The sequence below is a fragment of the Odontesthes bonariensis genome, chromosome 11 (genome assembly GCF_027942865.1).
Source record: "Odontesthes bonariensis isolate fOdoBon6 chromosome 11, fOdoBon6.hap1, whole genome shotgun sequence".
Lineage (NCBI taxonomy): Eukaryota > Metazoa > Chordata > Actinopteri > Atheriniformes > Atherinopsidae > Odontesthes > Odontesthes bonariensis.
The window spans coordinates 27,944,472-28,010,037 of record NC_134516.1 but is presented as its reverse complement, the minus strand read 5'-3'; the positions used below and the strand labels follow the sequence as shown (position 1 = coordinate 28,010,037).

The window sequence follows — 65,566 nt, the reverse complement described above, 5'->3', positions numbered from 1 at the left end:
AAGAAGAGAACAATTTTTACTGGAAAATGAAATTGCCGAGGAAATGGCAAAACTAAGTGTTATAAAATCACAAAGCGGTGTTGGCAGTAAAGCAAAGTCAAAGGTTTCAGATGGGATGAACTCATACTATGAAAGGACATGCTCAAAACAACAGCTTAATGTCAAAGCCACTGAATTTGTTCCATCACTGCCAGTTAAACCAAAACCCAATGCAATTGAAACCACACAGACAGCTGTGAAGCCTAAAGTCACTCACCTACCTGAAATAAAAGATCTCCCAGGTCCTTCGTACATGCTCCAACGATATCTAATGGCTCCTGAAGATCCTATGACCAATGTTACACAAACTGATGCATCCCAAAATGACAGTGTGCTGGACATAATGAGGAAACAAAATGAAATCTCAACACTTTTAATGCAACAACAATGCCTTTCAGCACTTCCAAAAAGGGAAATTCCCATTTTTGATGGTAACCCACTCAAGTATCATTCGTTTATTAAAGCTTTTGAAAATGGAGTTGAGCGAAACACCAATAACAACTGTGACAGACTCTACTTCCTTGAACAGCACACCAAAGGGCATGCAAAAGGGCTAGTGAGGAGCTGTCAGCACATTGAGTCGGGCAGAGGTTATGTGAAGGCAAAGGCTCTCCTGAAAGAGCACTATGGCAATGAGCAAAAGGTGGCAGCAGCGTACATGGAGAGAGCCTTGTCATGGCCCACTATTAAAATGGAAGATGTGAAGGCCCTCCAGGAGTACGGCCTCTTTCTGCGTGGATGCTGTAATGCTATGGAGGATGTGCAGTATTTAAATGATCTGGACACACCCACAAACATGTTGGAAATCATCAGAAAACTGCCGTACAAACTCAGAGACCGCTGGAGGTGCCACGCATGTGACCTGCAGGAAAGTCACAACAGAAGAGCAAGGTTTATGGATATTGCCAACTTTGTTGGAAAACAGGTGAAAATTCTGACTGACCCTGTGTTTGGAAACATTCAGGACACTGTTATAACAACTAAACAAATGAAACCCAAACCTCACCCTCGCTCCAGCATCAGAGGAACCAGCTTCGCTACCACAGTGAATCGTGTGGAGAGAACAGCTCAACGTGTGAATAAAGCTACAGACATACAACCACCAGCTAAGAAGATCTGTCCCTGCTGCACTGGAGGACACACATTGGATGTGTGTGCGCGTTTGGAAAAAATGGCACACAAAGAGAAAATTGACTTCCTAAAGGAAAATGGGGCTTGTTTTCGCTGCCTGTGTATAGGACACATCAGCAGAAATTGCCAAAGGAAGATTTCCTGCTCGAAGTGTGGCCAAAGACATCCAACTGTGCTCCATAAGGAAAGTGTCACTGCAGAACCGTCTGAGAGAAGCACCAAGATTACAGTGGATGACACCTTGGTTTCCAGTGGGCTTACAGGGGCTGGTGAGATGGATTGCAAGCTTCCTATTGTGCCAATCCAGGTGAAGGCAAAGAAGGGCAATAAAATCATTCTCACATACGCCTTTTTGGACCAGGGAAGTACTGCAGTGTTCTGTACTGAGAGTCTGAAGCAGAAGCTCAATTTGTCTGGGAAGAGAGCCAACATTCTTCTCAGGACCATGGGACAGGAAAAGGTGGTCAGTAGCTACATCGTACCAGAGCTGGAGGTGGCAGCACTTGAAGAGGACAGCTTCATTGAGTTGCCAAAAGCGTACACTCAATTATCAATGCCAGTACACAAAGCAAACATACCCACAAATAAGGATCTGACAAGGTGGCCATATTTAAAACACATCTGCTTACCACAGATTGAGGCTGGAATTGAGTTGCTGATTGGAACGAATGTCCCACGAGCCATGGAACCGCTGGAAGTCATCCGCAGTGAGCATAATGGACCCTACGCTATAAGGACAGTGCTGGGCTGGACGGTAAATGGACCACTGACAGGAAACGGTGGAGGGGCCAATTACTGTGAGCAGTCAGTAACTGTGAACCGTGTGTCCATTGTGAATTTGGATGAACTGTGGCAACAGCAATTTAAGATGGACTTTCCAGAATCAGCTGTGGAGGAACAAGTGGGTCCGTCCAGGGAAGACCTGAGGTTCATGGACATGGTCACAAAGTCAGCCAAACACCTCAATGGTCATTACCAGGTCGCCTTGCCTTTGAAAAATTCAAACCTCAGCATGCCAAATAACAGAAAAGTGGTGGAACAGCGTCAAAACCATCTGAAGAGGAGGCTCCAGAGGGATCCAGCATTTTACAGGGAATATAACACCTTTATTGAGGATCTACTTGGCAAAGGCTATGCTGAAAGAGTTCCTGATTCAGAGCTGGAAAGAAATGATGGCAGGGTCTGGTATATACCACACCATGGTGTTTACCACCCAACAAAGAAAAAACTCAGAGTTGTGTTTGATTGTGGGGCCAGTTACAAAGGACAATCTCTGAATGAAGAGCTGTTGCAAGGACCCGATCTAACCAGCTCACTAATTGGAGTTGTGACCAGGTTCAGGAGGGAACCTGTGGTCATCATGGCTGATATAGAAGCTATGTTTCACCAAGTGCAAGTGCCCCCAGATGATGCTGATCTGCTGCGATTCCTCTGCTGGCCACAAGGAGACTTGAACCAAGCACCATGTGAATTTAGGATGAAGGTACACCTTTTCGGAGCTACATCCTCTCCTAGCTGCGCCAACTTTGCCCTCAGGAAATGTGCAGAGGATTTTGGTCATAAGCATGAGGAGGAGACTCTGTGCGGTTTGTTAAATAAAAGCAATAAAAGCATCTTGGAATAAACCAGTAGCGCGTCACAAATAAAGGAACCTAAGGACCCAACCTCAAACTCTGAGCGGCTAAAAGGTTTGTGTTGGATGCCGCAACAGATACATACATGCTTTAACCTGTACAATATTATCCATCTTTTGTGTGTCCACAGGTGTCAGGGAATAATTTAGGATATAAAAACAACTGAGTACGACAGATAGATGCAGTGTGAGGTCACAGATTACAAGTTCAGCAACAGCTGTTGAGTTTTCTCAAGTAAATATTTCTAAGTTATCACTAATATATTATCAGCCCAAGACCTCATCTTTGAATATAATTGGCTGCGTTGGCCTGGGAATCGAACCAGGATCAACTGCTTGGAAGGCAGCTATGCTAACCACTATACCACCAACGCTGTAGAGAACAACATCTGGCCCATCTGATGCGAGACTGCCAGGTAAGTGCTTAAGGGTAAGCTGTGGTCACATCATCCTTCACTTACTTCGTAATTATCTGAAGCATCAGAGATCGATCAGAGCACTTCATGTGACTCTGTGGCGCAATGGTAGCGCATCTGACTCCAGATCAGAAGGTTGTGTGTTCAAGTCACATCAGGGTCATTGCTCATCCTTTATAGTTGCTGCATCACTGTTTACATGCTTTAACCTGTACAATATTATCCAGCTGCTGTCTGTCCACAGGTGTCAGGGAATAATTTAGGATATAAAAACATCATGGACGCAGTATTGTGTCACAGATTCAGGTAGAAGTTCAATAGTACCTATTGAGCTTTCTTCATAAATGACAAAATACATACATAAATCCACCGATACATCCATCCATCCAATTACCAATACATACATACATATGTAGCAGTCACAGTGCCGTGTGGATTAAGAAACTTGAAGCCTCTGACACACCAACATTCCTATCGGGGGAATGTTTACGTATGTGGATAAAAACCAGATCCAGAGAACAGAAAACTGCCTAATTTACAACAACCTTAAGAGCTTTTGGGAGTGAAAAATAAGCAACAGACACTTGCCATAAAATTGGAAAACTCGAATGAACAAAGAATCTTTCTGTTGGAGAAGTGGGAGACTTACTATCTTATCTGGACCATAAATCGAAGTTGACACTTTAACACCCTTTTCCACCAGAGAACCGACCAGATGGCTACACACGAACTGAGAATACTTCACTAAAGGCCCGGTCACACATGTCCTCCACGGGCATATCGCGGCCGAATCACGGCCAAAACTGTCTGCCCGTGAAGCAGACGCTGTTGGATGCTTTGAGGTCGCGATTGAGACGCGATACAGCCGTACTTCACCCGTCGTTACACGCGGTAAGAAATTCACACGCGGTTGGCCGCGCGAAAACTGCCCAAAACTTTAGACCGCGGGTAATTGCGGGCGGTACACGTTGTACACACGCGGTAAAGACGCGGTACAGACGCGGAACGAACGTGCTGGGACGTGCTACGGCCGCGGTTAAGACGTGGTTACACGCGGTAGGATCAGCAGGTAATCGCGGGTGGAGCACGGTCATAACACGTTTGTTCCGCGTCTGTACCGCGTTGTTATCACGTGCATTAGCGTGTGTACCGCGTGTAAGCACGGACAAACGCCTTTCTCCGCGATTTGCCGAGCATTTGTCAGTTGTGCTCCAGACGTCAAGGGGTGAACATGGATCCCCGTCACAGTAATGACCTCGTCTTGCTGCTCCAGCAGCATCAGAACCAAGTGTTACAGATCCATCAGCTCCTCATTGACCGAAGAAGACGAAGGAGGAGGAGGATGGTGGTCCGGAACATCTGGGTGCGCGACTGGATTGGCAGGAGACCTGAGCTGGGGCTGTACGATCGTCTCATGGTGGAGCTCCGTAATGAAGATCCAAGGGCCTTCCATAATTTCATGAGAATGCTTCTTCTTCGGTGCCATCTTCACGGGACTGTGTCTTGAGCGGTTATGATTTCTACAGCCCGGTTCGGCTGCTTTATTATACCCGTGGTAGGCCGCGGTACCGCCGCGCTTCACCCGCGATAAGGACGCGGAACAGTCGCCGGCGTCTGTTCCGCGGGCATACCACAGGTAAACCGCGGGTAAGCCAATTTTGCACATTTTCCACAGCGTCTGCTTCACGGGCAGAAATTTTTGGCCGTGATTCGGCCGCGATATGCCCGTGGAGGGATGTGTGACCGGGCCTTAAGACTCACCTTTAATCGAATCTTAAACTATATTAAATGTGTTTGATAACCGTATACAATTTCTTTCAGGTTTCCAGCTTGATCACAAGACGCATATAGAGACAATTTGTACGATTCTGGCTTAAATATTGACGAAGAAACAAACTTGTTGGAAAATGCCCAACCTGCCTGATGGAACCACATTGCCCCCTAGTGGTCTGCAGTGTTGATTAGTTGAACATTTAAATTCCCGAGGACTCAGTCAAAGGGACGAGATATATGCAACAATTTAACTTTTAACGATGTCCCTTCAGTATCTATTTGTTATTTGTTTGGTATCCCCATTGTTAACAGAAAATTAACATTGTGTGGTTGCCCTATTCATATGTCACGATTTTATAGATATCCATCTGAATTTTGAAGTCATAATTGTCTTTATCATGTTGTGTTATGTTGTGTCTTTATATCACAAGTCTATGTTATATCTTTAATCTGCATATCTTAACAAGTTGTGGTGTTTTCAGAATCACCGAAACAAATGTTCTATGAGACGGAGTAATGGAGAAATAAGAGTTTCTTTGTCTCATCCAGAAATCCCCCTATAGCACAGATCACCTTACACAGACACCCAGGCAGACGTCACCACAGTTCAGGCATCTCATTGGCTGAAAGTGTAGTGTAAGCTTACGTCATGCCCCGCCTCCGAGAATCAAAACCCGGAGCCCGCGAAAAACACACTCTCTTGTTCCAGAAGCAGCCTCAGTTTCAGCACAGAGTTTTCAGAGAGAGAACAGGTCAGAGAAGAACAATGGAGAATTTATCAGAGCACACAGTTGCTCAGAGAGATTTGGAGATGACTTAAGAAGAAAAGAAGAGCTCACCAGAGTTTGGGAGGTTCCCGAGTCTCAGGAGAGAGCGGAAAGACGAAAGGAGGGAGGAAGAAGATGGCAGGAGGACCCAAGAAAAGACGAGAAAAGAAAGAAAGACCCTAACAAAGAAACAGATTGAAATACTCTGAAGATGCACGTTTTACGTGTTTTTGTTCGTCCATCGCCATCCATGTCCTTTTACGTCGCACGTCCTAACCTCCGCTGTTTCACGCCATCATCACCTTTTCTTACCAAGAAGCCAACTCCACGCAACCTTTTATTAATCTTCTGTGAACTTAAGTTCGCTTCATCAGAGAAAGCAGCAACGGACCAACTCTTGACACTCGGAGGATTTGATCATCTAACATCACAGCCCTCGGCATTATCGTTCCCGTTTCCCGGGGAAAAGGAGCAACTGAGAAGTCCACTAAAGTCAGCCACCACAACCAGGAAGGCCCAGAGAGCGGAAGAGAAATCCTCGGACCCGCGTGGCCGCTGCCGTGTTCCGAGCTGACTAAACAGAACTTCAGCACAGTAAGACCGACCCGTTTTCACCTTAAAGTGGGTTTGATGGATGTCTCGAGGCTTTCACAGAATGATAAATTAATCCAAAATGTCAGTGTTTAGCGTCAAATAGTCAGCCAACCCAAACTATTTGAATGAATCCAGTATCTCTCCATTTCCCATATTTTATTTTCCATTCACTAAGTGTTTTATATAATCACCCATTTTCCATGCATCTACTGTTTGTTTAAAGGTTCATGTACCCGGCCATATCATTTTAATAAATAGTTATTATATCTATCTATATATGGTATAATCACAGATTGTGTCGTATGCTTTCTTTACGTAATGTCTGTCCAACCAAACGAGAACTTTCACGAAAGTAGCGAGATATGAGACTGATTATTAATTGAATATTAATTTAACATACCAGGATCGTAAGATTTTCAACAGTTCTCCTCCCTGACTGTAACTTAAATTAAGTTAAAACCAAGGTAGGTGGTGCCCTAAATTCGAGGTAAGATTTATTTGAGACTGTAAGAACATCTCATAAATCCTTATATTTAATACATATATAAATACCCAATAACGCTACACCAGTATGAGGTGAATTTCTCCAGTTTAAAATGAACAAATGCTGTTATTCTCTCCATTTTATATCTGTCCATTGTGATGTCCATCCAGATGTTGACAGTTGGGCTCTCTTGTGATAGCCATTTCCTGGTGATATTCTTTTTGCAAGCCGTTAGCAGGATATTTATGAGGTGCTTATCTCTTTTCAGCCATCCCTCAGATATGTGTCTGAAAAACATAGTCTTAATGTCGAGGGGTATTTCACATTTGAAGATGTCCTGTAGGGCGTTGTGTATCTTTTTCCAATAGTCCTTCATGACCGGGCAGTCCCAGAAAATGTGATAATGGTTTGCATTTTGATTTCCACAGTTCCTCCAGCAGACTGAGGAGTTATTGTCATAGTGAGATTTCTGGGAGGGTGTAATAAAGCACCTAATCAGGCTTTTCCAGCCAAACTCCCTCCACTTCTGTGAGCTGGTACACATCCATTGATACCTCCATATTGTTGTCCATTCTTCTTCAGATATAATTATTCCTTCTTCCTTCTCCCATTTTGTTTTAATATATGAAGTTGAATGTGATTTCAAATTCGACAGACTCTTATATAAACATGAAACAGTTCTATCAATAGTTTCTGAATTATAGGCTTTTGTAAACAGTTCAATCAAACATGTGCCAGTCTTTGTTACATTTTTCATCTTCGTATCAACGTAGTGCCGCAGCTGCAGATATCCATAGAAGTCTTGTTTTTCTACTAAATGTGTCCTTTTAAGCGTTTCAAAACTGAGCATTTTTCCATCTTTCATTACCCTGCATAAGGCTGTTATACCCTCAGCTATCCAATCTTTGAATCTAGAGTCCAACTTATTAGGTGTAAACTCTGAGTCATAGGCGCACCATTTAAGAAATGTAATATCACTCTCGAGTTTATGTTCCTTTATGATAGACCCAAAAGAATTTTAAGACCCAAAGAGACAATTTACAGCATCGAGCAGTTGGTTGTACTCACATCATTGTCATCATCACTGAAGGGCATCATCTTCATTCAAAACTGAGAGATGCAATGGATGTCTGCAAGCTGTGTATCAGCAGTGTTGAAGTTAGTTAAAGGCTTTCACAAACTACTGAAACAGGTGTTACTCTGCACCGGTCTGGTAAGGATCCGACTTCCACGGGTTCCGTATTCTGTACATTAAGGGGGGTTCTGTGTGATGTCACAGGGGGCTCAGCGAATAAATTAGAACATTCTGGGGTTCTAATTCTGCACTAAGAGAAAGGGTCATGGAGTAAAGAGGTTTTTAAATCAAAACAAACATTTCTGTCCAGGCTTCTCATGTGGGAAGCTGAAAATCTGCTATACTTGTACACACTCGTTCGGGTTCATAGTTCACACCAGTGAGCAGCTAACAACTACGTGAAAACAGCGTTATAGTGGCCATCCCCCTCTATATTCTCACCATTATCTGTTGGACAACCCATAATAAAAGTGGTGGTTCTTTTGACTCCAGGGATTCATTTGATGTTGATCCAAAACCTTCTAAGTACATCAGTCGGGCAGAGAACTTGAAACTGTTGATGAACTTGCTTCGAGACAACAGCTGAAACATCCAGTTTGAAACGTTCTACGTCTTCAAGGTTTGCATCTAAATGTTTGATGTTCAACCACGTTGTAAACATTCAATACGAATGACTGGAATGTTTATTTAAAAAGGGAAACTGGGCCGCGAGAGGCCACCCAGCCTTTGTGCAACAAAGTTGTTAAATACTGATCTCTTAAATCAGTACCGGTCCGCGAGACATTCCAAACCGGGAAAATAAAAAAAAATAAAAAAATGTTTTAAAATTACATTTTTTTTTCTTTAAATTTTAAAAAAAGACATGGAAATCGGGAATTCTTTAATTTCACTCGCTCCTACACTCGATTCTATACTTGGAAACTGCATTGATTGCATTATAGGAGGCCGATTGTGCACGTTTATTTTTTTCAATGATGACTGTCTGTCATCATATCCTAATTATCCTAATTTGTAAAAGCGTCTGCTAAATGTAATGTAAAAGAAGTGAATGCATGTAGAAATACCCCCACCCTCAGTGTCTGTTGAACGTAAAGTACTAAAAAAGTAGCTCATTTCGACTGTTTGCTTCTCTTCTTTGTACAGATCAGGTGGAGTCTGGCTGACTGTCACTGAGAGAGGAACCTGTGGCTTTTAAGATTAAGATTAAGAGTCTCATGCTCTACCGACTGAGCTAGCTGGGCTATTCACATGTTATAAAACATGCCTTCCGATAAAAAAGAAGAGATAAAACAAGCCTAAGTCAACTTTCTGAGATTTAGAATGACATCAGAACACATTCCTCCCTTTTCAGTCAATCGACTGGATCCCACTCAGCTGTTAGGGTTTTCCATGAGGTAATACCACCTGGCACCAGGTGGTACATTTTTAGCACCTACTCGGTCGGGGTCGAGTTGAGTCAAGCCGAAAATGTGACATCTACAGACTGCAGGCCACTGATTGGCCAGGGAGTGATGTCACTGGATGAATAATGAAAGCCACTCCTTAACAAGAACCGGCAACAGCAACAGTTGGATTTTATGTATTCTGTGATCGTCAACGAGGTGGATTGCTAGACACAAAGACATAGACCAAGCAGCAGGTAAACCTTTGCCTCGATGTCCTACATTGTTGTGTCATGTTTGTGTCACATAAGACTGACATCACAGGACTTTTGGACCTCCTTGCTATAACGACCCCACCCACATTGAGGTGGTTGTGAGTAAGTACTGGTGGAAAAGAGCTTAATGTTGCAGGAGAACTGCCTCATTGCACATCAGAATTGTGTATGTTAATGGGAGGAACTGAAGGCCCGTCTTCAGAGATAAATGCCCTTTTTCACCATGGCCTGACATGGCTTTCTTCATGGTCTTCTAATATGCAAGTAAGATTTAAGCATGAAATTAATGTCAGGAGTGGGATTTGAACCCATGTCTCCTTTGGGAGACCAGAAGTCCCTGTGTTAAGGAAGGAATGAAGCCTTGAGTCTGGCGCCTTAGACCGCTCGGCCATCCTGACACGGTTACTTCCCTGACTGTGTAAAATACGACAAACGTGAACCAAAATTCAAAACGCTACTCCACTTGACTATATTCGACTCAGGTTTTAGGGTTTTCCATGAGGGAGTAACAGCTGGGAGCAGGTACATTTTTAGCACCTACACGGCAGGGATTCGAGTTGAGCCGAAAATGTGACGTCTACAGACTGCAGGCCACTGATTGGCCAGGGAGTGATGTCACTGGATGAGTAATGAAGGCAAGAGAGGGCCAGAGGCCATGGGTCGTTATTCAGATTTTTCTTATTTTGTTTTAAAGTGAATGATCATACTTGAGCAAAAAGGGAATACAGAAATGACATGAGCCCAAAGAAAGGTAAACATAATGCTCTTGCGCAAGTTTGAATGTTTTTGATTCATATTGTGCATTTCAGGAGGTTTGTGATCATTCAAAGAGGCACCACTGAGGACGCTGTGATGGTGGTAACAGAGCTGAACTTTGACTTTAAGTGCTGGATCAAACATCTGTTGATTATTAAAACTGCTACGCCCAACGTGGGGCTCGAACCCACGACCCTGAGATTAAGAGTCTCATGCTCTACCGACTGAGCTAGCCGGGCTATTCACATGTTATAAAACATGCCTTCCAATAAAAAAGACGAGATAAAACAAGCCTAAGTCAACTTTCAGAGATTTAGAATGACATCAGAACACATTCCTCCCTTTTCAACCTCTACCTACTCCACTCGACTGGATCCCACTCAGCTGTTAGGGTTTTCCATGAGGTAATACCTCCTGGCACCAGGTGGTACATTTTTAGCACCTACTCGGTCGGGGTCAAGTTGAGTTGAGCCGAAAATGTGACATCTACAGACTGCAGGCCACTGATTGGCCAGGGAGTGATGTCACTGTATGAGTCATGAAAGCCACTCCTTAACAATAACCGGCAACAGCAACAGTTGGATTTGATGTATTCTGTGATCGTCAACGAGGTGGATTGCTAGACGCAAAGACATAGACCAAGCAGCAGGTAAACCTTTGCCTCGATGTCCTAAATTGTTGTGTCATGTTTGTGTCACATAAGACTGACATCACAGGACTTTTGGACCTCCTTGCTATAACGACCCCACCCACATTGAGGTGGTTGTAAGTACTGGTGGAAAAGAGCTTAATGTTGCAGGAGAACTGCCTCATCGCACATCAGAATTAATAATAATAATAATACATTTTATTTATAGGCACCTTTCATAGGCACTCAAGGGGGGTATTCCTAGAAAGTAGCTAAAGAAAGCCAGGCTGTAGCCGGAAAGCGTCGCTTGAACTAACACCATCTTCCAATTAAGCCTCAAGTCGTTCCATGAAGCCAGCTCAGCTGGATCTCAGTGAGGCTAATCCAAGCGAGGCTTACATAGCCTGGCTAAGTGCGAGTGTACGAGGAACGTAAGAAGCCCTGACGAGTGGATTGTGGAAAAACAGAGATGGCAGAAAAGGAGAGCAAGACAAGAGCTTTTATTTTTTCGGCAGCTGAACAAATAATGCTTATGGAGCTGCATGAGGATTTTAAAAGTGTCATCACCAGAAATGGTAATACAGCTGTGATCAATAAAGCGAAGAAAACGGCATGGCAAACAACTTTAGACAGACTAAATAAGTTATGAAAGTTTCATACCATTGTCAATTGTTAGACATTTATTTTACTGTCCTCATGTATTTAGACTCTCCTCTTTGTGTCATAATTTGTTTACATAAAGCATGCTGAATTGTCTCTGTATGAGATGTACAGCACAAATATACTGGCCCTGCTCACTTTATTAATAACCCAATAATCGACACACATCATCATACTTTGTGACTATATTATCCTGTGTGTGTGACCCAGATATTATTTTTTCACTTTTACATCTCAACAGGAGCAATCTTAACAGCCAAAAGCGTACCTGGCAGCAGGTGAAGGTAAAGTACAGGAATATATTTCAGAGTGGTAAGTAGCCTTTGAAGAAATGTGTTTGTCCAATAAAGAGAGCAGCAAACTAGATATGGAATACAAGAAACTGAAAATAAAAAAGATCAAGCTAGAGATTATGAAACTGGAGAGGGATGTTAGTATAAATTCAGATAAAGGAGAATTTCGTGTTGTGAACTGTATTTAATTCTGTTTTCTCTCCACAGCTTGAGAAACATGTAATAATAATTAAACAATTCAACACAACTTGAACTCAAACTTGTCATTATTGTACGATTCATGCAACGTGTTAGAAATGTGTTTTTTACATTTATATTCACAGTGGGGTGCCATGACCTAAACGTGTGGAAAGTTAGAAATCATCTCTGTCCATTTAGCCTTCTTACACTTGCTCTGACTTAAACTGCTACTGTGTCAATGCTAAATTATGAAAAGAAGTTCTAACTCAAAGGTCACAACAATAAGGATCAAAGGAAATATGTGTCGCTGTACAGGTCCCTCACTGTGTCAGGAGAAACTGAGTCCTTTCAGGCACTAGAACCTGCAGGGACTCAACGAAGAAAAGGCTTGAGCCTGAAAAGTTGTCCACAAGACAAAATGTATAAAATATGAAGTATACTATTAATTTAAGATGGCTCTGTCAGAAGTCAGCCATGGTGCCTGAGAGCTTTAAGTAATGAACCTGTATTTAATTTGGCCAAAGGTCATTTCTATCCGTGCCCTTGTTTTAGCATGTGCATGTGCATGTGCATGTGCATGCTTCTTTCTGAACACAACACCCAGTTTGGACACATCATGGCTGGGACAGCAGCAGCAGCCACAAACACGTCCAAACTTTCTGTATTCAGCAGATGTGGAGAGGGCTCCTCAGGAATATCGCTGATGGAATATAGCTGATGTATCACTTTTTAAAGAAAGTCCACCAAAACTTTGGACACATTCTGAGAATCCACAAAAGAAGAAGAAATGTTGTTGAAAAGTCAGTTTGTCATTTTATCGAGGTCCCTCTGCTCTTTGTGTAACTTAGATATTCTACATCTGAAATGATTCTTTATAAAGTATTTTATTCAAATAAAACGATAACCTCTGATCTGAAGACAGCTGATTTAGTGCCGGTCACATGATCACATCATTTATAGGATTAAAAACATGTTAGATTTGTACAAAAGAGCCTCAGATTATCAACACTGATTATTTTAGATCTAAAGAAATGAATGATCACTTTTCTTTGTGGGACACGTTTCCATCAAAGTGTGAGACGATATGAATGAATGAATGAGTTCAGAGTTGGTTCAAACAGCTCTTCAACATGTTGAACTCATCAGTTACAGAGGAGACGGAGAGGTCATTTAAGGGCTGTAAATCATCTTTAAGGGTGCCACATGTGTCCAGTTTGTCTTTGTTACCATAACTGGACAAACACTGATGATCAGGACTGAATAAATGTTACTGATCCATGTTCAGTTCAGCTCTAATGTAACTAATATCTGCTGGAACTGGGACGGAAGGAGACTTTTTTGCCCTCTTGTGGTGTAAAGATGAACTGCATGATGTCAGTTTCATGATGCAGAAACTCTGTGAAGAAAATAAATGTGGAAATATAAAGACTTTTCTCATCTTCTTGTTGAAGCTCCAACCTCCATCATATCATAAAGATCTCATCCATCCTTTCCCTGTTCCTGCTGCACACACCTGTTGTAGTATAAGCAGCAGGATATCAGAGTCTCCTGAGGTGACACCACAGTCTGTAATACAGATGTTGGTAAATTGTTCAGAACAACATACTCACACTCACACACGCACCAAATTAAGCACAAGCTGTGTTTGTAGAACCAACAGGAGGCCGTTGATGTCTGCAGTGATTTTAGTGGCATTAAGACTCATTAGAGCGGAGTTATTGAATATTTCTGGAGCAGGTGTTGCAGCCGACTGCACATGGAGACTAATGTTATTTTCCTGCTCCAAGGACAGCTTATTTGGATTCAAATGTTTCTCTGATGGAGAGAGGTGTGATTTGATCTGGAACGACGCTTTATTTTGGAGGTATTTATTCAGCAAGTGCGAATCTGTCAATATGTGTCAAACTTTACCGAACCCTGTTGCTGTTGTTCTACCGCTGCCTCCATCTTTTAGTGTCCGCGGTAAAGCAATACAATGTAACTCCTCAAAAAGCCCACTATGGAGCTCCCCCTACAGGCTTGGAGGTAATGTACGGTTACACTGTCGTAAATACAACACCCTTTCACTTTCACCTTTCACGTTTGTTGACGAACCGGCGAGGAGTCAGAAGGTGCGAGCTCTGTCAGCCGAGAAGGTAAGAGTAATCAAATGTACCTGGGAGCGTGAGAGGGGTCTATTTGTTTTTGCGGTAGGTGTGCCAGAAAGCAAGTCGAAGTACTTCCGCTCAGCTCCCGGGCTGCTACCGGGCCGCTTTCTACTGTATACACTTAAAAACATGAAGCCTCTTGTGTTTGTTCTTGTGGACAACTTTCCTGTTAGCTGAAACATTTCAGAGTTCTCCTCAGACTGTATTCAGTGAGCATAAAGGTGTCTTTAACAGAGGGAACGAGGATTTATCTCTGTGCTTCACCCCGGCAGAAGCAGCCAGAGAGGGGGCGGGGCTTGTTCCAAACTCTCAGCTGCTCTCCCATTGGTTATTACTTATGACGTCAGAGACGGACAAAGTTCCTACTGGCTCCTGAAGCCGGTGCAGCGGAAGTGGTTCTGGAGGCAGCAGCTACACTTGTAATGTTCACAGCTTCTGTCTGACACCTCAGAGTTCATAAAACTCATACAACACTATCAGAACACATGGTCACCATAGGAACCTTTATAAGTTCAGGCTTTCTAAAGTAACGGGACACACACACATCAGTCCAATCCAGATGTTTTTCTCATCTTTTCATAGTTTCCTGTTTTGCCGTCATAACTCAGATGGAATCAGTCAGTGAAAAACACAGCAGGCTGTGAGAGAAAGTAAAGGTGTTCACCAGACCAACCAAGGCTGAACCTGAGGGATGTATCACTGAAATTACTGAGCACATCATCAGACAGGAGAAGAAGAAGCCCATTTTCACTGATATCAGCATCAGATAGCAGACCTGGAGGTGCTTTTCTTTCTACAGCTGGCCTTCACTCCTCTGTGTCTTCTCTCCAACCATCTTTGTCCCAACCATTGCATCTGTGGTGTTCAGCACATCTGCAGCATCAGGCCCGCTGGCTCCGTTCTGCTCGTCTTCTGCAGACGGAGCTTTTTCATGGCAGGAAACCATCCAGTGAGTCAGGATTCTGCAGGAACCACTGGAAGACTTTCACTTCCTCCTTTAGTTGAACGCTTCATCAAACTGACATCATGCAGTTCCTCTATTCGCCACCAGAGGGAGACACATCTCCATCAATGCAGAGTCCCGCTCAGTATTACTGACAGTACTTCACAGCCACTGAGAGGACACATTTAAATCAGTAACATACAAAGAAATGATTTCTGTATTTGAGCCAGGCTTCCACCTCCATATAAGACACACACTGTGTCCTCATACAACAAGCAGCTCTCCTGTCTGAGCTTCACATCTTTACAGTTAGCATCAGCACACACAGCATGTTGATGAAGATTCTCACTCATCCAGGTCATGGTAATCCTAAGAGCTCACATCCTCTGGCCTAAAAGGCCTCCAGCAAAGAGCCAGATAAGACCAGAGCCACCCACTCTCCAGATAAAGGGCCTTATGAGCTGCTGAAGTTCTTCAAGTAAATAAGTTTATATTAGTTTCTCTTTTGGTCCGAGGCTCTGGTGCTCTGGAGTTACACCAAGTGTTTCTGAATGTTAGCTGCAACACCTTTAAAATCTGTTTTATCTCCATGCAAACAACAGATAATCCTAACTGTCCTGTAGTTCGTAATGTGTCAGATCTCCATTTATTCCATCTCTTTCGCTGCAGTTTTAAAACTTCATTACATTTGTTTTGTTGTTGAACCACCAAACCAGCTCAGAAGACACAGTATTTAATGGCTATCAGGTTGAGTGGAGGATGTAAATGAACAAGTGGTTCACTTCAAGGCAAGTAAGAACATTCATCTTGAAAATCAACAGATATCAGCTTGCTGCACTTTTGCATGAAAGGATAACAAATCCAAGCCTGCAATTGTTATTAAGTTTTAAACAAGAGGCACAAGACTGAAGCGTTGGAACAGACAATTATAGCAGATAATAAAACACGTGTGATCTGTGGTGATTTCAACATGGACCTCTTAAAGGTACATAGTCCTAAACAAACTTGTGATTTCTTGGCTGCGTTATACGGTAGAGGCTTGTATCCACTGATCACAAAGCCGAGCAGAGGAGCCACAGATAGTGCAACATTAACTGACAACATTTTTACACATTCCTTGGACACTGGTATAAATAGTGGTTTGGTAATAAGTGATGTAAGTGATCATTTAGCTGTATTTGCAACATTTAATGATCAACTACAGAGGAAGAAAACAGAAAAGCGTAGATATGAAAGGGTAAGGACTGTTAAAGCAATTAATGCTTCAGAAATGAGCTTTAAAACAAGAGTGGAATGAGTTTCATACAGATGAAGTAAACACTGCAGACAATTCATTCTTCAACTGTTATTTATCTCTCTATGATAAACACGGTCCAACAGGTTTATGTTCACATAAGCATAGTTATGCTGAGAAACCTCGGATAACAAAGGCATTAAAAAATGCATGTAAGAAGAAAAATAAACTTTATGGAGACTTCATCAAAACTAGAACAGAGGTTGCTGAAAAACGCTGAGATGCACAAAAACAGGCTGACCAACATGTTGAGGCAAGCAAAGAAGCAACATTATGATAAAATGTTACAAATAAATCAAAATAATATGAAGCGCCCATGGAACATCCTAAATAATGTAATGGTGAATAAGCCTTGATCACCAGATCAACCTAAGTGTTTCATAAAGGACAATAAGGTGTTTGGCAATCTGACTGAAGCGGCTGATGAATGTAACTCAGTACAGCGGCTCGTGAATCCTCTGGTGCACGTTGAGCATCGTCATGCTCTTGAATTCCTTCCCGCAGTCGTCACATTTCATGAGGTCCCTCATTTCCACGAGGTTCTCCTGGTGCTCCTTCAGGGCGGACGCGTACTGGACGCGTAAAGTGATGTCCTGAAGAAAGAGGAAAAAATCCAGCAAAGACCTGACACAGGAGCTGAGAGATGCATCTGGACCTTCAGCTGATCCATCGGCTGTTGGCCCAAGCCTCATCAGAGATGGGCTCCATGGAAGGGTGGCTGTCAAGAAGCCATTCTTAAAGACATGGTTGGTAATCCTGTTCAGAAACACATTTTGTAATACTGGGTGAAATGGTCCGTCTATCCTGAGAGAAATCTATACAAGATGTATTTAGAAAAAGGGACAAAAATAATCAGACCTCTGTGGCAGCTGCAGGACTGAGAAAAAGCTGACCAATCCGCGATCAGCGTCTCGGATTGGTCGCCTACAAAAAAACAATCAGATGCCTCTGCTTTCTGCCTACGCCCCCCTCTGCCGGCTCCCTGCTCCATGTGCGCATGCGGTTCTACCGGCTTTGGATGAAGCACTGACGGAATGGGGGGGGGGGATGGAGCTTAGAGGAGGGGACACTTTCGAATCTTGCTAGCTCTCTTGCTAGCTCTTTAGGATTACCTACCATAGCTTTAAGGAAGGGAAACAGTAAGCGTTGTTTCTAAGTGCTTGTTAAAATGACTATTTAAGATAATAATTAAGTGTTTTTTAGGCGATGTGAAAACCGTTTGCTGTGACTTTCAAATATGCTTCAAAAACTGGACGTGTTTCTTCAGATAAACTCCTGACCAACTGTGAAAAAGCAGTGAAAATGTCTGGCCTGTATAAACTTTGTGATGTCAAACAAGATCAGAGATGACATCGATTGTGATGTCACTACAGTGATGACATCACAGCTTTGTGAAGGCTTCTGTTCTGTCTCTTCTGGTCTGTGGTTCCAACCACAGATTCTGGATGGAAGTGAAGTCCGGATTCCAGAATGTTGATTTGTGTTCTCTGTTAATCTCTGGACGACTTCAGCTGATTACTTCCTGTCACTGTCACGTTGGAAGGTCCACTTCTGCCAGTTTTTCAGCAGCCAGTATCATGTTTTCCACCAGCAGTGTTTTCCAAGACAGAATAATGTCAGTTTGTTTAAAATGTTGCCAAAATAAACGATTACAATTACAACAAATGTCATCTCAGGGCACTTCAATAATAAAGTCCAATTCAGGCCAATTGGAGTTTAATTCATTGTAATCATAATACTGTTCAGAATGAATTCAGAATGAATCCAATTCATTCATACAGAACAATTCAAAAACTATTTCCTCGCTAAGGAAACCAACAGATGGCACCGAACTTGCACTATTTCTAATTAGATAGAACTTTTTAATAGTTCTAAGATCATATCTTTCTGGTTTTGTTTGCATTTTACAAAGAGTCCCGAGTAATTATGAAAGTGGGGTTTTAATTAGAAGAAAAAGCCTCAAAATAAAGTGATTTTTAGGAGTATGCAGGGATTCATTTCCATCTAATGAACAGCTCAGTTATATTAAACAGTGGGTCGTGTGAGCAGCAATCAGGGGAGTAAGGAGTTCACAGATCATAGACAGAGGCAACCGTCCAACTATTCAAAGCTTTTAAAATGAGTAATAAAATCTGACAGGTAACCAGGGAAGGAAGGACAAGAGGCAGGGAGGTGGGCAGCCACTGTGTGGCCTGGTGTGGGAATAATCACCTCAGCTGCTGATTTTAGGAGGAGCACCAATAAGCCAAACAGCGTCTCCATCCCAGGAGAAGAGGTGGCTGAGGAACACCTGGGAGTTTACCTGTTGCATATCTCTTATGAGTCTGTGGTGCAGAGTGCATCTTTCTTCAGCAGCATCTGCTGTGGCAGCAGCATCAGAGCCAGCGACTCAAAGAAACTGAGCAAACTGCTAAAGAAGGCTGGCTCTGACCTGGGGACTGCTTTGGAGCTGTGTTTGATGAGCACTCACTTCTTTTTTTTTTTTTTAAACCCCGAGTCCTGTCCAGCATTATGGCAGCAGAATTGTAATCTGAATACCGTTTATGCCAAACACATTTGCTATACCAAGGGAAGCTTTATGAATGTAAAGCTCCCCTTGATGCCCATCAGCTCCTTATTTATTTATTTATTTTTGTTACAATACTTAACATGATGTGATAGTGTGATAGTGCCGAACCGGACCGGGGGACAGAGAGAGAGGGAGAGCGAAGAAGGGAAAAAAAGGAACAGAAATATGAAGAGACAAACATAGAAAACAATGAAAAATCAGACAACCAGCTGCTACACCTGTAAAAACAAAACTGAAGACAATCCAAGGCTTTTGTGGGGAATCCAGCCTTAGAGGCACCAGGAGCACCTGTAAGCAGACAAGCAGAGAACAAACACACAAACAAAAAAGCACAAGCAGCAGCAATCACATGGCAACTTTCCATCAAGGAATCGAACCCTGTTCCTCCGCTTGACAGGCGGATTCTAACCATTGACCAGCGAATTGTCAAGCATTTGGATGACTGAGAGCGTAAATTGACTGTGGAAGGGGTTCCATGGTGTAAAGGTCAGCACTCTGGACTCTGAATCCAGTGATCGGAGTTCAAATCTCGGTGGAACCTTCAGGTGTGTGCTGTCATGGTTGTGTTCTGGAAAGAAGATGAGTTGAGTAGGCTAGTCAGTTGTGAAATGACACCAGAGTGAACGCTTGATCAATTCCAGCTGAGAGGATCTGTGGTATGTGACGTCACACCTCTGTGTTGCTATTTGAATCTTTTTTGGTTTCCTCTTGCATATTCATTTACGATGCTTCTATTTATCCATGCTCTCCCACAGGAGTGTGTTACAATCCCACTTCTGACTCAATTTGTTGAAACAAAATTTGGGAAAACTTATCTCATTCTTTGGCTTCCGTAACACTAGTGAATGGACATGGTTACAGTTTCAGTAGTGTAGTGGTTATCAAGTTCGCCTCACACGCGAAAGGTCCTCAGTTCGAAACTGGGCGGAAACATTACTTGCTCCTCCTTTATTTATTTCACCCTTGTGTGAAGATGTATGACTGCACGTTAATGATAGCAACATCAACATATTCATAATTATGGATAGGAGGGGAGCCTCATCTGCTATTCTTGACATGTAAAGTCAATTTTTTAAGGTTTTAAAAAGATTTTCCGATGCTGTTGTTTGAAACGGACTTTGGCAAACCCCTAGCTGCTGAGCGAAAATGGCAACCTTCCATCAAGGAATCGAACCCTGTTCCTCCGCTTGACAGGCGGATTCTAACCTTTGACCATTGAAGAAGATACAGAATGTGTTGCTTGACTGTCGTGCAAATTCTGAGAATACAAGCTGTAAGAGTATCACTGAAAAATTGACAAAAAAACACGTTGCTAAAACCCTTTCAGTGTCAAGCATTTGCATGAATGAGAGCGTAAATTGACTGTGGAAGGGGTTCCATGGTGTAAAGGTCAGCCCTCTGGACTCTGAATCCAGTGATCCCAGTTCAAATCACAGAGGAACCTTCAGGTGTGTGCTGTCATGGTTGTGTTCTGGAAAGAAGATGTGTTGAGTATGCTAGTCAGTTGTGAAATGACACCAGATTGCACGATTCCAGCTGAGAGGATCTATGGTATGTGACGTCACACCTCTGTGTTGCTAGTTGAATCTTTTTTGGTTTCTTCTTGCATATTCATTTACCATGCTTGTATTTATCCATGCTCTCCCAGAGGAGTGTGTTACAATCCCACTTCTGACTCAATTTGTTGCGACTCCACAAACTCTTTCTGCGAGCAACGAAATTTGGGAAAACTTACCTCATTCTTTGGCTTCCGGAACACTAGTGAATAGGCATGACGCCAGTTTGCGTAGTGTAGTGGTTATCACGTTCGCCTAACACGCAAAAGGTCCTCAGTTTGAAACTGGGCGGAAACATTACTTGCTCCTCCTTTATTTATTTCATTCTTGTGTGAAGATGTATGACTGCACGTTAATGATAGCAACATCAACATATTCATAATTATGGATAGGAGGGGAGCCTCATCTGCTATTCTTGACATGTAAAGTCAATTTTTGCAGGTTTTCAAAAGATTTTCTGATGCTATGGTGTGAAACGGACTTTGGCGAATCCCTAGCTGCTGAGCGAAAATGGCAGCTTTTATGAGTATTAAAGGAGACATATTTTACCTCTTTAAACAAGTTAGAATTGGTCTATGACACTGATGCCATGGTAACGGCCCGCGGGCTGAAACCGGCCCGAATGGACATCACAACCGGCCCGGTTACATCAGTGGTTGAGAAGTTTTTTTTTTTTTTTAAATAAATAATACTATTATCAACAAATTTAAATCTACTTTTGTTTTTTGATCCTTAACCCCCTTGTGTCCAAGGCCTTTTCAGAGACTTTGAGGCAGTTGTCATCACCTTGACATTTTCAAGTATTTCAAGCAACTGTAAACATCTATGCAAAAGTGACACATATGGTTGTATTCTGAAAAACCTAACAAAAAACAATATGAGAGTGAAGTGAATGTAATACAAACAAGTTTTATTTCAATTGAGGGGAAACACAACTGTACAAAAAAACAAGTTTTAGAGGTCTTCAAACAGTGCAAGAAAACGCACTATAAATAAATCTAGCCAAGACTTTTGAAGGTTGAACCTTGTAAACAAAAGTGTTGGCTGCATAAAAGTAAAAAGTGCAGTCAGAAATGTTTTGTTGTTTTCACACAAACTGTAAAAAAGTTTTTGTAACTCCAGTCAGTGTCTCTGTTAGTTGAATACTAATTAGATGGGTGTGTAACACCCCTGATTCCCCCCACCCCCCTGTCACTCTCCATGTGATAATTGTCTGTCACTGGCAGGACATTGCTGCCTTCCCCCACATGCTGGCTGAATGGGGCGTGTTCTCACCTGTGAATAGCCACTCAATCACCTGGTACTTTACATGTGAATAGCGATAGGTGTGGCCGAGGAAGCTGCTGCAGTCTGCGACTACAGAAAATCCAAAGATTTCTGTTCACTTTCTTTAAAAAGGGCCAGCTATATAATTTATTTTAATATGTATATATTTGAAAACTAGAAGTTTCAAGGTTTTTAATGGTGTCACTTATATGTTTGAATGACAAAAACTCACAGAGTTACAGATGTGTTTTTGGAGATGTGTCAAAAATGCCCACCGGTGGGCATTAGACCCCAGAGTGTTAATGGTTTTAAGTATAATATTCATTTAATTAATTTCCACGTAATCCAACAGTTTGTCCCTCGCTCGTGCCGGTCTCAGTACCTTGGACAGAGACCAGTGCACGCGCTGCAACAGAGACCGGCAGCGCGTGCACTGTCCAAGGTACTAACTGACGAGTCGCGCGACATCAGTCAGGAAGGATGTTGTCTAAAAAGCGGAAGGTTGACTCTGAATGTAGAATCTTTCAGGAGAGATGGAAAGAAAAGTATTTCTTTTGGGAAGTGAGGGGCAAACCAGTGTGTTTAATTTGTTCGCAACAAGTGGCTGTGCCAAAGGAGTACAACATCAGACGACATTACGAGACCCATCAGGAGAAGTACAACGACTACACAGGGCAACGTAGGACACAAAAGCTAAACGAGCTAGCCTCATCCCTCCAAAAACAGCAAGCGGCTTTCTCGAAATGCCGAGAGACATATGAAGGTTCGTTTTAATTGTATATCTTCTCAAATTCTTATTTTTACGTTAACTGAAGCTGTTTTCGAATGGGGATTTCTGTCTCGGCGAGCCTCCGTTAAGTTCTGATGGCGTTGCCCCTGGCAACCAACAGCGTCTCCTGCCAACATGGCCGACCGTGACTCCTCATTCTCAATACTAACTTAACATTTTATTTCATGTTTATGGGCAGTGAAGGCGAGCTATGTCATCGCATGGGAGATAGCCAAAGCTTCCAAGCCTTTCTCTGAGGGCGAATTCGTGAGGACGTGCATGATAAAGGCAGCCGAGCTAGTGTGTCCAGAAAATCGACAAGCTCTTGCGAACATCAGCTTATCCCGACAAACAGTGACCGAGAGAGTGGAAGAGCTCTCCAGCGACTTGCATAGCCAACTTAAAGAAAAGATTAAATCCTTCGTCGTGTTCTCCATTGCTCTTGACGAAAGCACTGATGTGACTGATACGGCTCAGTTGGCGATATTTATTCGCGGAGTGGATGCTGCCTTGAATGTCAGAGAGGAGTTTGTTTCCGTGGTACCCATGACAGACAGGACTACAGCTAACGACGTGTTTGTTAGCCTTGTCGGGGCCCTTGAAAATCTGGAGGTGGACTGGAGTCGCGCTGTCAGTGTGGCTACGGATGGTGCACCTTCCATGGTAGGAAGAAAGGCCGGAGTGGTTGTCAAGTTGAGAAAAAAGGTACGAGAGGCTAACCCAGACCAGGTATTCTGGAACTTTCACTGCATTTTACACCAAGAGGCGTTGTGCAGCAAAAGTCTGAAGTTAACTTTTCGCAACCCTGAGTCAATAGTGTTATCGTTGTCGGCAGGATTTGAACCTACGCGGGGAGACCCCAATGGATTTCTAATCCATCGCCTTAACCTCTCGGCCACGACAACAACATACACTTGTGTTCACCTTTGACATTCAACGGTTACAAATCATCATTTTCATGAAGGAATTCAACTCCTAAGACAGACCTAAGATATGACGATCAAGAAAAAGCTTTTTTGTTTGTTTGTTAGAAATGGTCAATCTTTCAAAATGGTTCAGAGGAAGGAGCTGTGTCTTCAGAGATCAATCTGTGCAAGAGCTCATGTGATCAACATGTTATCTGGTCTTTGTTTTGTTTAATCAAACGGTCCAAGGAACATGTGCTTCTTTCCAGGTTAACTTTTCGCAACCCTGAGTCAATAATGTTATCGTTGTCGGCAGGATTCGAACCTACGCGGGGAGACCCCAATGGATTTCTAATCCATCGCCTTAACCTCTCGGCCACGACAACGACATACACTAGTGTTCACCTTTGACATTCAACGGTTACAAATCATCATTTTCATGAAGGAATTCAACTCCTGAGACAGACCTAAGATATGGCGATCAAGAAAAAGCTTATTTTTTGTTTGTTAGAAATGGTCAATCTTTCAAAATGGGTCAGAGGAAGGAATTGTGTCTTCAGAGATCAATCTGTGCAGAAGTTCATGTGATCAAAGACACATCTGCCCTCTGTTTTGTTTCATCAAATGGTCAAAGAACTTGTGCTTCTTTCCAGGTTAACTTTTCGCAACCCTGAGTCAGTAAAGTTATCGTTGTCGGCAGGATTTGAACCTACGCGGGGAGACCCCAATGGATTTCTAATCCATCGCCTTAACCTCTCGGCCACGACAACGACATACACTAGTGTTCACCTTTGACATTAAACGGTTACAAATCATCATTTTCATGAAGGAATTCAACTCCTGAGACAGACCTAAGATATGGCGATCAAGAAAAAGCTTATTTTTTGTTTGTTAGAAATGGTCAATCTTTCAAAATGGGTCAGAAGAAGGAACTGTGCCTTCAGAGATCAATCTGTGCAGGAGTTCATGTGATCAACATGTGATCTGGCCTTTGTTTTGTTTAATCAAATGGTCCAAGGAATTTGTGCTTCTTTCCAGGTTAATTTTCAATAACCCTGAGTCAGTAAAGTTATCGTTGTCGGCAGGATTTCAACCTACGCGGGGAGACCCCAATGGATTTCTAATCCATCGCCTTAACCTCTCGGCCACGACAACGACATACATGTATGTTCATCTTTGACATTCAACGGTTACAAATTATCATTTTCATGGAGGATTTCAATGGCGATCAAGAAAAAGCTTTTTTGTTTGTTTGTTAGAAATGGTCAATCTTTCAAAATGGGTCAGAGGAAGGAGCTGTGTCATCAGAGATCAATATGTGCAAGAGTTCATGTGATCAAAGACACGTCTGCCCTCTGTTTTGTTTCATCAAATGGTCAAAGAACTATTGCTTCTTTCCAGGTTAACTTTAAGCAACCCTGAGTCAATAATGTTATCGTTGTCGGCAGGACTCGAACCTACGCGGGGAGACCCCAATGGATTTCTAATCCATCGCCTTAACCTTTCGGCCACGACAACGATATACATGCATGTTCATCTTTGACATTCAAAGGTTACAAATCATCATTTTCATGAAGGACTTCAACTCCTGAGACAGACCTAAGTTATGGCGATAAAGAAAAAGCTTTTTTGTTTGTTTGTTAGAAATGGTCAATCTTTCAAAATGGGTCAGAGGAAGAAGCTGTGTCTTCAGAGATCAATCTGTGCAGAAGTTCATGTGATTAACATGTTATCTGGCCTTTGTTTTGTTTAATCAAATGGTCCAAGGAACTTGTGCTTCTTTCCAGGTTAACTTTTCGCATCCCTGAGTTAGTAAAGCTATCATTCTCGGCAGGATTTGAACCTACGCGGGGAGACACCAATGGATTTCAAATCCATCGCCTTAACCTCTCGGCCACGACAACGACATACACTAGTGTTCACCTTTGACATTCATCGGTTACAAATCATTATTTTCATGAAGGAATTCAACTCCTGAGACAGACCTAAGATATGGAGATCAAGAAAAAGCTTATTTTTTGTTTGTTAGAAATGGTCAATCTTTCAAAATGGGTCAGAAGAAGGAACTGTGTCTTCAGAGATTAATCTGTGCAGAAGTTCATGTGATCAACATGTGATCTGGCATTTGTTTCGTTTCATCAAATGCTGAAAGAACTTGTGCTTCTTTCCAGGTTAACTTTTCGCAACCCTGAGTCAATAATATTATCGTTGTCGGCAGGACTCGAACCTACGCTGGGAGACCCCAATGGATTTCTAATCCATCGCCTTAACCTCTCGGCCACGACAACGACATACACTCCTGTTCACCTTTGACATTCAACGGTTACAAATCATCATTTTCATGAAGGACTTCAACTCCTGAGACAGACCTAGGTTATGGCGATAAAGAAAAAGCTTTTTTGTTTGTTTGTTAGAAATGGTCAATCTTTCAAAATGGGTCAGAAGAAGGAGCTGTGTCTTCAGAGATCAATCTCTGCAGGAGTTCATGTGATCAACATGTGATCTGGCCTTTGTTTTGTTTAATCAAATGGTCCAAGGAATTTGTGCTTCTTTCCAGGTTAATTTTCAATAACCCTGAGTCAGTAAAGTTATCGTTGTCGGCAGGATTTCAACCTACGCGGGGAGACCCCAATGGATTTCTAATCCATAGCCTTAACCTCTCGGCCACGACAACGACATACATGTATGTTCATCTTTGACATTCAACGGTTACAAATTATCATTTTCATGGAGGATTTCAATGGCGATCAAGAAAAAGCTTTTTTGTTTGTTTGTTAGAAATGGTCAATCTTTCAAAATGGGTCAGAGTAAGGAGCTGTGTCTTCAGAGATCAATCTGTGCAAGAGTTCATGTGATCAACGACACGTCTGCCCTCTGTTTCGTTTCATCAAATGGTCAAAGAACTTGTGCTTCTTTCCAGGTTAACTTTTCGCAACCCTGAGTCAATAATGTTATCGTTGTCGGCAGGACTCGAACCTACGCGGCGAGACCCCAATGGATTTCTAATCCATCGCCTTAACCTCTCGGCCACGACAACGATATACATGTATGTTCATCTTTGATATTCAAGGGTTACAAATCATCATTTTCATGAAGGAATTCAACTCCTGAGACAGACATAAGTTATGGCGATCAAGAAAAAGCTTTTTTGTTTGTTTGTTAGAAATGGTCAATCTTTCAAAACGGGTCAGAGGAAGGAGTTGTGTCTTCAGAGATCAATCTGTGCAGAAGTTCATGTGATCAAAGACACATCTGCCATCTGTTTTGTTTCATCAAATGGTCAAAGAACTATTGCTTCTTTCCAGGTTAACTTTTCGCAACCCTGAGTCAATAGTGTTATCGTTGTCGGCAGGATTTGAACCTACGCAGGGAGACCCCAATGGATTTCTAATCCATCACCTTAACCTCTCGGCCACGACAACGACATACACTCGTGTTCACCTTTGACATTCAACGGTAACAACTCATCATTTTCATGAAGGACTTCAACTCCTGAGACAGACCTAAGTTATGGCGATAAAGAAAAAGCTTTTTTGTTTGTTTGTTAGAAATGGTCAATCTTTCAAAATGGGTCAGAGGAAGGAGTTGTGTCTTCAGAGATCAATCTGTGCAAGAGTTCATGTGATCAACGACACGTCTGCCCTCTGTTTTGTTTCATCAAATGGTCAAAGAACTTGTGTTTCTTTCCAGGTTAACTTTTCGCAACCCTGAGTCAATAATGTTTTTGTTGTCGGCAGGATTTGAACCTACGCGGGTAGACCCCAATGGATTTCTAATCCATCGCCTTAACCTCTCGGCCACAACAACGATATACATGTATGTTCATCTTTGACATGCAACGGTTACAAATCATCATTTTCATGAAGGACTTCAACTCCTGAGAAAGACCTAAGTTATGGCGATCAAGAAAAAGCTTTTTTGTTTGTTTGTTAGAAATGGTCAATCTTTCAAAATGGGTCAGAGGAAGGAGCTGTGTCTTCAGAAATCAATCTGTGCAGAAGTTCATGTGATCAAAGACACATCTGCCCTCTGTTTTGTTTCATCAAATGGTCAAAGAACTATTGCTTCTTTCCAGGTTAACTTTTCGCAACCCTGAGTCAATAATGTTATCGTTGTCGGCAGGACTCTAACCTACGCGGGGAAACCCCAATGGATTTCTAATCCATCGCCTTAACCTCTCGGCCACGACAACGATATACATACACGTTCATCTTTGACATTCAACGGTTACAAATCATCATTTTCATGAAGGACTTCAACTCCTGAGACAGACCTAAGATATGGCGATAAAGAAAAAGCTTTTTTGTTTGTTTGTTAGAAATGGTCAATCTTTCAAAATGGGTCAGAGGAAGAAGCTGTGTTTTCAGAGATCAATCTGTGCAGAAGTTCATGTGATTAACATGTTATCTGGCCTATGTTTTGTTTAATCAAATGGTCCAAGGAACTTGTGCTTCTTTCCAGGTTAACTTTTCGCAACCCTGAGTTAGTAAAGCTATCATTCTCGGCAGGATTTGAACCTACGCAGGGAGACCCCAATGGATTTCAAATCCATCGCCTTACCCTCTCGGCCACGACAACGACATACACTAGTGTTCACCTTTGACATTCATCGGTTACAAATCATTATTTTCATGAAGGAATTCAACTCCTGAGACAGACCTAAGTTATGGCGATCAAGAAAAAGCTTTTTTGTTTGTTTGTTAGAAATGGTCAATATTTCAAAATGGGTCAGAGGAAGGAGTTGTGTCTTCAGAGATCAATCTGTGCAAGAGTTCATGTAATCAACGACACGTCTGCCCTCTGTTTCGTTTCATCAAATGGTCAAAGAACTTGTGCTTCTTTCCAGGTTAACTTTTCGCAACCCTGAGTCAATAATGTTTTCGTTGTCGGCAGGATTTGAACCTACGCGGGGAGACCCCAATGGATTTCAAATCCATCGCCTTAACCTCTCGGCCACGACAACGACATACACTCCTGTTCACCTTTGACATTCAATGGTTACAAATTATCATTTTCATGAAGGACTTCAACTCCTGAGACAGACTTAAGTTATGGCGATCAAGAAAAAGCTTTTTTGTTTGTTTGTTAGAAATGGTCAATCTTTCAAAATGGGTCAGAAGAAGGAACTGTGTCTTCAGAGATCAATCTGTGCAGAAGTTCATGTGATCAACATGTGATCTGGCCTTTGTTTTGTTTAATCAAATGGTCCAAGGAACTTGTGCTTCTTTCAAGGTTAACTTTAAGCAACCCTGAGTCAGTAAAGTTAGCGTTGTCGGCAGGACTCGAACCTACGCGGGGAGACCCCAATGGATTTCTAATCCATCGCCTTAACCTCTCAGCCACGACAACGACACGCACTCATGTTCACCTTTGACATTCAACGGTTACAAATCATCATTTTCATGAAGGAATTCAACTCCTGAGACAGACCTAAGTTATGGCGATCAAGAAAAAGCTTATTTTTTGTTTGTTAGAAATGGTCAATCTTTCAAAATGGGTCAGAAGAAGGAACTGTGTCTTCAGAGATCAATCTGTGCAGGAGTTCTTGTGATCAACATGTGATCTGGCCTTTGTTTTTTTAATCAAATGGTCCAAGGAACTTGTGCTTCTTTCCAGGTTAATTTTCAATAACCCTGATTCAGTAAAGTTATCGTTGTCGGCAGGATTTCAACCTACGCGGGGAGACCCCAATGGATTTCTAATCCATCGCCTTAACCTCTCGGCCACGACAACGACATACATGTATGTTCATCTTTGACATTCAACGGTTACAAATTATCATTTTCATGGAGGATTTCAATGGCGATCAAGAAAAAGCTTTTTTGTTTGTTTGTTAGAAATGGTCAATCTTTCAAAATGGGTCAGAGGAAGGAGCTGTGTCTTCAGAGATCAATCTGTGCAGAAGTTCATGTGATCAAAGACACGTCTGCCCTCTGTTTTGTTTCATCAAATAGTCTAAGAAACTTGTGCTTCTTTCCAGGTTAACTTTTCGCAACCCTGAGTCAGTAAAGTTATCGTTGTCGGCAGGATTTCAACCTACGCGGGGAGACCCCAATGGATTTCAAATCCATCGCCTTAACCTCTCGGCCACGACAACGACATACACTCATGTTCACCTTTGACATTCAACGGTTACAAATCATCATTTTCATGAAGGAATTCAACTCTTGAGACAGACCTAAGTTATGGCGATAAAGAAAAAGCTTATTTTTTGTTTGTTAGAAATGGTAAATCTTTCAAAATGGGTCAGAAGAAGGAACTGTGTCTTCAGAGATCAATCTGTGTAGAAGTTCATGTGATCAACATGTGATCTGGCCTTTGTTTTGTTTAATCAAATGGTCCAAGGAACTATTGCTTCTTTCCAGGTTAACTTTAAGCAACCCTGAGTCAATAATGTTATCGTTGTCGGTAGGACTCGAACCTACGCGGGGAGACCCCAATGGATTTCTAATCCATCGCCTTAACCTCTCAGCCACGACAACGACACGCACTCATGTTCACCTTTGACATTCAACGGTTACAAATCATCATTTTCATGAAGGAATTCAACTCCTGAGACAGACCTAAGTTATGGCGATCAAGAAAAAGCTTATTTTTTGTTTGTTAGAAATGGTCAATCTTTCAAAATGGGTCAGAAGAAGGAACTGTGTCTTCAGAGATCAATCTGTGCAGGAGTTCTTGTGATCAACATGTGATCTGGCCTTTGTTTTTTTAATCAAATGGTCCAAGGAACTTGTGCTTCTTTCCAGGTTAATTTTCAATAACCCTGATTCAGTAAAGTTATCGTTGTCGGCAGGATTTCAACCTACGCGGGGAGACCCCAATGGATTTCTAATCCATCGCCTTAACCTCTCGGCCACGACAACGACATACATGTATGTTCATCTTTGACATTCAACGGTTACAAATTATCATTTTCATGGAGGATTTCAATGGCGATCAAGAAAAAGCTTTTTTGTTTGTTTGTTAGAAATGGTCAATCTTTCAAAATGGGTCAGAGGAAGGAGCTGTGTCTTCAGAGATCAATCTGTGCAGAAGTTCATGTGATCAAAGACACGTCTGCCCTCTGTTTTGTTTCATCAAATAGTCTAAGAAACTTGTGCTTCTTTCCAGGTTAACTTTTCGCAACCCTGAGTCAGTAAAGTTATCGTTGTCGGCAGGATTTCAACCTACGCGGGGAGACCCCAATGGATTTCAAATCCATCGCCTTAACCTCTCGGCCACGACAACGACATACACTCATGTTCACCTTTGACATTCAACGGTTACAAATCATCATTTTCATGAAGGAATTCAACTCTTGAGACAGACCTAAGTTATGGCGATAAAGAAAAAGCTTATTTTTTGTTTGTTAGAAATGGTAAATCTTTCAAAATGGGTCAGAAGAAGGAACTGTGTCTTCAGAGATCAATCTGTGTAGAAGTTCATGTGATCAACATGTGATCTGGCCTTTGTTTTGTTTAATCAAATGGTCCAAGGAACTATTGCTTCTTTCCAGGTTAACTTTAAGCAACCCTGAGTCAATAATGTTATCGTTGTCGGTAGGACTCGAACCTACGCGGGGAGACCCCAATGGATTTCTAATCCATCGCCTTAACCTCTCGGCCACGACAACGACATACACTCGTGTTCACCTTTGACATTCAATGGTTACAAATCATCATTTTCATGAAGGACTTCAACTCTTGAGACAGACCTAAGTTATGGTGATAAAGAAAAAGCTTTTTTGTTTGTTTGTTAGAAATGGTCAATCTTTCAGAATGGGTCAGAGGAAGGAGCTGTGTCTTCAGAGATCAATCTGTGCAAGAGTTCATGTGATCAAAGACACGTCTACCCTCTGTTTTGTTTCATCAAATAGTCTAAGGAACATGTGCTTCTTTCCAGGTTAACTTTTCGCAACCCTGAGTCAATAATATTATCGCTGTCGGCAGGATTTGAATCTACGCGGGGAGACCCCAATGGATTTCTAATCCATTACCTTAACCTCTCGGCCACGACAACAACATACACTCATGTTCACCTTTGACATTCAACGGTTACAAATCATCATTTTCATGAAGGAATTCAACTCCTGAGACAGACCTAAGTTATGGCGATCAAGAAAAAGCTTATTTTTTGTTTGTTAGAAATGGTCAATCTTTCAAAATGGGTCAGAAGAAGGACCTGTGTCTTCAGAGATCAATCTGTGCAGAAGTTCATGTGATCAAAGACTCACTGAGTCTGGTCCTTTATTTATTTATTTATTTTCGTTAGCAAAAGTTTCTTGTGTTTACCTTGAATAGGGATGGCTCAGGTGATCCTGAAACATCCCATAGTTAAGCTGCTATAGGCCTAGACTGCTGGGGGGCCTCATATGTCACACCTTTCCTCACTTTACTCTCTTTATGTATATGTGACATTATTGTGGTCATTAACTCGTGTTTCCCTGTTCCAACAGATATCCTTTGAATGGTGTTACAGTGCCGCCGCGCCCCCCCCCCCCTTTCTGTCTTCTCAAACCCCAGCTGGTCGAGGCGGATGGCCACCCTTCCTGAGTCTGGTTCTGCCAGAGGTTTCTTCCCGTTAAAAGGGAGTCGTTTCTCTCCACAGTCGCCTCAGGCACGCCGCTCAGGCCGGGAGATTGGACCGAAAAACAAAAAGTTTTCAGTGCAATCTGTTGGTTTTCTTAGCTAGGAAATTGTTTTTGAATTGGCTCTACATGAACGAATTGGATTATTTTATGAATTATGATTATTATGAATTAATTGAATTCCAATTGGCTTGAATTGGACTTACTATCTAAGTGCCTTGAGATGACATTTGTTGTATTTGGCACTATATAAATAAAAATGAATTGAATTGAATCTGCCCTCTGTTTTGTTTCATCAAATGGTCAAAGAACTTGTGCTTCTTTCCAGGTTAACTTTTCGCAACCCTGAGTCAATAATGTTATCGCTGTCGGCAGGATTTGAACCTACGCTGGGAGACCCCAATGGATTTCTAATCCATCGCCTTAACCTCTCGGCCACGACAACGACATGCATGTATGTTCACCTTTGACATTCAATGGTTACAAATCATCATTTTCATGAAGGACTTCAACTCCTGAGACAGACCTAAGTTATGGCTAACAAGAAAAAGCTTTTTTTTTGTTTGTTAGAAATGGTCAATCTTTCAAAATGGGTCAGAGGAAGGAGCTGTGTCTTCAGAGATCAATCTGTGCAGAAGTTCATGTGATCAAAGACACGTCTGCCCTCTCTTTTGTTTCATCAAATGGTCTATGGAACTTGTGCTTCTTTCCAGGTTAACTTTTCGCAACCCTGAGTCAATAATGTTATCGTTGTCGGCAGGATTTGAACCTGCGCAGGGAGACCCCAATGGATTTCTAATCCATCGCCTTAACCTCTCGGCCACGAAAACGACATACACTCGTGTTCACCTTTGACATTCAACGGTTACAAATCATCATTTTCATGAAGGAATTCAACTCCTGAGACAGACCTAAGATATGGCGATCAAGAAAAAGCTTATTTTTTGTTTGTTAGAAATGGTCAATCTTTCAAAATGGGTCAGAAGAAGGAACTGTGTCTTCAGTGATCAATCTGTGCAGGAGTTCATGTGATCAACATGTGATCTGGCCTTTGTTTTGTTTAATCAAATGGTCCAAGGAACTTGTGCTTCTTTCCAGGTTAATTTTCAATAACCCTGAGTCAGTAAAGTTATCGTTGTCGGCAGGATTTCAACCTACGCGGGGAGACCCCAATGGATTTCTAATCCATCGCCTTAACCTCTCGGCCACGACAACGACATGCATGTATGTTCATCTTTGACATTCAATGGTTACAAATCATCATTTTCATGAAGGACTTCAACTCCTGAGACAGACCTAAGTTATGGCTAACAAGTAAAAGCTTTTTTGTTTGTTTGTTAGACCTAAGATATGGCGATCAAGAAAAAGTAATGCTAAAAGAAAGAAACGGACAGAGAACAAAAGAATTGCAGATGCACTGCTGAAAAAATGAGAGAATGAGACCTGATAAAGGGCAGGAAAAGCACATGAAGAAGAGATGAGTGAAACAGGTGTGAAGCAGAGGAGCTTGAAGGCAAACCAGGGACACAGATGAAGAGTAACAGGGATACAGACAGAGAAAAAGAAGATAGGGAGAAAGAGAGAAAGAGACAAAACATACTTGACTTGGATATTTCTTTATAAAGCTATATTTATTTATAATGCACCATGATTGACCAGAGGTCCGTTTCACGAAGCAGGTTTAGTGAAAACTCTGAGTTGGTTAACCCTGAAATGAGGGAAACTCTGAGTTTTCCGTTTCACAAAGGGAGGTAACTCAACCCCGAGAAAGAGGGCTAACTCTAGCCTGTTACGGTAACTTAACCTCTTGGTCAGTTACCGTAGTAACAGACTGTGAGAAACTCTCAGACGCGCGAAACTACCAGGGCGGCACGGGGTGGCAGCCGCCACCCCTGAAAAGGGGTCTGCCATCCCAGTGCGAGGGAGTGTTTTTTTTTTTTTTTTTTTTTTTTGTGCAATGCGAGTGAGAGCGTGCAGGCAATACAATAACTCGTGCACCATGCGCGTTTGGACTGCGCCGGCACGAGAGAGAGAGAGAGAGAGAGAGGGGTGTGGGGAGAGGTTGCTTGCTCTAACTATCTATATCCAGCCTGTCTAAGCCTTTTAAAAAATCCCCAATTTACTGTGTTGATATATTGTTGTTATTCTGTACACATGCACTCACAAAATACTTTGGCAGGCAGGCCTTTGAGGGAGGGCTTTACTTCTAGGATAATGCTGGAATTTTGTAAAGTCCTGGGAAGTCCTCAAATTTCTAAATCATTCCTATGGCTTGATTTTGCTTTCAAAGCAAACACTGAACCACTGTTATTCCTGTCCACACACAAAATCTTTTCGTTGGTCCTTTCATTGGTAAATGTAAATGGTGGTTTTACTCATGTCCATTTTGTATTTTAGTTTTGTTAAGCATAAGATCATTTTGTATCTCTGGCAGTGAAAACATTATTTGATTTTCACATGTAACTTACTTGTGTCATGGAAATTCTAATCTCTCTCTCTCTCGTGCTCTCTCTCTCGTTTGATCTGAATAATAAACATCTAATTTTGGCAAATGCTGGAGAAATCTGAAACTGATTTTACTGTGGAGAGTTGATACCATTGTTAGTGGCAGTGCAGTATTGGTTTATTGCGATTCTTTAATCTCAATTTAAAGTAAGGGTATTGGGATCGGGGCTGCACGGTGGTGTGGTGGTTAGCACCGTCGCCTCACAGCAAGAAGGTTCCAGGTTCAACACCCAGCTGGGGCCTTTCTGTGTGGAGTTTGCGTGTTCTCCCCGTGTATGCGTGGGTTCTCTCCGGGTACTCCGGCTTCCTCCCACTGTCCAAAAATCATGCATGTTCGGTTGATTGGCATCTCTAAATTGTCCTTAGGAGTGAGTGTGAGCGTGCATGGTTGTTTGTCTCATTTGTCTCTATGTGGCCCTGCGTTGGACTGGTGGCCTGTCCAGGGTGTACCCCGCCTCTCGCCCATTGACTGCTGGGATAGGCTCCAGCCCCCCCGCGACCCGACCGACGGATTCAGCGGTATTGGGATGGTAATTTGTTTTATGTGTGTATTTAAAAAATGAGGGCCCCATGTCTATATTTTGCCTAGGGCACCAAAATGGCTAGATACGCCCCTGGTCACTACTTATGAGGTTGTGATGGTAACATTTTGTATTCACAGGTGAATTCCTGGGTGTATTGCTGGGTGACAGAGGGTATGCCTGCCAGCCTTTTCTGCTCACTCCATTTGCAGACCCTCTGGAGACACAACTGGCATACAACCATGCCCATGCCAGAACAAGGGCCCGGATCGAAATGACATTTGGCCTACTGAAGGCACGCTTTCAGTGTCTGACCCACCTGAGAGTCAGCCCAGACAGGGCATGTGATATCATTGTGGCCTGTGCTGTCCTCCACAATGTGACCTGCCTGAGAAAGGAGAGGGCCCCCAGAGTGCCAGCTCTCATAGACCGGGACATTCCTGCCATCTTCCCGGATGACGACTGTGGTCAGCTGGTCAGAGACCATTATGTGTTAAATTATTTTAATTAATATTGCATGTTTATTTAAGTTGTGCCTGCAATGGCAGAAGATTTTTGTGCTGTATAGGCAAGGCAATTTTATTTGTATTACCATTTTTACAAACAGTTTGTCTCAAACTGCATGCTTTGATTCTGTGCTTTTTGTCTTGTAGAGCACTGTGTGACTTCAGTTTTGAAAGGAGCTGATGGTTTACTTGCTTTGATTCATCCTTGTTCAATAAAGGAACATCATGGTACTCTCTAATGTGTATTTATATTTATATGGTGATGTACTTTATGTGTAGTCTGTGGGAAACTAAATTATCTGGTGGTTCATCTAAAATCATCAGTCATCTAAAATGATTGTAGTTAATGATCACAAATGTTTCAATAATGATAGTGGGTATAGTTAAATGTTTTAACAATATGTTCTAGGCAGTGGAATAAATATTGGTTTCCATTTGTGGCGACCGCTGACTGAGATAAGGAATGAGATTAAGGCTGCGGCTACACGAAAACGTTTTTCACTGTAAACGATACTTTTTCTTATCGTTTCGCTGTCGCGGCCACACGGAGCCGGCGTTCCCACTACCCCAAAACGATAGTTTTTGAAAACGGGTTCCAGAGTGGGAAAGTTTGAAAACGGCCTTGTTTCGTTTCCATTGTTACAGCTAAAACGTTTTTGCGTCAGTCACACGTTGACGCTGTGAGCCAATTTTAACACTTCTCTATTGTCTCACAGTGTGGCGTGACGCAGTGGCGTGTGTACTGCATCGTTTCATCGTTTTCGTCTGGACAGCAGCGCGTTTCCGTGTGGTCGCAAGAATTTTCGTACCCGTTTTCAAAAAAAACCTTGTTTTGTTTTCGTGCAGCCGTAGCCTCAATAGATCCTGGAACTTAGCCTGGTCTGGAGCAGGCTAGCTTTACAGAATAAATCTCCATGGTAACTTAGGTCTGAACATATCCCACTTCCCTTATCCTACTTTTTTGCAACCGGATCACGGATAAATTGATCCAGGATAGCCAACATATCCCGGCTTAATCCCTTATCCTACTTTTGTGCAACGGGCCCCAGGTGAACAGCTGGGCCCCACACTTTGAGAAGCACTGATTAAAGCCATGAGATGAAGTGCCTCCAAGTACAGACTGTTTTGGAAGCCCAGCACTCCTGCAAACAGTTATGGCCCCATGTTGATGTACATAATAACACCTTAAGGCACTGCTGGGATTTGAACCCAGGATCTCCTGTTTACTAGACAGGCACTTTGACCAACTAAGCCACAGCGCCACATGGTTGATAAAACTGATGAAAGAATAAAGAGCAGGAACTGAAACCCAGTTCAGAAGTCTGGAAGTTTTGGAAGTCCTGAGGGGTGCTCCACGAAGCTGGATTCACAGAAAGCCTGGCTTTTCTCGATAGTTCTGGCTAATCTAAGAGAGAGTTCCGCTCCACCAACGTGGCTCTTTTCTTTCAGTTGCTCTTTCCAGCTCTCTGCCTCTTTCAGAACTGACTGATATTCACTTTCTGCTGCTGCTGCTTTCAGAGTTTCACACAATCCTGCAGGGACTCGGTTGCACTGCTTGAGCTCCTGCTCACACTTTTGACGGAGATGACGCTCACACGTCAAACAGTTTTGCACCTTCTTTAGTTTTGCCCTCAGTCATGGAGCAGCCGTCTTTTTCTCCTGTCAGAAAGAAATGTTTCTTCAGCAGCTTTGTCCTGAGAATATCCATCCCATGCTATAAATAGCTGATCTCGTCATTCTTCTGTCGGTAAGAGTTCTGTCATTTCTCCAGGGCCGGGGTGGGCCATTTTCTCAGTCCGGGAATTTAATTCAAATTCAGGCCACTCTGATATGGAGGAGGAATTTGAGTCCATGAAAAAAAGATAAAACAAACAAAAAACATTTGTGTTCAGTCCGAAATGGATAGAAATCAACAAGAAAACAGATTCTTCCTTTCACATCAAAGCGTCGTGCCCGCGCGGTGTCCGGATAAGTGCTCATTGCAACTTGAAAATAGAACAGTCTATTCCCTGCACGGGCGTGAGCGGGCTCAGCTCACATTATAATAAATAGGAGGGGAAGGCTTGAACATGAAACATGATGCTGATTCCCGCGGATAGAACGCGTATGCAGACTCTCCAGTAATTCAAAAAGGCAACTAAACACCCCAACGTGCTCACGCTTAGCCCTGCCCTGCCATACTGCCCCTGTCCCTGCGCACGCGAACCATGTACAATATTTGCATACAGCCCTTCTAAATAATTATATTTATTTTAATTGCATGTTTGAGATGCATTTAATAGCAAATATCAAACAACAAATGTGATCGCCCCTATTTAATATTGCGTTAGTAACCACATGTGCGCGCCTGTGGGAATGCAGGCTACAGTTGATGAGGAGATAAAGCGTGATAAAGCGTTAAGCAATTGTTCATCAGCAGCCTAGGTCGATGGTTTGGGCCGGGATGGGTCCCGGATAATACCATTGCCAAACCGGCATTGCATTTCTCTGATCCATAATCTCGGTCGGCAGCAGAGGCGTTAGAGGGAATCCCCTCGCTTTGTGAAACTGGAAACTTCCACTTGACTGGAGGAACTACGGAGGCCTGGAGATGATCCTGCAGGAGCTGGACATCCTCTGAGTGAGGAGTCCCAGCTGCAGCAGAGACCTGGGGTTGTTCTTTTTCCAACAGTTGCTGGGTTCCTCATAACTTTCCTTACTGCCAAAAGTAATGGGACACGTGTAGAAACCCTCGGGCAAATCGTCATCTGCCATGTCACACCACTGAAGTGGAGGAGATGGTTTCTTGGTTTGACTCATTTTGCTTGTTGTTTGTAAGTCCTTAAAATCAAAATGACTTTTAAGATAGTAAGTAAGCGTTGTTTCTAAGTGCTTGTTAAAATGATTATTTAAGATACTAATTATTGTTTTTTAGGCGATGTGAAAACCGTTTGCTGTGACTTTCAAATCTGCTTCAAAAACTGGACGTGTTTCTTCAGATAAACTCCTGACCAGCTGTGAAAAAGCAGTGAAAATGTCTGGCCTGTATAAACTTTGTGATGTCAAACAAGATCAGAGATGACATCGATTGTGATGTCACTACAGTGATGACATCACAGCTTTGTGAAGGCTTCTGTTCTGTCTCTTCTGGTCTGTGGTTCCAACCACAGATTCTGGATGGAAGTGAAGTCCGGATTCCAGAATGTTGATTTGTGTTCTCTGTTAATCTCTGGACGACTTCAGCTGATTACTTCCTGTCACTGTCACGTTGGAAGCTCCACTTCTGCCAGTTTTTCAGCAGCCAGTATCATGTTCTCCACCAGCAGTGTTTTCCAAGACAGAATAATGTCAGTTTGTTTAAAATGTTGCCAAAATAAACTATTACAATTACAACAAATGTCATCTCAGGGCACTTCAGTAATAAAGTCCAATTCAGGCCAATTGGAGTTTAATTCATTGTAATTATAATCCAATTCATCCAATTCAGAATGAATCCAATTCATTCATACAGAGCAATTCAAAAACTATTTCCACGCTAAGGACACCAACAGATGGCACCGAACTCGCACTATCTCTAATTAGATAGAACTTTTTAATAGTTCTAAGATCATATCTTTCTGGTTTTATTTGCATTTTACAAAGAGTCCCGAGTAATTATGAAAGTGGGGTTTTAATTTGAAGAAAAAGCCTCAAAATAAAGTGATTTTTAGGAGTATGCAGGGATTCATTTCCATCTAATGAACAGGTCAGTTATATTAAACAGTGGGCCGTGTGAGCAGCAATCAGGGGAGTAAGGAGTTCACAGATCATAGACAGAGGCAACCGTCCAACTATTCAAAGCTTTTAAAATGAGTAATAAAATCTGACAGGTAACCAGGGAAGGAAGTCCTTTAATCCTGGAAATATTCTCCAGGTGATAGTCGGCTGACTTCCTAACTGAGCTGATCTGGCTGCTGAAGTTCAGCTCTGAGTCCATAATAACACCCAGATTCCTGCTTGGTTTGTGCTTTTTAACATCCCAGCCTGAAGCTGGGCTCAGATTTTTAACAGCTGACAATGACCTCTGTTTTCTCTTTGTTTAGCTGCAGGAAGTTCTGGATCATCCGGTTGGTTATTTGTTGGAGGCTCTTTGCTGGGCCAGTTATTCCTCTGTGCCAGCAGCTGAGCACCAGTTCTGCCAAAACTAACAGGAAACATCATCCTGCACCGCTGGATTATCAACAAGTAACACTGACCAAGTCAGGAGATTAAAAAGGATGCAGAGGACAGTCAGCCATCTCCTAAACACGGGACTTGTGTTTGACACCAGTCTTTGAACTGCTGTGAGACCGTTGTTTCCTTCATTCGTTTTTCACCTTTTTTTCCAAAACTACTTGGTCGAAAGATGTAAAACATTAAAAGTACTGGGTTAAAGTTAGAAAAGCATCATGTTAAGGAAATAAAATACACTTTTGGGGGAAAAACTTGGCCAATAAGACCAGGAGCTCCTGACCTGTCTCATACATTTCAGTAAGACCTCGGGAAATTGTACCAAAAAGGGCAAAACATGTCTCCTTTAAAGGACCAATAAGAGCTACATCTCAGACTCTACAGGCCTCAGTTAACTTGTTAAATGTGTCAGTGGGTCGGTGTGATAACTCAACATCTAAGATGTTATTTCCAGCTTCTACGTTTAACTGAAATAGAAAATCTGAGAATTACGACAATTTGGGTAGAGCTATTTTACGACAGTAAAATATTCGGCAGTGACTAAGTGCCTTTAGCACAGACAGGAGGGTGGAGGCGAGAGGAGACAATGAGGCTGATACCAGAGCAACCAGATGAGCCTCCAGCGTCCACCTGTCCTGATAGTCCCTCACAAGCAGCTGTCTGTTGTTAGCACGTTAAGCTTTGATTGGTCTGGGCTGGTCTGTGGCATTATTTATAAACCTTCACCCTTGCTGTTTCCTCTCATAGCTTGTTTTCACCATGACAGCTGCTGGGTTCTTCCTGAGGTATAAGCACAAGCTGTCTTTCACAGTTTTTGTTTGATTGATTGGAAACATTAGTTAATATTGCATTCTTACTCTTTGCTGTACATAATTTCAGGGTTTCCCTCTTTGCCTTGTTGACTGCTGCTACATGGGGTTTTCCCACTAAAGGTGTGCTATCATCTGTTGTGGTAAAACATTACATGCTTGCTTGAATTAGCTTCTGCTAAACTTGTTCTCATGCACCCAGGTTCAAAATCAGCAGGCCAGAGCAGCAGCGGCACAAGAGCTGCAGGTCATTTTGGCTCTTACCAGGGAGCAGCCGCTGGCCGCCCGGTGACCGTGCCCTACACTGCTTCCAGTGACGTTTATATGGCGACACCTGTGCAAGCCTCTGGTCTAAGTCAACCTGTTCTTCAGGCAGACCCAAGATTCAGTGGCTATGGCTCATTTGTGCCAACGCAACTGGTTGCCCAAGCTCCTGGCCTTGTCCAAGGTGCTCTTCAGGGAGACCCAAGATTCAGCAGCTCTGGCTCCGTTGTGCCCGTGCAAATGGCTGTGCAAGCTTCTGGTGTCCCACAGGCTGTTCAGACGGGTCCAGCATTGAGCAGCTTTAGCTCTGGCCTGCCTGCAACAGGATACTCTACTGTCACTTATGTACCTGTTGATGTAGGATCTGACGCTGGCGCTCTGCAACCTGGAGCTGCCCAATCTGGACCACAAGGTAAATCTTCTGCTTGGAGTGTAGATGGCCCAAAACATGTTTGGAAGCCCAAAGGTGTCTGTGTGTTTTCATGTTGTCACTAGCAAATCTTGCTTAGTTAAGAATATGTTAAGATTCTGTGCTATCAGAACTTCTGCTGTGAAAAGGACTAATTGTGAAATGTCTCCACACAGAAACCCAGTGGGCTATTGCTCCCTCAGTCTTTGAGGATGCGTCAGCCCAAGCCCTCAGCCTCACTGACGTTCTCCCTGCAGCCCCTCTGTCACCACCTGGCCCTGTCCTCCAGTCAGGGGAGACCTCCAGTGTCACCAAGGAAGCTGAACTCGGGAATTACCAGCAGCAGACGGAGGAATTCGGCTACCCGGATGACCGCCAAGGGTCTGGACCGGGATCCGCAACCGTACTGGTGCCACGCTTTGGTGTGGGTGGATCTCCTAACTTTGACTACAGGCTTTTGTATGGCTTGTACCCCTCTGGAACCTACAGCACCTTCAGCCAGCAGCATGAGAAGGGCAAAGACTACTTTCAGGATGTCCACTACTTGAAGGAGCATATTACTGACAGCCATGGTTCTGGGCAGCAGAAAAAGTTCTTCCCAAGTGCCCGCTAGAGCTGAACATGATGTGCAGAGGGTATGTTGAGAGCGGTACCTGCAAATGTCTTTATCTCAATGCTCTAACTAATCTGTTTCAGATTGGGAAGCTGAATCCAACGGCATAAGATTCTTTTTAGTCTTTGAATAAAATCTTGTCAAATGATCTCGCTTCAGAATGATTGACAAAGGGAAACAATGGCCTGTGTACACCATCTGGGTTCAAGGCAAATGGCAGGCATCACCTGTCATATTTGACTCGGACGTTCTGCTTTTGGTTTCAAACATGGCTTCTCAAAGCTCTGCATCTTGAGAGGAATTGCTATGAAGGTGTTAAAGAAGGTTCACAAGGAAAGAAACTTGTGAACCGTCCGTTGATAACCTTCATTCGTTGACCCACTCTCCCATGCGTTGGTCCTTAGACCTGGTCTCGCATGGTCATCTGCCTCCAGATTCCCTCCACTGTTCGTTTGAACATCACTTGCAGCAAACACCTTCTCAGAATGGGTATAATGCAACACACCAATAGGGAGACCATTATCACTATCAACAATATTGCTCTTCCCGCCTTAACTGTCATCGCTCCCCCTTCTCCCAAAATCCCAAACAGACCAGTCCACCACCGTTCACCTCCCCCAGCATCACACGTCAGCTCCTCTCTCCGTCCTCTGAACTTCTTCACGGCTGTTGTAACCGTTCTAAAACTTGTCTGTTCCACCAAGCCATCATACTCGTCTCATGTAGTTGTTCTCCAAAGCCTGCAAACCCTTCACTCGTGTAGCTAAGAATTCCCTGTTGGTTGTATTATATGTAATTAGTCCACTCACCATTTTGTTAAATATGATTCACGGCAAAATAGACTCAAATCCAGCTGCAACCTCACTGCGTGCTTTGAACTCAAAAGGAATCCCTTTCGGCTGCCCTATTGCATCCAAGTAAACGTGCTTATCCCTGATGTAGTCACCACTAGACCTTTTAACTCTCCCTTTTTCCACATCCAAACCTCGCATCTCGTTTACCTTGTCATACACTAACACAACCGATGTGTTCTTCCTCACCAGTGCACCCAGGCCTATCCACCTGTTGGGTAACACATTTAACAAAACATGACCTCCACACATCCAGTCATTAAAAACTTTGTTTTGTTCTGTACTACTGACACACCTGAGGGCGGTTTTTAAACCCTTTTGAGTACGTCTGGTGTAAGTGTACTTCTTACCTCTATATGTCAATGTAAACCAATACTGGGATTCCTCTGCCAGAGGAACGCCTTGGACCTGCCGGGCCACTTGCTCCGCCCCGCAGGGACTGGCCACGGTCCTGCCAAACACTCGGGTTTCTCGGTGCTCTCGGACAGCTGTCAGCAAAGTGTCCCCTCTCGCCACAGGCCCAACATGCTCCCGAGGACCTTCGTCCTCCAGGTGCACCTCTTCTTGACCTTTGACAGGGTCGACGATGGACTTGCCCCTGTGATGGCTGTTCAGCGGCCCCCGCTGTCATGGCCTCATTTCGTACTTCTTGCTTCGCTTGCAGTTCTTCTAACTGCAACCGTGCAAGTTCCCTTTGCATATCCTTCTCCTGCTCCTTCCGTTTCAGTTCTTTTCTGTATTTGTTTACTGCATGCACCACGTAGTCTCGGAATTGTCCATGTGACATTGAATTCAACCCCACCACATCCTCCAGCCTCCCCTGAACTGGGGCAGGCAGAGCCTCTTTGATGGAAACTCTGAACAATGTCACCCAAGCTGGGCTCTTCTCGATTTCTCCCTCAGACTCTTGTCTCCATTTCTTCAATTGTTGTGCAATGTACACAGCTGGACTCTCTGTTCCTGACAGTGGCTCCCCCTTTAATGCTTCAAGGTCCACTCCCACAGGAAACTCAGCTCGTAACGCTCTCCAGAGTGCAGCTCGATATGCATTAAAATCAGTTCCATCAGCTCGGTGGCTTAACATCCAGCCATTCTCACTGTGTCTCAAAATGCCCTCCATGGTAGAAGTTCCAAAACACAGTGCCCACACTGCCTTAATGTGTCCAACAGACAACAGTTTATTCACAGTCTCTTGTTCAAAAGCTCTTATCCATTTGCTTGCACCTGTGTGAATGTCCGGCAATCGAGCAACCAGCCCCGCAAGGTCGAGCATCTGCCACGGCACATACTGTCCCTGCGTCATTTCTATCAAACTCGGTGCTGACGCTGTTGGACTCTTATGTTCTTCAGAAGATGCCTTTTGAACTGGAGGTGCCAGTTCTGGTGATTTTTGGTATTGTGGGAGCTGTCCCCTTGCCTGATCTGAATTACAGACGGCGTCTGGCTCAGGAGCTCCATGACTGCTTGATGCAGCTATTTGTAGCTCTGGACGTTCATGAGATATTTTATGATTTTTTATTTCAGAATCTCCTTGTATGTTTACTGCTCCTGGCAGTGTTGGATATAGCTCTGCATTTTCAAAGAAATGTAAAACTTTTAATTCAAGCTCTCTTTTTTCCTGTCTCTTTTTGCTTTTGTCCTTTGGTTTGTAAGCTTTAATCCTTTGTTCCATAATCTTACAGGTAGTTACATTGAAAGTGCCACCTTTTGGCCAGGGTGAGACGTTATATTTTGTTCGTTCTTCCCATTTTAGAGATATCTTTTTAATATCTTTGGAATGTTCAGGGTGTTTGGCGCTGATGATTATTGTTGGTGTTACATCCATTGTTCCACCTAGTTAGTTCCCTTCTATTGACTTTTGACTTTTTCTTTACTTATTTATTTTCTAAATTTTCCTTATTTATTATTCTTATTCCCCCCCTTTTCTTTTTTTTTTTTTTTTTTTTTTTTTGAACGTCAATTTAAATTAACTAATTATTTAACTCTAATGCTCATTCAATGCTAATTTATGCTCGGCTAAATTTAGCTTAGATGCAGCTAATTATTGGATTGGATATTATCAATGCTACTGTTAAGCTAATATAGCTCGTTGCTATTTTGATTCCTAATTAGGAGTTAGGTTCTTATTAACTTATTGTTAATGCTATTGTTTGCTATCCAATGCCAACTGCTGTTGGTTTCCCAGCTGTTGTTAATGAATGCTAGCTTATTGCCAATTAAGATTTAAACCAATATTTGCCTTATTGCTATTGTTGATCAATGTTAATTGTCTTTCTGATCAATGCTAATTATGGCTAACGAAATGCTAACAAATGCTACTAATGCTAACTATTGCTAATCAATGCTACTTATGCTAATCAATACTAGCTTCCTTGTTGCCCAATGCTAATTTAATGCTAATTATGCTATTCAATGCTAATTATGCTATTCAATGCTAATTATGCTATTCAACGCTAGTGATTGCTACTCAATGCTAGTTATTGCTAATCAATACTATTGATTGCTAATCAATACTTGCTGTATTACTAATGCTACCCAATGTTAATTTATTGCTAATCGAAAGCTCAGTTAATGCTTACTCTGTTTGAAGTGACTCAGGCTAAAGGCGTTGCCCCAACTTTTGCTCACATCCGGATGCTTCCGATCCAATCCACACACAATGTCCTCCACCAATCCAGATGATCCAATGTACGTCACCGCTACGTCAATTCTGACCAATGAAATAAAAATATTTTTTTTTTTTTTTTTTTTGACCAATGAAATCTGAACACACCTCTAAATCTATCTCCAATGAAACACGTCTGAGACACGTAACTTCTAACCAATAAAATATGAACACACCTCTAAGCCTGCCTCCAATGAACCACGTGAATTTCTAACAAATCAAATATGAACACACCATTACATCTACTTCCTAGACTGTTATTAACTCCTCCCAAGCATAACAATTGAACCAGACATAACAATTGAACCACACCCCAACTCAAAATGGCGTTTGTCACACTTTTTGTTACAAGTTGAGAAAAAGGAGGAAATACAACCTTTCCAGCTGGACAGAGAAAAAATAAAAACCAAACAACACAGAAATAACAGTTGCACTATTCTTCACCTCAAAATGGAATTTGTTAGGGAAGAGAAAGAAATACAATTTAACACGCTGTGAACAGAGAAAATACAAATCAAAAGATACAGAAACAATGCATAAGCGAAAAACTTTCTTTATCAGGAATGTCACATTCACGTCGAACGACGTGATGCCTCAATGGCCTACGGACAGAAACTCTCCCTTAGGAATTGCGAAACCCTCATTACTCGACTGATAACAACTCTGCAATTAGCACATTACCTAAAGAAAACTAATAATTATTACAGTTCAACCATAAATTTCCCCTGGAAGACACAAGGAAAGAAAATGTGATCACACACGAACATTTGCAGCAGAAGAAAACTCTCAAGGACAAAGCCCGCGCCTTCACACCGGCCTCGTGCCCGCGCAGCACCCTCTGTCCCCCTGAAAGCCAAAACACCTTCACTTGCCTGTTGAGAATAGAACTTTAGAAACTTAACACCAATCACAGCAGTATTCAATAATGACAAGATGCACTCAACGAAAATATAGAATCTTAAAGAAATAAACACACAGCGTTTAAAAATAACAGCACATTACTGCAACAACACCTTATTTCCACAAGTTATTAATGCGGCAACTATAACAATTAAGCAGATTATACCAATGAAGCAAATTATGACCATAAAGCCAGCTATAATAATGAAGCAAATCTGAGTGTAAATTAAAATACTACGAATACTCAAAAGTCAAGGGATGAGATGAGTTAGGTTAGAACCTCGATTTATCACACAAAATAATTTTCCTTTTTCTTTTTTTTTTTTTTAGATTCACATAAAACATCAGATTTCACACCCATTTGACAGACACAGACAGAGACCGGTCCCACACACTCATACCAAGTCAGTCGATCCCCAAATCGGTCGATCACAGTTTTGTGTCAGTCACCGTTCAAATCTTCACATTTTTAAATTATCAATTTCTTTCATTTAGACTTTTAATTTTTCAGGAGATGTTGGTGTCGGCAATATATGGAATACAAAATGTGTTTTCCCTACAAGCCTTGTGATATGGTTTCTTGACCAATGCAACAAATGCTGACGTGTATTTATCAGCTTCGCTGTGACCTCTTAATAAAAATCTCCTGTGGTCAATACATAACCGAATTTGAATTTTCTTCTCAAAATGTCTTTATACTGAGGTCTCAGATAACTCCAAAGAGTTCTAGGCAGATATATAAAATGATATAAACATATATACTTAAAATGTGCTCCTCATAGAACTGGATTTTTTTCATTTCAGAGTTTTTTCCGAAAGCCTGATTGATTCAATCGTTGAACTTTAATGTTCGCCCGTCAATCAATTATCAGTATTCGTTTTACTCCTTGACTAGTGAAAATAATTTTCACGTATATTTAATGAGTCTAGTGTACCCCGTACTCCCGTCAGTATTCCTCCCCCCAATGCATTGAAGGATGGCTGATAGGATGCAAGAGGTACTATTGGCGATTGCTCAACAACCTGCCCGCCACTTTACAGCTATTAATTAATCCAGTTTGAATTCATCCGATTCACAATTGGCCGGAGCGCAGCGACTAGCCCTTCTTAATTACCACAAAAATACAACAACACAATAGCCCGACCAACTGCTCACAGCTGTCTGCTTTACAACTCACATAAGCTGCTGTTCACCCAATTTTTATCCAAATTCACACATACGGCACCTCTTGGCCCACAGTTTCCCAAACAATTTCAGCAGCCCCCCTGCGCAGAAGTAAACAATGGAAGAGCTTACCGTGTGCAGGATCCGTCTCTCTCCTGTGTTCTTTTAAATTTGGGGAAGCCGGAAGAAGCCGTCAGCTGTGCTCCACTAACCGAGATCAACTGCGTAATGGTAGGAACAAAATCCCACCTGCCGGCTTGTTACAGCTGATGTCGGCTGTCGGGGCACAGAGGACACGCTCCGCCGGGATCCAGATGCAAACTCTCACGAATTCGGGGTCACCATTATGTTGTGGAGAAATTAGAGTCGAATCCCGCGTTGGTCAGCCGTCCATTGGGGAGTTTATTGAACAAACCGTCACAGCAAATGTGCACACAGAATGTACAAAATGTCCGACGAGCTCATTTTGGGACACCCTTTTATACCGTTTTATCATAACAAGTGTACGTGGCCCTCTCTGGAGGCGCCTAGCTTTCGCAGTTTATCATAAACACGCTCATTCTAACTATCAACAATATTCTGAACCAGTCAACAAGGCCCAGGATGTAACTAGGCCAGAAGTCATGAGCATGTCATGACATCCTTCTCCCACAATAGTTGCACCCTTTGCTCAATTGACTATAGCGATCAGCTACAGCATCCTTTACAGCCATTTCTCTACACCTGTACATGGCAGCCAGACACAATCCCTTCTATAGATTGCACGGTAGCCAACCTGAAGGCTTGCCAAACCAACGTTGAGCTTGAAATACTTGGCTGGTTACTCCTTAAATATTCTTCTGCAGTTAAGCCACAGCCAGTGCTATGTCTTTGGCAGTGTTGTCATATGACCTTGTCTGGGTTTTTTTTTTTTTTTTTTTTTCCCCCCCAAACCCTGCAGATGGAATGCTAAAGTAATGGCTTGCCAGTAGATGATCATAATTTCCATTTGTCTCCTAGTATCCATATACTATGACTGTAAAAATGGCTCATTATGTTCAAATATTCCCTCTAAAAAAATGTTTAAATGGAAAACTAAAAATCTGTATTTGCGCCTCATGTCTGACGCACATACACATCTGGGGGCTTTCAATCAGCCAGGCGACGACAGCATTGTGTCAATGGCAAGGCGAACTACAACGAGACATGACTACTTGTATAGGTAGACTAAGTTTAAACACATTTGACAATGTATTTGAGTTTAATATTATGCCGTGAACATTTTCAAGAATTAACCTCGTGTTGCTGGTGGTCGACTGATAAGCTAACCGTAGCTTCCATACAACTTTAACTTGAGGCTCCAAAATTTGTCAAACGACCAAAATCTGAAGTATTTCCAGAAAGGACTTTTCATATTTTTGGGGATTAAAATCACTTTCTCTGCGCCTGCAGTCAAGTTAGGCCCTGAACTTTCTGCCATCTTCACAAGTCAACTTTCAGCAGTGACGCTGTGCCAGACAGTGCGACTCCTGTGACCTGTCCCTGACGCCGTCATTCTATTCAAATTTAGAATATTCTTTGACAACCCTATCCTATACCACTCTACTATTGTGCTTTAATAGGCAACTTGTTTCCTTTCCACTCTGTAATGGCAGGTTCTGCAGTTGTGCCAGAACATGCCTATTGATGTTGCATCCTCTGAATTTACAACTTCTAAATGGGAAGTCAAATTTCCTAGTTGGTATCCTGGGTAAGCTTTATCCAGTCCTTGTACAGTTGGAAGTGTACATGGTTTACTGAGTAAACGTGAAATCTTTCATTTGCTATTCTGCTCTAACTCACTGAGCAAAGTATTGGTAGAACTAATGGTGCTCTCCCAGTACCCAGCTCCTCATCTAGCTTTCAAATTTCTATCCAGCAGTTTTTGCTCATAAATGGTCCAGGAATGATGTTGGAGCAACTCTAAGCGAGAGGATGTGTTGCTAATGCATTTAAGAAAAATAAATTTGATTTGAAGACTGGCTTGTCTATGAAAATATAAAAACAATCTTTTGTATTTTAAGCCTCCATAGATTCCTCAATTGGCCTGTTGGCCTTGTTTTAATGTGCTCTTTTCATGTCTTGTACACGGTTTGTTTTTATAGCTGAGTTAATATTTTACTGTTTTCTGCAAATGCTTTTATTAGTGTGGTCATATTACAATCCTTGTATTTTGTTTCATTCCATGTTTGTTTAATTGCTATATCAAACGTTACATTTTGCTTGAAAAATGCTCTAAAGTCACAAGCCCTGCAAATCCCTGAGATGCTCAGAGAAAGTCTTAAAGGGGATATTATGTTAAAATAACTTTTTTGTTTTTCCCACCTGTGCTTTTAGAGCATGATTTGGGTGTCTGAAGTTTATATCTTTATATCACGAGTGTTTTGGGTATATCTGGAAGTGTGTTTACTGCATTAAATTGCACACCAGATGCCCAGGTTTTGATGATGGGAAGCAGCATCAAGGCTGAACAATGTGAACTTTAAACGTTATAGGATGTGAAATAAAATGTGCTGAAGAACAGGATTTCTCCACACGTCAGTCATCATGATGTGAGTGCTAAGCTGCATAGAAACATAAGAAGAAGCTCCACTTTAAGACTGTGTGATTGCAATGATCATCGTAGATTTGTCACCTTCAGTTTCTAAAGAATTTGTTCCAAAAATCTTCCCGTGAAGTGATTTAATTGTAGGTCAGCGCCCCCTGCAGGCTGTAGAGCGAAGAGATTCCTCTATTTTACCAGAGAGCTGGCTTGAGAGGCTGCTGTTGAGCCTGCACATTGACTTCCCTGATGTGATTGTTCTCTGCAGCTGAAAATGGGACTCTCAGATAACTTAGTGACTGTTCCCTGTGTGTAGTTTTGTGTTCATTGTCACACAGCGAAACGAGGGAAGCTCAATTTAATGACATCCTCATAAACTGCATCTGTTCTAAACAGTATAGTTCTATTTTAGAAGTCAGAGAAACATCTATTATTGTACTCTATCTATAAAAAGCTTGTTTGTGATCACTTCTCTCGCATACGGCCACACAGCCCTGAACACGCCCGATCTCTGAAGCAACAGTCAGTTTTTGACACATTTTATTTTGCTTTTGATACATAATTGTGTTGTAATTTGTTCTATCAACATATTTCCTTCACAGAAAGTTGTGTCCCTCAACACATGTGCAACGCTTTGACCAAAACCAACTCAACGTGCCATGAGAAAATACGACCAACGGGAAATGCCATCAAGCCATGTGCTAACTAACACAATGAAGGGACCAAAACTAAGTTCTTGTAATGTGTAAAATGCAATTAATCCCACAGCACTTTACACTATAAAGGTATATGTAGATGCGCACAGAAAAGTAAACAGCTGCACATAAGATGTCCCGGTTATCAGATTTGATACATTTTACTGATCTGAACTGCATGTAATTCTATCTTCTCCCAGCTTTCTATGTTAGACTGATTAAAGGAGAAGGCAAGGCAATTTTATTTATAGAGCACAATTCGTACACAAGGTAATTCAAAGTGCTTTACAGCTACATAAAATCACAAAAAGGCAATAAAATCATTAAAAAGAAATAAAAAATAAAAAAAACCATTAAAAATAATCATTAATTAATTAATTTAAAAGTGCAGAGTGCAGATAAAACACTTTCAGGTGTCATATGCACAGCTAAACAGAACTGTTTTCAGCCTGGATTTAAACATTGTCAGAGTTGAGGCCTGTCTCACATCTTCTGGAAGACTGTTCCAGATTTTAGGAGCATCAAACTGAAACGCAGCCTCACCTTGTTTAGTCCTGACTCTGGGCACCAGCAGGAGACCCTTCCCTGAAGTTCTCAGAGCCCGAGTTGGTTCATATGGCTCTAACATGTCAGAGATGTACTTTGGCGCTTGACCATGAAGAGACTTGTACACAAGCAGAGCTGTTTTAAAGTCTATTCTCTGAGCGACAGGAAGCCAGTGCAGAGACCTGAGCACTGGACTAATATGGTCGTATTTCCTGGTTCTAGTCAGGACTCGAGCACCAGCGTTCTGGATGTACTGCAGCTGTCTTATAGCCCGTTTAGAGAGCCCAGTGAGCAGGCCGTTACAGCAGTCTAACCTGCTGGAGACAAACGCATGGATCAGTCTTTCTAAGTCTGGTTTAGACACTATTCCTTTGATTCTGGCAATGTTTTTTAGATGGTAAAAAGCTGCTGATGTTACTGATTTAATGTGGCTGTTAAAGTTCAGGTCTGAGTCCAATATTACCCCGAGATTTCTAACCTGATTATTAGGTTTTAGAGAGAGTCTCAAGGTGACTGATAACACTTTCTCTTTGTTTCTGTGGGCCACAGACAATGATTTCAGTTTTGTCTGAGTTTAGCTGGAGGAAATTGTTTTGCATCCACACACTGATCTGTTCGATGCAGCGACACAATGTATCTACAGGCCCGTGTTCTCCTGCCGTCAGTGACACGTAGATCTTAGTGTCATCTGCATAGTTGTGGTAGGACACATTATAGCTGCGTATTAGCTGGCCTAATGGAAGCATGTACAGATTGAACAATACGGGTCCCAGGATTGACCCCTGGGGAACCCCACAGGTCATAGCCATTTGGTCTGAGACACAGTTACCAATTTCAACAAAATATTTCCTGTCCTTCAGATAGGACTTGGAAGCAGTTTAAAGCACAACCAGAGATTCCCCAGTGTCAGAAAAGTGCTGATATATTGGAATCCCATTAAAGGATAAGACCGGTTTTTTGACATTGGGCCCTTGATTTCACATTATAACATGATGTTCTACTCACCCCTGCTTGTTGTTGGTAATTTGGAGCTGTTCCGAAGATATTCGAGAGGCGTCTGGCTGCTCTCTTGAGATATTCGGCCATGAAACGGTTTCCTATGGGCAACGTTATACAGGCACAAACTACGCTGTTTATAATTTATTAATTACTGTACACTTGGAGGTGCGTCGCTTACTTAAAAAAATCCGGGTTACTAATTTTGAATTTTAGCCGAATGAATAAATAGGCAGCAGGTCTGTGGGCTGTCTGTGGTAGTAGCACGACGAGGACGTCAGTAACACCCACTCTACGACAAAAATTCAAAATTACAGTAACCAGGATTTTTTTTAAGTAAGCGACGCACCCCCACGTTATCAGTGCTAGTGTACAGTAATTAATCAATTATAAACAGCATAGTTTGTGCCTGTATAACGTTGCCCATAGGAAACCGTTTCATGGCCGAATATCTCGAGAGCAGCCAGACGCCTCGCAGGGGTGAGTAGAACATCATGTTATGTGAAATCAAGGGCCCAATGTCAAAAAACCGGTCTTATCCTTTAACCATTGATTTAAACAGAAAGTTTAAGGCATAATCTTAAAGGTAGAGAGGGTGTCAGCTTCCAGCTCCAAATTGATCATGTAGCTTTGCACCCAAGGGCATTTGAGAATGCATCTTCCACATGCGTGCACTTCAGGTGGTAGAGTCAGGAAAACAAAAGCACAGGGGAGAGATTTAAGTCTTGTGTAGGATGAAAATCCCAACATGGAAAGATGTGACGATGCCATGTTTAGGACCTAGTTTGAAGGCTAGGTAGCATAGGCTAATGAGTCCCATGCAATAAAAGCTTGGAAAAGGCCAGCGAGTGCAGATTTAACTGAGGCACCTTCATGGTGCAAGGTCAAGCAGGACCACTGTATTGAGCTTCATCAAGTTATTTTGGTCTGGGTTTGTGTAATGCAATTCACCCATGAGGAGAAGGAAACATGTAGTGGTGGAATTTAAAGCAGAAGTATTCAGTTTGCCCTTCAAAAGCAGAGTCAGCCTCAGTGGGTGTGGTGAAGACTCAAAGCTATGAAGTGAAAACAAACCTTGAGTTAAAGTATACTGATGTCAGCGCTCGATACACAGACAACCACATATTATTGGTAAAGTTTATTTTGCCAGAGTTCAGCCACATGTTGGAATCTCCATGGAAGTGTCCATGAGAGTCACCTGCAGAAAACAGAAGGGGTCAGTATTGATACAGGAGTCTCAATACTTCAGACACTAGTCCAGCTTTACCTTAGTACAACTTCTGCCCTTTAGACCCAGTCTTGGCATCTGCGTGGTCAAAAGCATCCTGGGAGTATTTGGCGTACGAACTGGAGTCGCGGGCTCGTTGGTAGCCATTGCTGGACTGGACGATGTGGGATGAAGGGTATACAGTGCGCATCTCAGATGTGTCCTTAGGGACCTGGTCGGAGGTCCAGGCAGACTGTGGGAAAGAACGGTCGATCTTCAAGTTCATTAGGGCAGCAAGGAAATGGGAAAAGTCTGCGTCCTGCGCAGTAAAGCCAGCATTAGACCCAGAGGAGCCGCTGCCGTAGCCGGACCCAGAGGAGCCGCTGCCGTAGCCGGACCCAGAGGAGCCGCTGCCGTAGCCGGACCCAGAGGAGCCGCTGCCGTAGCCGGACCCAGAGGAGCCGCCGCCGTAGCCGGACCCAGAGGAGCCGCCGCCGTAGCCGGACCCAGAGGAGCCGCCGCCGTAGCCGGACCCAGAGGAGCCGCCGCCGTAGCCGGACCCAGAGGAGCCGCCGCCGTAGCCAGACCCAGAGGAGCCGCCGCCGTAGCCAGACCCAGAGGAGCCGCCGCCGTAGCCAGACCCAGAGGAGCCGCCGCCGTAGCCAGACCCAGAGGAGCCGCCGCCGTAGCCAGACCCAGAGGAGCCGCCGCCGTAGCCAGAGCCAGAGGAGCTACTACCAGAGCCAGAGGAGCCGCTGCCGTAGCCAGACCCAGAGGAGCCGCTGCCGTAGCCAGACCCAGAGGTGCTACTACCAGAGCCAGAGGAGCCGCTGTTTTGACCTGAGCCCAGAAATTAGTTGAAGCAAAGTATGACAGCATGGTTAGTCATGCTGTCAGTAGCCTCTGTATCACTGGCAATATGTTTAGTTACAAAAAACAAAGCTAACGGAGTATTTGCAGTTCAAGTGGGTCATTAAACCTGAAGTCTGATATATTGTAAGATTTGGTGCTGCATGATTAATATAGTTGCAGACCCTCTTCCCTCTCATTCCTACCAACATCATGGGTTGAGCATGTCCAGACTAAACAACTTCCCATGTTGGCTGCCTTTATATAAACTGCACCTAAATGTTGATATACTTGCTTTTCTGGGGGGGATAACATGTTCCAATGCTGAAGAGCAGGACACAAAGCCAGGAAATCCTGTTTGGATTTCAAAAGAAAAGAAAGAAACTTTAGTATATAGGAGAACAAAAACCTAAACCATTAAACATGAAGACTCACCTGAAGAAAACCTTAAACATCATGTTGAACAAGACAAAACAGAAGCAACACAATTCAGATAAAACTGGTCAAAAACAGCAATCTAGTGACTGCTGTTGAGAGAAGATTTGTGCTGTAACTCATCTGAGGCTGCAGCTGACTTAATATTGGTGCTCTACCTGCTCTAATTACACTCATAAACCTCACCTGGGACCCAGTCAGATCGTGATGCATTCAATTCAGCTCTGAAAATGAACACTTCTGACATTTAAAAAGATTTGTTGCAACATGTGAGGAATGAACATGGGATGACTCTAAAATAATGTTGACTCCTTGGCAGGAATAAGGAGCTCTGCAGCTCTCTCATCCAGAGGATCTAGAAGCATGGATGTGTTTGGAACATAGCAGAGGGTGTATTCTTCCTAAAGTCACGCTAACTGCCTTCTGCGCACTCTGAGATGTTTAAAGCTCAGATTAATATCTGAGCTGAGATGTAGAAACGTGAGACAACATGATGCAGAGCTGCTCTTTTATTAAGTGATATGGAGGAGATCTTAGATTTATTTCAGATGAACTTGATTAAACAGGACATAACGGAGGTTAAATGTTTAAAGCACCTTGTGCCATCATTTTGTTCATATCTGGAAGTGTTTCTCAAATTTGTCTTGATGATTTCTGTGGATTTCCATCATTCCTCCTGAAAACTTGTTGCCTTGTGAGAACAACCAAAGACTCCCACAGACTCCCTGTTACACAGCAAACTTCCAACATGGGAAATGTGACATTTGAGCACTTTATAGTCTGTAGGCGACTGTTTTCTGTTCTTTGTACTGTGGAGGCTTTACCAGCCATCAGTGAGGTGGAACTGTACTGAAAATACACTGAAGTTAAAGTTACATTTTTAACTCATTTAAAAGGGAAAATGTGTCTATTTGAATAATGATCTTTTTTAATATGGGTCTAAGTTTCTGAGAGTCTTTTTTTACTGTAAAATGTTGACTGTCACACCTGAACTTCATATTTATTTATGAAAATGAGAATATTTATATCCCCAGGTTGTTTTAATTCTGAAAACTAACATTTGTTACAGTAGTTCACATCATCTGTCCTCATAATTACTTTCATAAAATCCAACAAAGACCAGACTTTATCATGTTCATATTTAAACTGCAACCTGCAGGTTAACAATGTGAGTGACTTAAAGTGTGGAAACAAGTCCACAGAAGTTTTTCTTTTAATTATGTGTCAGTATATGTCGACTATGTGCAAGTAGTCCCCACAGGCAGTGTCCTTGCTGTAGGGACGACCAGGTAAGACATCTGATTCTCACATATAGATGGAACATTTGATGTTGCATTATGCCCAGTATTAATCAGACATGTTTGTTCATGTTCCAGACAGGATAGTGAATGCTTTTGTGCACAGTCCACTGTGTGGTTGTACAGCTCACGACTTAACTGAATATATTCCAACACCTGGCTCGCCTTCTTGCGTCCAAATGTAGAACAAAATAGATGTTTGATCTGTAAAATCTGATGTAATGAACAGAATCCATGAGACTTGTTTGATTTAATTTATTTAATACATTTATCCTAACCCTCCCCGGGCTCTGGGGAGGATTCATCCCTCCATCAGACCTGTTGCCACTGATTTTCAGTCCACTTCTTGTGTCCTTTGGCACAGCTCAGCCTTTTCTCCCCGTTTCCCTCCTTAAGAACGGCTTCTTGACAGCCACCCTTCCATGGAGACCATTTCTGATGAGGCTTCATTGAACAGCTTAAGGTCCAGATGCATCTCAGGGAATCACCTGTTTTCTGCAGAAATGCCATTTCATGCATGTCAAACTGTTATTTTATAGATGCAACCAAAGAAATGGGAACAGATGACAAATACTTCCCATCCCTGAATTTTAGCTTGAGCAGCTACTGATGATGCAGCCCTTTTGGCCACCTGGTACCTGCTTCAGGTCAACCTCCTGAACAACCCAACACAAAAGGCCTTTTTCTTCAGGTTTAATGTTTCCCTACATGCAAATATTCACAAGCAGGTCCTATGCTACTGTCCTGATAAGCAATGATGACCTTCTGGCCACACCTCTGCTATTGAGGTTGAGAGGCTCCTTTCAGTTTCCATGACCAACCTCAATGGTAATGTATAGATTTTGAAAAAAAAAAAAAAAAAAAAAAAAAAAACTCAGCTTTGTGTTTAAGATGTAATGAACAGGGTCCTCCACTCGATGTTTGGCCCACCACCTGATCCAACTTACTTCCAGGTAGTGAGTAAGTGACAACATTGAGCCTATAAATTTTGTTCCCAAGCCACTTCACTAAGAGTAGCTGCCACATCTTGATTTGTGTAGCACAAGCTTCATTACAAGTATTCAAAGGACAAGACCTTTGCAGCCACAGAAGATAGTTATGAAGCCATCCTCGGTCATGGACTTGCAGAAACTACTGTGCAGGTTTCACATGGCCCCAGCATCTGATGGGTCTGCCCCTACCCAGAGCTGTAGGGTGAGGATTGCTACAGAGTGGAAAGGTTTCCCCCTCAGCACAATATGCAGCAGTGGAATCTTCTGATAGAGCTCAAGGCCACACCTTTACCCACTGCTGTCAGAGAGCTGCAGTTGGCTTTTCAGCCATTTTTAGTTGGGAATGCATTCCAAGTTGATGCCGTCAAGACCTTGACAAGCTCACCTTTGAGCAGATACTGTCCTTAAGTTAATGCCAACAGCTTATTTATAGGATTAAGTCATGTCAACCTGTCAGACCCTCAACTACCCCCTCCAACCCACAACTGGATGACCCAGAGACAGCTAGGAGCCATTTGATGGAGCAACAAGGTATTCAAGTTAAAAGCCATTTATTCAAGCGGTAGCAGCAGCGATGCCTCTAGAATATGCAGATCTGCAAGACAAAGAAAGTCAGTCACCTACCAGCAGCTACAGAGAGCACACATGCAGAGGAAAATGAGCCTCACCAGAAAGATCCTCAGAAGCCGCTCTGAACTTGAACCTTGTGCTGAGATGTTTTGCCGTGGTCTGGCTCAGATTCTGTTGGGCTGTAGCGGAACTGGCTGAACAGCACACGCTTCTTGTTGTAGCGGGACCGAGATTTGTAAGCGTAGACTTGATCCTCGTCGGTCACAGGAGTGAAGACTGGCTCGTCCTCGCCGCTGGTGTCAGATGAAAGGCTCCAGCTCCCATCTTCAAACTGGTAATTGCTGCCAGGAGCTCCAGACTGACCTCCCTGAGCACCATGCTGCTGTGCTGCAGAACCACTGGTTCCAGCTGCTTTCTGATACATTGGCTTAGATAGAGCTTGTCCATAAACTGAATACATGGGTGAGGAAACAGAGAATAAAGATCAGCCTTCCATTTACACCCGAGTCAATTTAAACTGCTTTTAGTTGCTGAGCTTTGATTGGGATCAGCTTACCGCTTTGTGCAGGAATGCAGGTGATGCTTCCAATCAGCACACAAGAAATCCACAAAACCCTGCAGAAACAGGGACATCTCATATGAAGTTCTGAGTACATTTAGAGACCAGTGGGGTCCAACCACCACCTCCCCTTAACATGCCCAGTCCTGTTGAGCTTAACTGCATATTCATAGTGTAATGCTGCGACCAAATGAGGTTCTGCTTGCCTCAGACATTTAAGGCAGCAGAGGTTCAGTGCCACCACTTAGAAGCACTGGGATAGACTAGAAGTTACTCACCTCATCCTGCTGCAATATAATTAAAGCTTGCCTGGGACCTGCTCCTGCCAAACTGCACTAACACAAAGTTCAGAGCCCTGTGACACTAACCTGAAGCTGCAGGAGCTGCTTTCATATGATCCTCAGTGCAGAGGGAACTGATTGCTCAGCGGTAACAGCTGCTGCTGAAAGCTGCAAGGCTGCAGTTAACTGGCAACAATGCACTAACATATGGAGCATCTCAGTGTTATGTCAATAAATAGATAATAATCAGGAACTCTCGTGAGTATTATGTATTTTATTTACATATATAAATATTAGATTATAAATATAAATGATCAAATATTCTGAACTGCTGATGAGAGCAGCTTTATTGGGAATTTGGCTGGAAATATACACTCATTCTTTCCTGTTTTTACTAAAAGATGCAGAAATATTAAACTCTGTAACATGTGTTTAGTGCACCAACCCATGCCAACTCAGTTAGCATACATACAGTTATAGGAATAGTTTACTGAATGTCCCATCTTGTAGACAGCCTCAGTGTTGCATTTCCAGTCCAGTCTGCTGTCCAGGTGAACCCTCAGGTATCTGTAATCCTCAACCACCTCTTCACCGAGGATGGAGACGCTGTTCAGCTGACTGCTGCTCCTCCTAAAATCCACAATCATCTCTTTTGTTTGTATCCAGATGAGGCGATAGTTTATTTTCCTATAGATGTGATAGTTTCATGTAGATGTGCTGAGGTGTGACAGGGAAGCTGTTGGTACATGGAGGATGTGAGGTCTGTAGCAGGAGGCAGCAGCATGCTGAGTTTGTCTGAACTCTTCCATCTGTCTGATCCCACATTATCCCAAAGCCTGTGAGCTTTTCCATTCCTGACCACACATCCCTCACACTGTTCTGCTGCAGATAGTTTCCCACCGACTTGCTCTCTTCCTTTTTTCTTCACACTCCTCCTTAACTCCCTGTTTCCCTCCATGAAGGCCTTCTTCTTTATGCTCAGTGGCTGCAACACAAGTTCACATCAACCAGGCGTTTGTTCAGAAAACAGCGTCACAGCTTTGGACTCAGGAAGTGTTTCAGATGTCAGCTGTCACTCAGACACACTCTCATAGGGCCTGGATAGCTCAGATGGTAGAGCATCAGACTTTTAATCTGAGGGTCCAGGGTTCAAGTCCCTGTTCAGGTGCAGAAATGTAATCTATTACTTAACCTGTACTTCCCTCTATGCCTGCACTCTGTTTCTACACTGTCACCTCTGACAGAGCCTGGCTGATGCTTTCCCTTCTATGTCGCTTTGCTGTTAGCCGCATCGTTATATCCTCATTTGTAAGTTATATAAACTATAGAATATTTCTATATAAACTATAGAAATCACCTTAAATACACCAGTTGCAGAGTGTTGATCACATTCACTGAAACTACAACAGGTTAAGAGCATTTATCATGAATAGTTCTGCCTTATATCAGGGCTTCTTTTCACTTAGATTTCACTATTTGGACAATCTGTAATGAATGAACACCCAGAACAGAACACAAGACATTACAGAGATAAATCAACGTTGGTGCAGTTTAAACAACAAGGGCATTGTTTGCTTCATTTAAGTGGCAATAAAACAAAGCACTTCATCAGAAAAATCAGTGTCAGAAATATATTTTGTAAAGGCCTCAAGAGACATAGATGTTGGAGGAAGTTGCGTAAACTGTGATGATGTCACAAGTTCAGTCGCAGTGGTGCTTCCAGCTTCTCTGGAGTTTGGTGTGTTCCACATAAGGAGCAGTATTCTTTAGTATTTCAGCTTTAGACTGACAACATTTGCTGCTCAGTTTTCCTCTGAGCCACAGAGATGCTCAGCTTTCATTGTGTCCAATAACTGCAGCTTCTAAAGTGGATTTCATAGCACTGCTGCATCTCTGACAGTTATCAGATCATTTGGGTGGAAAAACATACATCACAACCCTCTGAATCTGCTTTCAGTCCCACCTGAACAGTCTCTCACAGTTTCAGAAACAAAATGTGTCTTTGAGTTTGAATCTCAGCTGATATCTCCAACAACTGTAGAGGGACTCATATCATTTCACCAGCTGGTGTGATAAACTTACAGAAACACCTCAGGAGCAGCACCTGGGATCTTTTGGGAGAAAAGGGGATTCTCTCCATGCTGATAGAGCTGGTGATAAATGAGTTTATGGATCCTACATATTACAGAGTAAAACAATAATAAAGGTGCTTTCTGAGCCTTGACATTTTTTTCTTTTATTAGAAAAATGTTCCAAATTTGAATCCCATGGAGGGAGCCAATGAAGTACAGATTGATGCATAAAAGCATTAAAAACCTCTCCTGTAAGTTCTCTGTTCAAGTTTTATTCAGGTTCAGCTGCATGTTTCTCTTTATTGAATCTTTAAGCCCTCATAGATCAGTCTGATCCCAACAGAAGTCTGGCAGGTTTACTTGGTTGCTGTAGTTCACTAAAGCAGGACTCTGAGCAGGGCCCTCCGCTAACAGGCTCCTCTCCTTTAGAGCCAGTGGCAGGGTTGGGTTTGGGAGGTGACGTTGCTCTGTGCTTTAAACAGCAGGCTTTAATCCACCAAACTTTAGTTGGATTATTATCTGCTTTTCAGAGGACTAAATAAATAACACCACTAACTAAACCTTCAACTTAACCTGAACTAAGCAGAAGTTTGACTGGTTTGGATACGGTCAGGATCACACTCATTGGACACATAGAGGATCTGATTTACTTCCTTTACTTCTTCATTTGCTGTTCCAGAGAGAAGAGCTGTAGGACAGCACATCTGAGCGTCTGGAAGAATAGCTCAGACTGTTTGGTGAATGTTTTCAACCTCAGAGGTTCTGGGATCAAACCTTATGACTCAGTGAAGTTTCAGCTCCAAACACTAAAAATATGATTTGAAAAACACTCCAGAAACATCTTCAAGTGTGAAGGTGGCTTGGTGAGTTTCACAGAGACCACAACTTGCCAGTGGTGCAACATCTGGTTCAAGTCCTGCCTGTTATCTTCAGGATAACTTTACATTCAATGGAACAAACTCTCCATCCTTCCATTTGCTTTACCTGGTTTCAGGGGGACTGGAGCCTATCTGCCACAGAAACTCATCAACATTTGAATCCAACAACAAGTCTGAAACTAAATGAAAAACTGCAGTGTGTGTCACACGGTGATGGTCAGATGTTACATGCAGGCCGCAGAGAGAAGAGAAAAAAGCTTACTGCACCTGGTATTCCCAAGCGGTCTCCCATCCAAGTACTAACCAGGCCCGACCCTGCTTGGCTTCTGAGATCGGACAAGATCGGGCCTGTTCAGGGCGGTGTGGCCGTAAGCCACAGTCCCTGTGACAAATATATGTTATATAGGTGCTGGAACCATACGTTTCCCCTTTTTTACCAGAGAGCTGGCTTGAGAGGCTGCTGTTGAGCCTGCACATTGACTTCCCTGATGTGATTGTTCTCTGCAGCTGAAAATGGGACTCTCAGATAACTGTCTGTCAAGCTCCTCTGTTCCCTGTGTGTAGTTTTGTGTCCGTTGTCATATAGAGAAACCAGAGAAGCTCAATCCCACGACATGCTCATAAACTGCGTCTTCTCTAAACAGTATAGTTCTATTTTAGAAGTCGGAATACAATAACAGATTCTGTTTCAGAATCTATAAAAAGCTGGTTTGTGATTCCTTTGCTGGCTTACGGCCACACCACCCTGAACACGCCTGATCTCATCAGATCTCAGAAGCCAAGCAGAGGTGGGCCTGGTTAGTACTTGGATGGGAGACCGCCTGGGAATACCAGGTGCTGTAAGCCTTTTGGCTTCTCCAGGCGCATGCAGTTTGGCTACGTCAAATGCAAAAGTAGTCCCTGTTTGACTTTTTGGAACTTGTCCTTTCTCAGGACAAAGTTAAATGTATGAGGATCAAAGCCAACAATGGCCTGGGACATCTCAGCAGATCCAGGATCAGCAACATGGAGACTGAGAGCCAAAACCAAACAGAGGTGTCTGCCAACCAATCAGCAGCAGCCCAAGCTGGTTAACTTCCTGGTGTCTGTGTGTGTGTCTGTCACATCGTGGGAACCACCACCTGACAGCACACTCACAGCGTGGGGACCATAATCTTCGTGGGGACCAAAATGCTGGTCCCCACCAAGAAGAGCATTGAATCCTTAGAAAAAAAGGCCCTGTCAAATTTTTAGGGGCTACCCCACATGAATGAAAACCGGTTTTGTGTGTTTAAAGGTTGGGTAGGGGATCTTTTTCTGGAACATTTTTTTACATATTGCTTGAAATACTCTTCACACCCTCATTGCAACCAATTAATTAAAAGTTTTGACACAAATATGAAAAGTTTTAGTGGCCTCTAGAACGTACAATCTAGGAAAAACACTATCCAATCATACTGAACGGAGCGTTAACAATGATTGGATACTGATGCCGTCTATCAAACTGCAATCTGCTCCTCCCTCCCCCTGTGCGCGTACCCTGCTTCATGAACGAATTACGCCTCCAGAAGCTTGGCAGGAAGCTAAACAAGAGCCAGCTTGGCTAGCACCTAGCATTATTAAACGTATAGTTAGCATAAACTAAATACTAAATACTAAATACGGCAACGATCGATGCTTGCTGTCAGAACAGCGCTCGTGCACCTTCGTGCTCGTGCGCGTTCATGTACTCTAGAGGCGTGCCTTCGGGGGAAAGTGAAGAAAAGGGTTGGGACTTTTTACCTGTGTATTTTCAAAATGCAGCTTCGCTGGACTCAAAATCCAGGATCTCCTACCCTACCTTTAAGGCCCAATCCCAATTCACCCCTTGGCCCTACCCCTTACCCCTTCCCCTCCGTTTTGCGCGTTCACGTGAAGAGGTAGTGTTGTCCCAATACTCTTCCAAAGCCCTTCCCCTTACCCCTTCCCCTCCGTTGTAGCCCTTCAAACGGAGGGCTACGGCCAGGCAGACTCCGTTTGAAGGGGTATGATATATTTCCCAGAGTACAACGCGACTACCGGGAGATCGCGAGTCTTTTTAATCGTTTTAGGTTGTGATAACTGGTGTATTGTGTGAGTTTAACATGGTGGCAATGTGTAGTTGTTTTCTGCTATAAACGCACATGGGAAAAGTCGCTATTTTACATGGAGTAATCGGTCAATGCATGTGAAGGTGCTGCGAAAGAGTTGTCGTTTTTTATATCGTAACACGAGTATTTACAAGCAATGTAGTTGGTTAACCATAGAGAAGTTCCTTTTGAGCGTCATTTCGCTACCTATTATCACAAGTATTCATATACGTGACTGATTCACAGGGACTCAAGCACAAACAGAGCCTGATCAGGTTTAGCGCCGAAAACGAAGATCTGTTTCTAAAGTCATCCCCATCCCCAAAAAGAAGTAGGAAGTCCAATCCCATAATGGATTACCTGCTACAGGAGAGCCTGAAGGAGCAAAAGCGCCACGAGCAGAAAACGGAGCGCTTTTTAGCTCTGTTTGAGCGCATGATAGACAAACTTTACGGTGAGTTGATGCGCCATGCACCTATTGTACACACAGCCACCACTACCGCATTCTGAAACACCTTTTTTAATTTTTTACAATGGATGAAAGTGCATGCTATAATGTCATGTCGTGTCTTGTTCCACCAGAACATCACTGAGCCCATGCAGCACCTCCGATGTGCCCTCCGCTGTTCCTGCTCCGGTCATCTCGTTCTCGATGATTGCACTGTTGCCCGTTTATGTTCATATTGTTTATATTCATACTGTTTATTGTCCATATTTTCACCACACACTTTAAGCTGTTATTTCTGAAAATGAGCTGCCTTACCAGTCTGTAATGTGAGCCTAATAAAAGAAATTAAGGACAAAAGGTTTGCAAAGGTTTGAGCATGATTATCACATCAACATCATATTAACGACTGGAACGGATATTGGTATGAAGAGATTTATTACACAAGGGATAACAAAAAAATTGGGGTACACGTGGTCCAATAATTTGTAGGATGACCCGTCTGCTGGAAAGAAAAACATGGAAAGATCAGGCTTTCATCCTCCCAAACCAACACATTGATAGCACACACAATGCAGTGCATTTATTTATGTCATCAAATCTGAACCTGGTACAAAGAAAACCGCTTCAAAAACGCATGAGCTGCATGTTTATTCCAAACGGAACGAGGCGAGTAACAAAGGCTAAACGTTAGCTTATGCTTTCAGCTAGGTTAGCCAGGTTAGGATACTACTCCAATCAGCAAATCCAACGAGACAAGCAAATTGTTTCTATATTACACGATATCACAAATGTACAGTTAGAAGCACTTTCAAACACAAACACACGTTATCATATTCACACGCCGGTGTTGTGCCGAATTCGGCACCCCTGCCGTCAGATGCACCCCCTCGCGGGAGCGAGCGCGCACCACTCGTTTGTTCAGAAAGTGAAGCATTTCGCCTAAACAAACGCTGGGGAACATACTATTCTACGATTTAATTATTTATGAAGTAAATTGGAAGAGAAGAACATCTGTTGCTTTCAGTGATTAAAAGTTTAAAGGGAGAACTCTCTCTTCGTCGGTGGCGTAGTGGCTTAAGCAGCCGCCCCATGTACAGAGGCTACAGTCCTTGCTGCAGCTGGCCCCGGTTCGAGTCCCGCGCCGGACGGCCCTTTGCTGCATGTCTGCCCTGTCTCTCTGCTTCCTGTCTCTCTCCAACTGTCTATCCATTAAAGGCATGAAAAATATTAAATAAATAAAAAGTCTAAAGAGTGTTCTTCTCAACACAAAATCTCGTGATAGCGATCGCACAACAACACTTTTCTGTGAAAATATATACCCCAGCCATAAGTACAAAATAAATGGACTTGATTTTTTTCAAAACAAGGTTAATATATTTGACTTGGGGTTTCACAAGTCTAAATATGATTCCAGCTTTTGTTGCAAGGTTCAAAAGTAAGTGCTTTTATTTGTGTTAACCTGTAGGCTATGTAGGTCGAAACAATAGCCTTCTGATCCTGAATATCACAATATGAAAATGTAATTTGATCTATGCCTGATAGACAAGTCATAGCATCTGTGTGTTTCTCACCATTAAAGGACATATTCTCATA

At 42.7% G+C, this 65,566-nt stretch overlaps 1 long non-coding RNA gene, 28 other non-coding genes and 1 pseudogene across 29 annotated transcripts; 4 read left to right on the top strand and 26 right to left on the bottom strand.

Moving 5' to 3' along the window:
- Positions 1–3,310: 3,310 nt before the first annotated feature.
- On the top strand, positions 3,311–3,382 carry trnaw-cca (transfer RNA tryptophan (anticodon CCA)). The gene has a single exon. It is a non-coding gene; the product is annotated as a tRNA-Trp (tRNA).
- A 6,474-nt stretch (positions 3,383–9,856) lies between these two features.
- On the bottom strand, positions 9,857–9,967 carry trnal-caa (transfer RNA leucine (anticodon CAA)). Its single transcript has 2 exons — positions 9,930–9,967; positions 9,857–9,902 (listed from the first exon to the last, which is right to left on the bottom strand). It is a non-coding gene; the product is annotated as a tRNA-Leu (tRNA).
- A 524-nt stretch (positions 9,968–10,491) lies between these two features.
- Positions 10,492–10,564, bottom strand: trnak-cuu (transfer RNA lysine (anticodon CUU)). The gene has a single exon. It is a non-coding gene; the product is annotated as a tRNA-Lys (tRNA).
- A 12,889-nt stretch (positions 10,565–23,453) lies between these two features.
- Positions 23,454–23,535, bottom strand: trnas-aga (transfer RNA serine (anticodon AGA)). The gene has a single exon. It is a non-coding gene; the product is annotated as a tRNA-Ser (tRNA).
- Positions 23,536–23,839: 304 nt separating this feature from the next.
- On the bottom strand, positions 23,840–23,921 carry trnas-aga (transfer RNA serine (anticodon AGA)). The gene has a single exon. It is a non-coding gene; the product is annotated as a tRNA-Ser (tRNA).
- A 302-nt stretch (positions 23,922–24,223) lies between these two features.
- On the bottom strand, positions 24,224–24,305 carry trnas-aga (transfer RNA serine (anticodon AGA)). Its single transcript has one exon. It is a non-coding gene; the product is annotated as a tRNA-Ser (tRNA).
- A 303-nt stretch (positions 24,306–24,608) lies between these two features.
- trnas-aga (transfer RNA serine (anticodon AGA)) lies at positions 24,609–24,690 on the bottom strand. The gene has a single exon. It is a non-coding gene; the product is annotated as a tRNA-Ser (tRNA).
- A 281-nt stretch (positions 24,691–24,971) lies between these two features.
- trnas-aga (transfer RNA serine (anticodon AGA)) lies at positions 24,972–25,053 on the bottom strand. The gene has a single exon. It is a non-coding gene; the product is annotated as a tRNA-Ser (tRNA).
- A 304-nt stretch (positions 25,054–25,357) lies between these two features.
- Positions 25,358–25,439, bottom strand: trnas-uga (transfer RNA serine (anticodon UGA)). Its single transcript has one exon. It is a non-coding gene; the product is annotated as a tRNA-Ser (tRNA).
- A 302-nt stretch (positions 25,440–25,741) lies between these two features.
- On the bottom strand, positions 25,742–25,823 carry trnas-aga (transfer RNA serine (anticodon AGA)). Its single transcript has one exon. It is a non-coding gene; the product is annotated as a tRNA-Ser (tRNA).
- A 667-nt stretch (positions 25,824–26,490) lies between these two features.
- Positions 26,491–26,572, bottom strand: trnas-aga (transfer RNA serine (anticodon AGA)). Its single transcript has one exon. It is a non-coding gene; the product is annotated as a tRNA-Ser (tRNA).
- Positions 26,573–26,875: 303 nt separating this feature from the next.
- Positions 26,876–26,957, bottom strand: trnas-aga (transfer RNA serine (anticodon AGA)). Its single transcript has one exon. It is a non-coding gene; the product is annotated as a tRNA-Ser (tRNA).
- Positions 26,958–27,260: 303 nt separating this feature from the next.
- trnas-aga (transfer RNA serine (anticodon AGA)) lies at positions 27,261–27,342 on the bottom strand. Its single transcript has one exon. It is a non-coding gene; the product is annotated as a tRNA-Ser (tRNA).
- A 303-nt stretch (positions 27,343–27,645) lies between these two features.
- On the bottom strand, positions 27,646–27,727 carry trnas-aga (transfer RNA serine (anticodon AGA)). Its single transcript has one exon. It is a non-coding gene; the product is annotated as a tRNA-Ser (tRNA).
- A 304-nt stretch (positions 27,728–28,031) lies between these two features.
- trnas-uga (transfer RNA serine (anticodon UGA)) lies at positions 28,032–28,113 on the bottom strand. The gene has a single exon. It is a non-coding gene; the product is annotated as a tRNA-Ser (tRNA).
- Positions 28,114–28,416: 303 nt separating this feature from the next.
- trnas-uga (transfer RNA serine (anticodon UGA)) lies at positions 28,417–28,498 on the bottom strand. Its single transcript has one exon. It is a non-coding gene; the product is annotated as a tRNA-Ser (tRNA).
- Positions 28,499–28,802: 304 nt separating this feature from the next.
- Positions 28,803–28,884, bottom strand: trnas-aga (transfer RNA serine (anticodon AGA)). The gene has a single exon. It is a non-coding gene; the product is annotated as a tRNA-Ser (tRNA).
- A 302-nt stretch (positions 28,885–29,186) lies between these two features.
- trnas-aga (transfer RNA serine (anticodon AGA)) lies at positions 29,187–29,268 on the bottom strand. Its single transcript has one exon. It is a non-coding gene; the product is annotated as a tRNA-Ser (tRNA).
- Positions 29,269–29,550: 282 nt separating this feature from the next.
- Positions 29,551–29,632, bottom strand: trnas-uga (transfer RNA serine (anticodon UGA)). Its single transcript has one exon. It is a non-coding gene; the product is annotated as a tRNA-Ser (tRNA).
- A 303-nt stretch (positions 29,633–29,935) lies between these two features.
- trnas-aga (transfer RNA serine (anticodon AGA)) lies at positions 29,936–30,017 on the bottom strand. The gene has a single exon. It is a non-coding gene; the product is annotated as a tRNA-Ser (tRNA).
- Positions 30,018–30,319: 302 nt separating this feature from the next.
- trnas-aga (transfer RNA serine (anticodon AGA)) lies at positions 30,320–30,401 on the bottom strand. The gene has a single exon. It is a non-coding gene; the product is annotated as a tRNA-Ser (tRNA).
- Positions 30,402–30,683: 282 nt separating this feature from the next.
- Positions 30,684–30,765, bottom strand: trnas-uga (transfer RNA serine (anticodon UGA)). The gene has a single exon. It is a non-coding gene; the product is annotated as a tRNA-Ser (tRNA).
- A 303-nt stretch (positions 30,766–31,068) lies between these two features.
- trnas-aga (transfer RNA serine (anticodon AGA)) lies at positions 31,069–31,150 on the bottom strand. The gene has a single exon. It is a non-coding gene; the product is annotated as a tRNA-Ser (tRNA).
- A 1,317-nt stretch (positions 31,151–32,467) lies between these two features.
- trnas-aga (transfer RNA serine (anticodon AGA)) lies at positions 32,468–32,549 on the bottom strand. The gene has a single exon. It is a non-coding gene; the product is annotated as a tRNA-Ser (tRNA).
- A 688-nt stretch (positions 32,550–33,237) lies between these two features.
- On the bottom strand, positions 33,238–33,319 carry trnas-aga (transfer RNA serine (anticodon AGA)). Its single transcript has one exon. It is a non-coding gene; the product is annotated as a tRNA-Ser (tRNA).
- Positions 33,320–36,824: 3,505 nt separating this feature from the next.
- On the bottom strand, positions 36,825–36,898 carry trnat-agu (transfer RNA threonine (anticodon AGU)). Its single transcript has one exon. It is a non-coding gene; the product is annotated as a tRNA-Thr (tRNA).
- A 22,685-nt stretch (positions 36,899–59,583) lies between these two features.
- Positions 59,584–59,656, top strand: trnak-uuu (transfer RNA lysine (anticodon UUU)). Its single transcript has one exon. It is a non-coding gene; the product is annotated as a tRNA-Lys (tRNA).
- Positions 59,657–61,693: 2,037 nt separating this feature from the next.
- LOC142393627 (5S ribosomal RNA) lies at positions 61,694–61,812 on the bottom strand (annotated as a pseudogene).
- Positions 61,813–62,165: 353 nt separating this feature from the next.
- Positions 62,166–62,284, top strand: LOC142392983 (5S ribosomal RNA). The gene has a single exon (XR_012771609.1). It is a non-coding gene; the product is annotated as a 5S ribosomal RNA (ribosomal RNA).
- Positions 62,285–63,282: 998 nt separating this feature from the next.
- On the top strand, positions 63,283–64,701 carry LOC142391430 (uncharacterized). Its single transcript, XR_012770561.1, has 3 exons — positions 63,283–63,441; positions 63,772–63,979; positions 64,108–64,701. It is a non-coding gene; the product is annotated as an uncharacterized LOC142391430 (long non-coding RNA).
- The last annotated feature ends 865 nt before the right edge of the window (positions 64,702–65,566 follow it).